This window comes from Apaloderma vittatum, unplaced genomic scaffold (genome assembly GCF_000703405.1).
Source record: "Apaloderma vittatum isolate BGI_N311 unplaced genomic scaffold, ASM70340v1 scaffold29381, whole genome shotgun sequence".
Classification (NCBI taxonomy): domain Eukaryota; kingdom Metazoa; phylum Chordata; class Aves; order Trogoniformes; family Trogonidae; genus Apaloderma; species Apaloderma vittatum.
The window spans coordinates 1-54,590 of record NW_009700109.1 but is presented as its reverse complement, the minus strand read 5'-3'; the positions used below and the strand labels follow the sequence as shown (position 1 = coordinate 54,590).

Here is a 54,590-nt window from a genome sequence, read left to right as displayed (position 1 = left end):
AGCCGCAGCTGAGGTCCGAGCTGCAGTTACCCTTCTGCGAAAGGTTTTCAAGCTTTACGGTTAAATCCAAAGCAAGGGCGAGGGGAGAGGAACCAGAGGAAGAAGCTCAAGGGCTGCTAGACCGGAGCCAACAGCTCTTCTCGGCAGCACCCACAAACCAAGTCCCGACTTCGGAGATTTTTTCCCCAGCTATTAAAAAAAAGTCATGAATTTTTAGCCAGCTTCCACCTGCAGCATTTCAAGCCACCACCTCTGGATATTATATAGTTTACAATACATCCTTGTTGAAAAACAAAAGGGAGGAATTACGTTTGAGGTGTAAACATTTGAAGCATACGCCAGGATTTGCAGGAATTTAATAATTAAACTTGCTAAAAAGTAAGCAGCAAAAGAAATCCAAGGACCAGGTTTATAAAACGCGGAAAGATTCCTCAGCACCTGGGAACTGCTTCTCCTTTCTGCAAGAAGGCTTCTGGTGAGGGCCCATCTCGTCAGACATTTCTCAGACTATCCATTGCTCCTGGGGGACCTTCACCCTCACCTGTCTCTTCTCCATTACACATGTCTTTTCATAGCCCAGGTTACATGTTTTGCACAATCCATTAGACTGGTTTCATCAAGGTTGCCCTGACTGAGAGTTGGCCGTGGCATGTGACCAGATGTGGCCAAAAAGAAGGAAAAAAAAAAGAAAACACTGGGTGTGTGAGGACAGCCCACCTCCCAGCGCTCAGAAGGCTCTGGGCTCAGCACCTTCTCTTCCCCCTGTGCCCAGGTGGGAATCTCAGAGCTGTCCTCACAGGTCAGGGAGGTCCCTAGAGAGGGCTCTATAAAAGTCATTAAAATTTCCTATCGCTGGGAGCTGGCCTCATCTGTCAGAGCACTTCCACCAACAGGAACCAATGGACCCACTGCACAAGGCACAGCACATGGGCCATGGACACGGCCTGTGCTGAGGGCTCAGGCTCCAGAACACAAAGAAATGAAGGGAAAGGCATGTGTATTAAACATAAAACCCAAGGGAATATATGAAAGAACTGATTTCCATTCTCATTTTTGATCTATTTCTCTTCTCCCTCCTGCATTTTCTTTCCCCTCTACCCCAGCCTCAAGCACACACAGATGTTATAAACACTGACTCCCCTTGCTCTAATAGCCATGAGAGATTTAGAGCTGAGCCACTATAAATATGCCAGGAAACAGAAATGCATTAAAGGATTAAAGCATTCGATTTGAACTTGTAAAATTTGGGCTTTGGGTTAGTTTTTTTTCACTGACATGTAATATACCTTTAGGGTAGACAGCAAAGAACAGCAGGACAGAGAAGACAAAAACAAAAATAGCTTTAAGTATCACAGCAAACCATGTCACTGGGGAAATGTATAACCATCAATTATGCAAATGAGGACATCAATTCATTAGCTACAGTCTCCAGATTTTCTTGACCTCTGTCTTAATGGGGACACGCCTCATTTCAAGCGCAGAACAGAGCAAACGCAAGGATGGTAAGTCAGCGGGGGGCAAAGGCCACGGGGAACACTGAACTTAGATAATCTTTGAGAACATTCAAAGTAGAAGGGAATAAGCAGAAATACATGTGCAAAAGAACTTAAGGAGCTTACAACACGTGGGGAAGAGCAGGCACCAGAGAAGAGGTACCAAAATCAAGAAACACAAGGTGAGAGCTGCAGGGAACTACTGTAGGTGATCCTGCTCTGGCAGGGGGGCTGGACTAGATGATCTTTTGAGGTCCCTTCCAGCCCCTGACAGTCTGTGATTCGGTGTGAACCATACTGAGGTGTGAGCAGCTTTGGAGCTGTGAAATTCATACGGTGCTAGGCTGACTTCAGGTATCAGTGGTGATGATATTTCACCTTTCCAAGGTACAGTTATGTCCTGCCCTGAGCTCCAGTTCTAATCAGTCCTTCGCCTGAAATAGATTTAAACTTCTCTCCATGGCAACAAAGGCAAAATCCTAATTGGAGTAGTGTTTGTGCTACCTCTACAATAACACATCACTTCAAGCCCTATCATCTTCAGAAGTCAAATAAAAACCACATGTTGAGAAGAAAGTAGGAAAAATGCTAACGAAACACAAGACTAGGGAAATAAGAGGTATATTAAAACACTCCACGTTCACTTTCAGCTTAAAAGACACTGTCTTTTGTTATGTTCAGTCCTGTTTTACATGACTAGAGCGTTAGGTCTCCTAGGCTGAGAGCACATGGCATTCAGATTTTCTTTTTTCCTTGATACCTCCATTTTCATTCGCTTGGGCTTATACCTTTTCTCCTACTTACAACTCTGTAGACCACCCAAATAAGCCATCTTTCTCTTTGCGGTGTTTACAGCCCTTAAACACTGGCAGCTGATTACCGTATCTCCCTTAATGATCGTTTGGCCAGGCTATGCATATCTAATTTCCAGCCATAATTCAATTCCTGCAGCACCCCTGCCAACAGCAAAAGCTATTGTATTACAGGCCTTCCAAGGGAGAAGCAAAGACCTCTTTCATATCCCTGCAACACGCAATTAAAACAATCCTGACCCCCCTTCCCTAGATTATTCATAAAAGGGTCAGATTTATGGCCAGGATAAACACCCCTTGTTTGCAGTGAATCCTCATGGTGTCCCTGATGTGGGCAAGAGATCTCAGCTCCCTCCAACCCCACCGTGCTGGGGAGGCGAAGCCGCCCCAGCCTCCTGCAGGATCACCCTGTCTCTGCAGAGCTGAGTACTTCATACCTGAGAATTTGTAAAATGCAAGCGGAATGGTGGTAAAAATAGCTTGAATGACCTCTGCAAGCCCAAAGCCTCTCCTGAATGACAGAGCCCGGTGCTGCTGCCTTCCTGCCTTTACTCCACCACCACGAGTTTGCACATCATGGCGCGAGGAGCCATTGCATCTCCATGTCCATATCGTAACACGCATAAAATAACAAACCCAGTAAATACAGAGTGTAGGAACAACCAGGTATAGATTCTGCAGTGTTATTGGGACTCATTAGATCAGCTATCCTTTAGAAAAATGACACCGCAAACAGCACGGTGACAGCACCACGTGCCACATCCTCCCCAGGGAAGTGTTGGTGCAGGACGCCAGGCAGTGTGTGGCACTCGTGCAGCCCCCCTGCCTCGCCAGAACCCCAAAACACAACCGGGTGCTTGGGTTTGCTTTTTAGCACCAGTATCAAACGCTAGGGAAAACAGTTCTGCCACTCAACTGGATAGCAAATCTTAGGCTCCTCTGAGGAGGAAATCCAAGTGCCGTCACAGAGTCACGTCATCGGGGGAATACACCATCCGTCCCTTTTTCAGCTCTGGAAAATACGAAGGTGTCTGCCTAGATGGAGCAGCAGGGTGCAGCACTGCTACAGAATACAGTGAAAAGGGCTTCCAATTCGAATGGCAGAGAAGGATGGGTTTTATCTGAAGTTGGAGGCTAAGCCCCAAGAAGCAGTAGCAGCTGTGTCCATTGAGAAACCCAGAAATGAAATTGCTTCCACCTCATCTGCGGCAACATACCTATAGTCGTATGCCTCTCCTTCCACAAAAAGAATGCAAAACCCGTTGCCGTTTAACAGCCAGAGTAGCAGCTGTCATACCCACCTTTTCCTGCAGCACTGGGGCATGCTGGCCATCCAGAGCTGTGGGTTGCCTTTCTATACTGGGAAGAAGCACTGAAATCATTGTGTGCAGAACCAAGCTGCACCTCCACGATCACCCCTGGTGCCAGTTCTGCTGCGGGCACCTCTTCTCGTGGAGACTATGTTTGTACAGAGTCCAGAGCCTGGCGCTTGGTAGAGATGGGGACATAAATCTGCCACACGTGGTACACATCTGAACTCTGTGTTAGTCATCATGTTTACAAGAAATTTACAGGCAGAAAAAAACCAAAAAACATGCAATATTAGCTTGCTGCATGTTGTAAGGCAAAAACCTCACAACTGAAGACACAAGCTAGTCATAAGTGCATAGGAAGTCCATAAAGTCATTTTGACTGTGATCAGGTTTATTCCATCATTGTCTGTTATGACCATATTTCAACCTTTGTTCAATATATAATCAGTACTCACCAACTCTGGCAAGATACTGCCGTTCTAATGGCCTGTGGTATAGCGAGAAAATGTCTTTTAAAACACATTTGCACACCGTTCTCCAAGTTACTCCCTGGAGACAAGAGGTCAGCTCAAGAGCTTGTTTGCAACATGCAGGAACCAAACTGAATGCTCAGAAGACCAACTTCAGCATTGCCTCCTGAGGGCTCAGGAGCTGCCAGGACCACTCTCATAGTTTCACTGATGTTCTCGTTACAAGAAGCAGTGAGGCCACGTTATGGACAGACTAACGACTAAATCAGGTTATCTGCTGGGGTGGAAGAATTTTCACAATTACATTTGGTTTGGCCTGGGCAGTTTTAAGGCTTGAACTGAGCTGCCTAAAACTCAACCCAGCTACTGACTTTAACAGACAGGGGAAAGTCTTCATCTGTAACGTGAGGTTCTGCACTTTAAGCAGCAATTTTCATTTGATGATAGACTTATGGTATTTTTAGTCATAGTCAAATCACTGCAGAGAACAACTTTTGGCTTTGCTGTTCATTTTTAATAAACCCAAGGCTATTTTGAACATGAAAACCAGCAGGTACCTGCAAGGCACTGAGCTACTTGTAGAGTTCAGCAAACTTCCAAGAGCGAACATCTTCCTTCTTGATGCTCTTGAAAATACTTAACGATAGCAACTGAATGGCTAACGCTTTCCACTGCGAAGTAAAATGTCATAACCGTGAAGGATTTGCTTTAGGCGTAATCCTCTGAAGTGCCCAGTACAGTTGGAAGAGAGAGTTGCTGCATGGGGCCAGTATGGTGTCAAGTCAGACCAAGTGATCAAAAGGACACAAATAACAGCTCTGCTTTGACTTCAAGTGGCCATAATACAAGTTAATCGGAAGAACGAGTTAAGACAGTATGAAAGCCGTTGGGGCAGAGGAGCAGCTACTGAGTTTATTGCTTTCCCAGACTGTGGACAAGTTCCTCCAAGTTCAGTGCTGAGGGCTGAGTGAGACAAAGCCAAGCCTGTGCACGTTGGCAGCAGCCGCGTGTCCTGTTGCAGCCCGGCCTGATGACAGGGGACATCTGAGTAACAGCCTCAGACCAATAGCCCCAGATTTATGGCCCTTGAAAAAGGTGACCTGGGACTCCAGGAATATTACTTCTGTTTCTGCCACTACCACAGCGCTGACTTGCTTTGTGAAAGGTTTTGCCACCTTCTGACAAAACACTGCACTCTGAAACACCGCGCACAGACGCGTAAGGTTAGCAATAAAGGCTGGCTCTGCAGCACCCTGTTTCTGGGTACTCGGGTATGACACTGGAGAGAATGAGCCAGGAGGAGGCGAGGGGAGAGAGGAGAGATGAGAAACTATCATTCTTGCAAGAGAGATGGAAGAGATTTACAAAGAAGAAAAAAAATTAATTCAGCTTAACAAGATTTTGCCCGCTAAGTCCTCAGGCACAGCCTGAAGGACAGAACTTTACCCTTCTTAAGCTTCATCTCAGCAGCGGAAAGTTTCTGAATTTCAAGAAAGCAAATATTTGATTCTGAACCTAATGATAAAACTTAGATGATATTTTAAGGTCTTGCCCTTACATTTTCATTGTCCTACTACACAGAAATCCAAGAAAAACTAGGGAAATGCAATGTTTGTAGTTTGACAAGAACTAACACACTCATCTTTTTCGTCCCATTTAAATACACCAGAGCCCTTTATAAAGGCAAAAATAATTCATCTGTCCTTTGCCTTGGCTCATGCAAGATGCATAAGTACATTCAAATTTTACAACTTTCACTGTGCAGGTCAGAGATTAACACCGGTTTCTTACATTATATTTGATGCAAAATCCCTAAGGAGTACCTGAAAAAATAAGAGTCCGTGATAGAGAGAAGAAAATGAATTGCAAATAGGCAGAATTGTTAAGAGCCCAGTGATGTCTCATACAAATCCCTTAAAAACAGTCTATTTAGAGACCATCCAGAAGTCTCAAACAGGAATCCCACCAGGAGCAGGCACAGCACAAGCTGCAGACTACAGAGGTATTAGGAAGAAAAGGACCAGTCATGCAGGCAGCTCTTCAAAGAGACTTTTGGCAAAAACTCGGTTTGACAAGCTCTAATAACGATCCTAAGAATAATTAATGCTTTCACTCCTCCAGCACATTCCTCCCTAGAAGGCAGTGAACTAATGGTGAAGAAAAGCAATTTTTTTTGCAGATGAGCAACTGCAGCTGACGAGGGGCGATTCCATCTGCCACAGCTTTGGAAGATGTGGAAGTTCTTCCATCACCAGTGTTCAACCTCAGCACCAGAAGAGTGGAGGAGAAGTCTATGAAATATGAGTAGAGAACCAAAGTCCTTGCATTTTGTGCATTTCTGCACTCTCTGTCACCCCGCAGTCATCATATATAGTGCAGGTACGGTCAGAATTTAAGCTCCTTTATTTCAGGCCTTTCGCTTTAACCACAAGAACATCCATCTACGCTGTGTAAGAATTAGCCAGACCATGAGAACTGCGTGACACAATCTATAGGAAATATTCTTAATGATGTCGAATTTTTGAAAACGGATTACGCAAGGATACTTTAAAAATGAATTATAATGCAGTTTGGGTGCAGGCTCTGCAGAAAGACAAATACAATTAATTTTTATGTTTTCCTAACTGCCTCCTTTTTCACTGCTGTCAGGGAGCCTGCATGAAAACATATCATTTTACGCCGATGACGTCTGCATCTTGCTCTTTACCAGATATGACAGTCTGGATACAACATGGCAATCTGGGAACTCTGGAGGGAATTACATCTGTAGTTGTCAAATTTCTGTTTTCCATTTCTACCAGGAAGGATTAATTTAGCAGCCAAATCAATATGACCGTGTTATAGCATACCAGCGATCAGAAAAAAAGTTTACAAGTAAGGTCTTATCTCTGGTTGAACGAACAGACATAGGAAAGAAGACTGAACATAGGAAGCTTTCCCTAGAGAATGCAGTTAAACAGATGCCAGTATCAATGACCGAATGCTGAAACTACAGACTTAACGTGCTCTTTGTTAATTCAAACTCTTTTATTTACGGTGGTAAATAAAAGCAGCATATTCCTCATGAGTTGGCATCTTTAAATGAAGGTAGGGTAGTTGTATAAAAGATTTACTTGATTTTACAACTCATTGTTGGCTCAGTACTAAATACTGTCACGGCATGGAAGAATAATTCTCACCAGTGCAGATACCAGGAAGTCAATAAAGTACTCAAGAAACAGATTTCTGATCTTGTTTGTGCATCTAGAGAACAATTAAACAGAATAAAAGAAACAACAAATAGGAATCCTACTTCAAAAATGTATCTTCTGTAAGATGTTTACTATGACATCCAGGAAACTATTATTCTGCAGCTTACAGGTGGGGAGTTCCAATAACAGACCAGTCAGCTTTTCTTTTAAAAGGGCAAGTTCAGTCATTGCATATTCATGCATTAGCTCGTATTTCCTTCTAACCTGATGATCACTGACAATGTGGTCACTGGCAGTCATTTCGGTAGTCCTTTCCATTGGACATTTGCTGACCTTTGTCTAACTAGAATGAAAGAGGAGCCCAATGTCAACTTTAACCTTTCTATCCAAACATACCACAGGAATGAATACATGTAAAGCAGATCTGAACGTACAGCAAGTTAATCCTGGGCTTTTCCAGACCAGCCTTGCACCGCCCTTCTACTTAAATCTGCTCACAAGAGCAGCTAAGATACGGGAACAGGTCCTCTCCAATAACCAGAGACAACCTGCGTCCACAGAGCAGATAAAACAAATCGCTCTCTCCCGACGTGCTGCACTCTGCTGTTACGCCACGTCCCAGGACAGTTTTGCAGGTGAGGCCACCTGCAGAACACTGCGGCAGCAAGTTCAGGGCACACACCCCATGGGTCTGGGGCAAACTGTCACCTGGCTGTGTACTAAGGGGCTGGGGGAGAGCTCGGCAGTGTAACACACCGTGTACGTCATCCTTCCAGCACCCTTTCCAGCTGAGAACTACCACCAAGCGTGCCTTCCTCACTGCTGGCTTCCCAACCTGTCTGACAACAGGCTTTATCTCAGCCCTGCAGGATACTACCCGTATTAGCCAAGCACTTTACTAATTTTACTGTTCTTCAGTATTAATAATAAACCTTATCATGAGGACTCTGATGAAGAATTACTGATAATGCAGCTGGCCAACGACCTCCCACATCCCTCCACGGGAGCACCTGAAAAAGCCAGCAAAACATCTCAGCTCCAACACAGGACCAGGTCAGTTACAGGTTTCCTGCAGCTGTAGCTGGCTCAGTTCCCACCAAGCAGTATTTATTTTAAGGCTTCCTCCTCCTCTTTTGGCACTCTTCAGAGGAAACCCAAGAGCCAAAGCGCTGCTCGTCTCTTCCGAGAAGCGGACCCCTTTGAAGGACAGCAGCACCTCAATATCGCCCGTGAAAATTAATCTAATAGTCTTTCAACAGAGCTTCTCAAAGGCAAAATTTTGCTGAGATTGAGATTTAAATGAAGGATCTAAACAAGACAGCAAGGAGTAGGCAATGGAGAAGGCAAACTGTTTTACCAGTGGCGAGGCTAAGATTTGAATGTTACACTAGGTTCTCCGAGTAATGATATTTTTAATGAAAAATTGAAAATCATAGAAGTTGCACGCTGAATCAGCTATTCATTTCATCAAAACACGAGTTAGTAGACAATGCAATTAAAAGTAGAGATAAACTCAGGGGAGCCAGTACCAGGTATAGGAGGACTTTGATTTCCCTGGGGAAAGCCTTTAAATCATCCGGAAGGTATTAGTGATGCAATTTAGAAATTACAGCCAACACCTGAATAAAGGAAATGATTGACCATTGTCCAAGGTACTAAAGGAAATGGGGGATTTTTCCATTATTTGCTGTTTTGCTGTCAAAAATCGGTGCCAAGCTGGAAGTCGTGTCTTAGCCAAATAGAGCTTATGCCTTAGCTAAAATTCAAACAGGATATACAGGGAGGTCAAACCTGATCCATTCTCGCCTTCTACCCTTAAATCCTATGATTGTAAGGAGAGAAGCAGGTTTCCTCCCCCTTCCTTAGCCCTTAAGGAAAACAAGTCTTTTAATCTATTTAGAAGCCCTTTCTGACATTCTTCAGCTGCAGTTTTTCTCAATCAACCTAATCTCTCCCCATCAAGCTCCACGATAATCCCATTTTGCTCCACTCCTTAAACTAATAAAAGATTAGAGTGACATTTCAGAAAGGGCAGCAGTACTAAGCAGCTTCTTTCCCATCTCAACGGATCTCGCCCAGCACAAAATGCAGCGAACGGGCCATTAATCTTATGGTAATGAGGTGTCAGTCTGAATGGAGACCTCCTCCTTGATCAATATGAAGGACGTGGGAATAATGAGGACACTGCCGCTCGTCAGCTCTGGCAACATTGCCAGGAGGCAGGGGATCCATCAAGCGTTGTTGAGATGGTGGCACTGGCTCTTGTCACCACACCGCTCTGCCCTTGAGGGCGGAGAGTGAGCAACCACATCGCTTCGTCACCCCCGTGCTGCCCACACACAATGAGCTTCTCCCTGTGTTCCAATTAGCAGCGTAAAACTGTTTGACAACTTCGGCTTTGCTCTAACAGGAAATCAATTAGGATTAGCAGCCACACACAGGGAAATTTTTCACGCGTATCCAGCTGGTGAAAATCACCAACTACTTCCTCGATTCCTTCAGTGGACGCCTGCATTGGTATTATCCCAATTTTATATCTTAAACAAGTTGCCATTCCCTGGAAGACTCAAGTTTTGCCAAGTGCTGAGAAAATCTGCCAGGAGATGTTCCTGGCTGGTGACCCTTGGTGGCATCCTTGCACCTGCTCTATTAGGAGGTGGGCTGGGAAATCCAGCTCTTCTGCCGTCACAAATGCTGCTCTGAGCCCGTCAGGGCTCCATGTGGGCACAACTATGTGTTTACTCAGAGCAAACTAGAGCAACAGGGCTTAGAAGTCATCGGAAGGGAGTTAACCCTGGGAGAGCGCTGCTGAGGAAGCAGCGGCAGATGTGAGCAGCACAGCTCTTTTTCCTAGGGAAAGGGTTTCGCTTTTACAGGTGTTTATCTGTCTTGTGACTAACAAATAAAAAACTCTGGGTTTGGTATCCCCAGAAGTCAAGGGTCTGAAGGTCAACTTGCCCTACATTTACCTTCATCATCTCTGTTTATTCATGGTTTGTGTAGTCATTACTGATATAGGTAAGAGTTCTTCCAAAAATATTGCCTCCGTAGAGGAAGGCAGCCCCTCTCTTTAACACCGTCTAATCCTGCACTTACACAGTCACTGTTCTGTCTCGGTACAGTAAATTAATGCTAAAAGTCAACAACAAAGAAGCTGATAATCGTAACTATGTCAAGGAAAATATTCACCAGAAATGACATCTTTACAGTAGATGAGAAAACACAATGTTCTTCTGCAGTCACAGTAGTATCACTGGTGTAGGCTGGACTTGACGATCTCAGAGCTCTTTTTCAGCCTCAGTAATTCTGTGCAATTCTGTATCGCCAATAAATGCCAATTTTTAACCACGCAGCCTGTAGCTAAGTCTTTTTTTCTGATTTTCTTCTTTAATTGCATATATAAAAGATGCATCTTGATGTAAAATCAAAGGTTCTTCTCCCATTTCTTAGAAACATCTTACCTCTCCATCTTTTTTGGAAATCAACTGCCTTGGTAAAGCTTAGCTATTTACCTGTACACGGTGGTAGGTGGGGAATTCAGCGTGTCGTAGATGAGCCTCACGTGTCCTTGGTACAACTCCAGAGCCAGAGGATCATTGTCCCCTTTGTATAACAAGATGCCATTGTCCTTGTCTGTTGCTACCTGTGGAGCATTAATAACCAGGTCAGGTCGCTTGAGAATGATTAATAAAGAAAGAAACCTTTATTAAAAATCAAACCAAAATCATACACGCAATTCAAAAATGATTTGGAGAGTCTTCAGCTCTCAAAAATGGGAATCTGGGATACAACCTGCTTGTTATTTCTACAGAGTTCTTATTTCCTTTTAATGGCTGTTAAATGCCAAAACTAAATAGTAAATTAAAAAATCTGTTTGCTTTTTACATATATATTTAAATGCTACCCTTTTGCCCTTAGTTTTTTTTTTCTTGAGCACATTCAAATAAGATTTCCTCTATCTGCTATTAATAATCGATGTTATATTCTAATTTTAATTCACTAGTGATTAATTACTGAACGCAAGAATAATATTCAGCCTGGGAAACAAGAAGCGAGAACATCAACTGCATCTGCTTTCTGTAATAATCCATTTTATTCCTCAAGCTATGGCTGATATAACATGTTTTGTAGACTTAAGAAGACAAGGTCCAGATTTTAAGCTTTAAAATGGACCTACAGTATTTGGAGCCTTTGGTGGGCCATATTTTAGAGTCCCAATATCTTAGAATCTGTTTTGTGCTATTAAATAAAAGGGCATTTTGAAGAAAAGCTGGAGTTTCAAATACATATGAATCAGCTTCATTTTCATATGAGCTGTATACTCAAGCTATTAAAGAAAAAAGATAAATATTAATTATGGACTTTTTTTCAACAGAATAAACTTTGCAGAAACCACCCTTTAAAAATCTATTCCTAATGTGGAAATTCGGTTTTCTTTCCCATGTCCTGACAGTGGAATTTTAATTACAACCAAAACTCCATCAACTAAATCCAGAATATGATTTTCAACTGTGGAATACAATCTTCTCAATTCCAGGAAATAAATGCAATAAAATAACCAAACAGGGATGATTTTTCTTCTCACGTCTTTTGAAATCTTATGCTTCATTTGCAGGGACATAGAAATAGCCCAAATTAACCATCAGTGGCTTAAGAAAGAGATGTATCATGTCATATATCTGCTCCATATACTTCTTTATTAGGAAACATATGAAGCTAGAAATGATTCCTTCGTTTACTTTGAGACATCAGGGAAAAAAATAGATCAGTTTATTGCATGCTAGATTGTGAATGCAAATAATTTCCAAATATTATATTGGACTAACCATCCAAAATACCTTTGATCCACACTGATGACAGCAGTGGCACTGCACCTTTGGTACTTATTTTCCATTGCCTTCTGAGCCTTAGACCTCAACCCAAATTTAGGTGTAACTACAAGACTGTAACAAAATCTTAATTTTACCTACTGGGTGTTCACTGTAAACAGTAAGCAAAATATTGTCTGGAAAGGCTCTTTTAGTGAAATGCCCTAATATTATGCACTAATTTCTAAGGGACGAAGAACACTTTAAATCCATAAGAAGACAGGGAGGTTTCCTGAATCATCTCTCGTGACATTTTCAGTCTGGGAATAGGAGAGAGGTGAGATTCTGGAGGTGGTGCCTTACTTGCTCCTTAACATTTCGGTAATTTTAGAGCAGACAACTGGCTCACAAGTTGACTCTCAATTTGTCGGCATCTTCGCCAGCAGACCCTGTTCATTCAGAATGAAAAAATATATATTCATATATGCATTATTGCTCAGCGCTGGGCTGGCAGCTGATGTCCTACGTGACATACCTGGAGAGAGATGTTTGCCTGCGGGCGAATTTTGGCTGATGGCAGCTCCACATAAGAATCCTTCCCAACAAAGTTGACCGTGATGAGTTTCTCGCACCTCTGCCCGGCGAAGCCCGCGAGGCAGCGGCAGACGGGCTCCTGGTGCGCCACGATGCACTGCGCCCCGTTCTGGCACTCGTAGTTGTCACACGGGCTCGTCTGGAGAAGAACCATTGGCGGAGGAGTTTCACAGAAAAGTCCACTGTAGAAAGCAAAGGAAAGAGCGGCCTCGATTGTCACTTTTTTTTTAAGGAAGGAAACATTTTCGGATGCTGACGGTACAGCGACACTGAGACACGCGCACCACGTGCCTGCTTTATGGTGTGAAAGCTGTGCAGCACAGTGCTGTACAGAAAATCCTCCCCGCTGGGTCCGAATGAGCAAGGTCAAATACTGGCAGCAATTTGTACTGCGCTTTGCACGGGTTATTTAGCTCTGCAAGGTACAGCGGTCTGTCTAAAATAGCTTCCACCCCACGCCGTACTGTGCAGAGGTTCACAGCCAAAACAGGGAGCCATTTAAACCCTGTCCTAGCTTTTGTGACTTGAGTCTGCCTCTGCTGTTGTAAGTGGCAAGCAAGGGGAATCTCCTCTATTTTTCTTTTCCACAGCCTTCTTACTTGTTTTTTGCTGTATATCATAGAGCGTTATCATCAACAGATGGGTAACTGCTAAAAAGTCTCCGAAGCGATGCACTGATAGCACATTATTTGCTGGGCAGCTTCCCTGAATTGGTTGTTTCTAACAGCATCGAGTTCACTGACTTTATTTTAGCGTAGTTTGTGGCTGCCAATGTCCTGGATGAGAAAAACACAAAGGAAAGGGAAGCAGAGGTAGCGGAAAAACCAAATGCCACATCTGAGTGCTTGTGAACTCGAATCACATTCAGATGTGGAGGAAAGCGCTGTGGTTCGGTCTTAACTGTACAAGAGGCCGAGCAAAACATACGTGTAGGACTCTCTGACCTCTGAGGTTTGGGCCACATCGCCCAGGAGCAGCGACGGCTCGGTCCCCAGGCTGCCTCCCCGGACCCGGCGCAGCTGCACGCTTGGCCAGGCATGTGCTGAGATGACTCAGCTACGCTGAAACATCGACACCAGCACGGAGGGAGCCGGGAAAAAGTGCAAAAAAAGCTGCAGTCATCTTTCACAGTGATCTCAGGTGTCAGTCTAAACTGCAAAAAAAAAATAGAAAATCTCCCTATTCTACTTAGTGTTCGTCAGCATGGGGGCACAGAGCTTTCCGGGAGAGGATTGTGGCAGCCCCATTCATGCAGTGAATAACACATCGACCCAGTCCTGGATCAGTGAAATCCCACTTGTCCCACTAGGAATTTCCTGCCATTCAGGGAGTATTTTGTGGAATAGTAGTAGTCTTATGAAAACCAAGTGAAAAAATGCTGAAAACTTCACTCCTCTCCAGTAAAGCAGGTGAGAACTGGCAGCTCAGCGAAATTCTAGGCAACCTTCCTCGACATCATTAGAACAGAAAGCCAAGCCATTCCCCTACAGTAAATAGTACCGACACAAGACCTGCAAGACCAGCAAATAAACCAGCCACAACATACTCAAGACCAATCTTGCTTAGCCACAGAGACCAGAGCCTGCTGCCTCTGTAACAGAAGGAAACAGAGATGACAGCCTTCCTTTTAACATTTTCTCATGTCAAATGCTGTGCAGAGTAGCACAGCTCTATCTTTAGCGCTGTGTGAAAACCCAAACCTCTCCCTGCCCCTGTCCTCCCAGCACATACCACTCTCTGGTCTGCTTGTGGGAAACATGAAAGGGAGAGAAATACACACCAGAACATGGACGGGCTAAATCCTGAATGGCATGAAAGGCAAATGTGAAGAATGCCGTGAAAGATGCAAACATTTGGGTGTCAGTCAGGTCTGGCTGTGCTCATGGCCACAAACACACATGTGTCCTTCTCAGCCAGAATGACCTCTTGTTCAGAAGAGCATCATCTCGCATAGGGATAATATATTCATTCAGACAAATGTATCTTGAAAGCGTAATCTGGCAGGCAATACTGCTGGCAGTCAATAAAATCCATTTACTTTGGTCCAAGGAGTATTTGGAGGAGATGTATAGGGTCTGTGGTGGAAAAGGGAACACAGTGGGTAGCGCAGGGAATAGCTGCTTACAGGTGATTCGGGTTCCCATGGATGGGTTTTGGTAGCCGGGGGGCTACAGGGAAGGCTTCTGTGAGGAGCTGCTAGAAGCCGACAGAGCCAATGCCAGTGGCTCCAAGACGGACCCAACCACTGGCCAAGGCTGAGCCCATCAGCGGTGGTGGAAGTGCCTCTGGGATAACACACTTAAGAAGGGGGGAAAAAAAAAATCCAAACCTGGCGACTTCAGCTGGCGAGAGGAGTGAGAATACTGCGAGACAGAACTCTGCAAACACCAAGGTCAGTGAAGAGGAGGGGGAGGCGGTGCTCCAGGCACCAGAGCAGAGATTCCCCTGCCAATTTAAGGCAGTTACTGCAGCAGCTGCCCATCAGCGCAGCAGTCAGACCCAGCCAGAGCTGATGAGCTGAGGACACATCAATGCCACGTCCCCGCTGCTGGCCAGGCGCTAAAGTGGACTGTCTGACTGGAGCACTTTGCTGCTCAAAGCCTGCTTTCATTAAGCGTGTGATCTCTCTCTCCAGCGCAGGGCTTTGTGGCTGGCTGGCAAACGCGTCAGGAGAGCCAGCAACGGGATCAAACTCGGGTCGACCCCACAGATGGCAGTCGCCCCTGGCCCAGTGTCAGGGGTAATTGTTTTCCAGAGGTGACTAGCAGAAAGGAGCACTGCTAAGCCAGCCCACTAGCTTTGTTCTGCCTAAAGTCAATCATTTTGTTTTGTCTGTGAGCGACAAGTAAAAAGCAGAGGGGAAGTCAGTGTACATAATTCTAATTTCATGGAAGTTAAAAATAATAATGATAATAAAACATCCATGTGACCCGCAACAGCCTCCACTAACAGAAAACAAATGTTGTGAGAAGCCAGTGAGTCTGTGCTTGGTGCTGCTCTCAAAGATTCCCTGAGCAACCAGAACGGCTGCCGCACAACCCTTCCTTGCTGTGAAACCCCTTCGGTGGGTGGCATCTAGAAGTTACATTAGCAACAGTGTCTGTCAAGGCCTTTTCTGGTTTATTTTAAAATATTTTTTTTAAAAATACAGTTTTTGAAATAATTAATACTATTTATTTCCCCAGCAGTGGGATGTGGAGCACAGTCTGACTTGCATAGCTTGGCCAAGTCCATTTTGCCCGGTACAATCTCATTTATTTAAATAATCACTGCTGAGTTTCTTGCAGCAAACGATCCCAGTGGGGAGCTCTGAAGCATCTACACACGGGAGGAACAGCGCTTTCCATCACGCTCAGCAGCCTTAATGCGCGCTTCCCCACTAGAGCAACATCTATCAGGACAGCACTACTGTGAGGCTGATTGCTAGAGGGAAGGTTTGATAAGTTGGGTTTTATCCAATGGGGCTCACAAATCCTCAGAAATGTTTTCATCCGCAGGGGGTAAACGAATGTTATTTTGGGAAGAAAACACTGAAAACTTCTCAGGAACAACGTGCATAATGGAATTGCAAAAGGCTGCTGAGCAGAGGTGCTGCGTGGAGCACAAGTGCACACCAGCAGTGCCTGGGAAGTGCAGGATGGGGAAGCAGGTGTGTGTTTGTTGGGGCTGCTGCTTTTCAGGGCTGTCACCAGAGCCACATCGTTGTGCACATGAAGCTCTGCATTGTTAAGAATTACTGGAGTGCCATTTGTTCAATCAGGCAAGGGTGGAAGTTTTAACATCCTTCCTAATGCCTGACTCCAAGCAGCTTTGATGTACAGCAAAGTGACAACCATAAAATTGTTATAGTTCTATGCATTTATTACAGCAGCACAAGCTCCAGATTACCAGGAGGTCACTCTGCAAACTCACTGCTGGGAAATGATTCCTGATACTTAGCCAAAAACTTTATTAATCATTATCTTAGGCCTCCTAGTTACCTTAGTCAGATCACCCCTTGTGTTCTCTCATTTTCATCAACACTTGGAGCCTTCAAATACCTGCAAAGTTATCGCCTTGCTGCACAGCTCAGTGCCTGAAGCACAATTCATGAACAGTTGAGTCTACAACCCTGGACATCAGAAGGCTCAACTCTGTCAATCACCATCTTTGCAATTGCAATCTTAAGAGGGAGAAAAAAAAATTAAAAATCAGAACCCCTTCCAGAGCAGCAGGCCTTAAACTACAAAAGGCTGGAGTAATGGAAAGAATAATGAGCAGATCATAATTTGTTGGCAGAACTTTAATCCCAAAGTCAAGCAAGATTAGGGTCTACTCTGCAAGAAGAACACATGGGGCTTCAGCTTCCTCTTGCCTGTTAGTGCCTGCTGTGATGTTTTTCTCCTGAAAGACCCTTGTCCCCTTGCATCTTGCAAAGGAAATTTAGGGAGGTGGCATGCACTAGCACAAAAAAAGAAAAAGCAAACAGGAGACCTCAAGTCAATCCTGTCCATGCTGCTGACAGGCAGCGGGAGTACTTTGCTTCAACAAGTCTACTTGGGCTATGAAGTGCTGTCCAAGCTAGAAGCTGAGTTTTGGAGCTCTCTGTAGAAAGATATTTCCTCTTCTTGGAGGACTTTTAGTGAGTGAAGGACCTGTGTGAGTGAAGGACCAGGCTGGGCTCCTCAGGTTCTGCTCTTGGAGGCCCTGGTGTGAGACGAGCCAGCGCAGGGCTCTGCTCCAATTGCCAGCAGAGCTGCTGGGTGCACAGGAAGGGACCCAGACCAGCCGCCCACCCACTCCTGCTGCTCTGCTCTGCCGTGTTCACAACTCAAAACATCTCTGCCAAACCCCACCTTCCCGGAAAAAAACCCCAACCACATTCATCACTGCCCAGTACTGACATGCCTTTAAAACCAGGGGACCTGCAGCAGAAGTCTCCCAGGCACTCCCACGTGATGACAGGCTCGAGCCGCCCTTGACTCCAGACACGGCTTTGCAATCCCCTTTCTCAGCTCTGACAATCAGATAACATTGAGCATTTACAATCCCACTGTGGGACAGACCCTTGTTATCCTCAGCAGCCACCCATCTGTGAGATCCCTCAGGCCATCAAAGAGATTGAAGCAGAGAACTAAACATGAAGAAAAAGGTATGAATTTGAAATTCAGAAGATATCTGATATCCTGTAAATAACAAGTCTGATTCTGTGAAACCACAGGCTGACATCATGCTATGTATCAATGCCTATTCAGGGAATGCTGCCTGCTTTGCAATAAAAATGTGTGTTGAGGGGGAAAAAAAGCCCCAAACCAGCAAGGATGAAAGCAAGAAGAATGAAAACAGTTGCAGATACAAAGCAGAGAAAATGATTTATAAGTGTTCGTGCAATTTCTGCTTTGTCGAGACTGATCTTTACAGGTGCTCCTTCTTTGTCTCATGTGTATTTCAAACACAGAAAAGGTTTAGCTGGAAGGAAGCCAGTATCCAGCCTCAGGCAATGATTAGTGAATCCATTTGGAGCAACACACTTATCTTTGACAGACAGAGAGATTTCCAGGAGTCAGATATATTGGCAGCCGTCAGAATCAGCCTGGAAATGTACAGCCCACATTGTGCTGAGCCCATCCACCAACGGGCACAGAGACACTGGCACAAAGTCTTCGGACTCACGTTTTCTTGCAGTCACGTCTGAGGGCTCGTATATATAATTCCATTATCCTTTGCTCACCCTCATGCACCCGGAGTTCATCTCCACAGAATTCATGCAAGCGCCTTACCTAGTGTTTTACCTGCAAAGGCTGGGGCGGGCGGGCAGGCAGACTAACACAGCAGTGCGCAGAAGGCAAACTGCTGTTTTCAAAGCAAGAACCATCAACCCCCTGTACTCCGTTAACTCATTAAGACCTACTTCAGCTGCAAGATTTGAAGCTCTGAGCCATCCATTCACATAGGAATGACAGATCGATACCATATCTAGAGGCCGATTAGCTCTGAGGATGAAAGCAATTAAAGAAAAGTGCCCCAACACTATGTGACAGTCCAGGGGAGGGCTGGCTCTCACGTACCTGAAACCCTGAGGGCAGACGCAGGTGTAGCCATTGACTGCATCTACGCAGACAGCTCCATGGCGACACTTATGCCCCACACAGTCGTCATCATCTATTTCACACTGCTTTCCACTGTAACCCGGCAAGCACTCGCATCTGAAATACAAGAAGATTGCTGGTAATAGCTTGTTTCAACATTTATGACAATAGCACACACAGGCAGCTCAGCACCGAGCTGATGTGAGATGGAAAGGTGTTAGCAATCGTTTCTGGAAGCATCAAGCACAACTCCTGCCATCAGACACGCTCGAGTCCCTCCGGTCTGTCTGCAGCTGAGGTTCTGCAATCTGCTTAAATTCAAGCCGAGCAATGCAATACCACATCACTGCTTTTCCTCAGCCAAGGCTGTGGAGAACAGTGATCATACAGCGGTCTCCCAATTACACTGAAGATGACAACATCTTCCCTAACCTTACAGACTCAAAGGGCAATATTCTGCAAGGACAGATGCTCTGATGTCTCCGACCGCCGCTCTGCCAATGCCTGCACGCTGCCCAGGGCCTGAGGTTGGCTCTGGGCAGCAACACAGAGCACAGTAAGGTTCCACCTTCCAAATGGAAGCAATCTGCAAGCAAGCCATAAAACTCATCGAATTTACACAAAAAGACCATCAGTTTTGAGACCACCACCTGTTTGCTGTTCATTTCCCAAGCACAGCAAATGCTGCTGCAACTACAGAAAGTTGTCTTTGAAGCCTGCCCCTTCACCTGGTGAGACTCAGGAGGAGTGTGTACCTACTGCCATGGGGTAATGGCATTAGTAGGAGCAACACGATGGGACGCACCCAAACCTGCAGACATTGGTGTTTTCCTTTGTTTATTTTATTTTACATAATTCTCAAGTTTGTTGCATGAAAGCTGCATCAGCATTTCTACCGTAAGCCTTGCAGATGTTTATAACCTGACAATAGAAAATACATCCCAAAGCCTCTGACTTGGAACAGATCTTTTGGGATTGCTGAACAGCCTCTTCTTGAATCTATAGTGTAGACAATGTTTAGTCATGAGCACACTTTAGTCCATAAAACATATTTTACTCTTCCCAGCTGGATGTTACTGCACATCTGGAAAACAAAAGGCATATCACTTCAACCAAAACAACCAAAGAGCTACAGTGAACTTCAGCAATAAAAAAGAGGTCTGTGCTCTTGCTATAGAGCCCCTTGTTTGGACCCTGTGCGCTTGCCACCAAGAGTTGGAAGAGGAGAGACATTACAAAGTTGAGGGAGGGGGCATCAGGAGAGAAACTACGGCTTCCCCAGTGTCTTCTGCTGGCCTCCTCCTCCTTCTTGCCAGCAGCCTGGTGCAGTAAGAGCAGGAGGAGGCTCCTTGTGGAAAATCCTCTTCAGAGGAGCTGGACACATGGGAGCTGATGAGAGAAGATATTTCCACTTCCCAGGCAGCAGTCATTGTCCCGAATCTGGCTGGAAGTGATAGCATGTTTTGGCTCCTGGCCACTCCCCACCTCATCCGGACAAGGCAAGGAGTCTGGGTGAAAGCTGCTGGAGAGCAACAGCAGGTCCTGGGCATGCTAACGACCATGACTGCCACAGCATCAGGGCTTCTACAACCGCCGAGCTCAAGCACGAAGAAAAACCTTCAGTCTTCATTTAAAAACATGGCTTGTGACCGGCTGAAAAAGGAGAAACTAGGGCAAAGCCTATGAGTTAACCTGCCAGCTGTAGGATGGATAATGTTATGTAGATACAGATTCTTTCTTTCTCGATCCTCCCTACAGGAGAGGCCCCCATCATGACCCTCCACAAACACAGGATGGTTGATGTTCCAGCTCTGCAGGCCTGAATTGCTTTTTTACACCTTGGTGGCTCTGGGAATACTGTGATTAACAAAATGGAGATGACAAAACAGAGCAAAACGTGTTCCTTCCCCAAATCAAAAGAAGCGGGCAATGTTTTTTTGGCAACATTTTAGTCACACCTGCAAGCAAATAGTGTCAATCAAAAGACTTTGTGGGGGGAATTGGCAGCATTTAATCCTGTTGCTTTTTATTGATCCCTGCAGTCCTAATATAAAGTGATGTAATAATGAACGATGTGCCGTTCCTTATTCAGGGCTGCCATGCATCAATTTTATGATGTGTATTGGCTATCTCAGTAATGACAGAACCACCACTTCTCTCTGCAGGGCTGCATTAAATCAGCATTTTAAGCTGTCAGGTAATAATTCCAAGCTTTAGAATAATAAAGTATATTTATACCATGCTCCAACATCAATACAGTGAATGGAAAAACATGTTCCTTTCCTGAAGTTATTTTTTTAAGAAGTCACTTCTTTGTGTTAAATGGTTTGGGCTTTTTTTTGTTGTTGTTGCGTTTTGTTTTCTGGCATATAGAAAGCTACTCTTCTTCTATAGTAACAGCACCATAAAGATGTGGAGGCTGGAAGTGAGGAAAACCACCTGCAATTTTAGCTTAGGAAGCAAAGAGCTCTGTGCAGCCAAACACTCACTGAAGTAGATCAGAGTTTGCTTCCAAGCTTGGCTTTCCCTTCAGAAACATGGAATTCCTTTTGGGTCAGTCATCTCTGAGGTTCTAGGGTGTCACGTCTAGCCTGAAGCTACCAAAAAATGCATGCCTGGAGTACAGTAGGTAAGAAACTCATCCAGATGAGTGCCTCAGCCTCCTCCTAGAAACGCAAGGTCTTTACCACCAGGAAATGATGGCTTGTGAGCTCCATCCCCACCCCACCTAGAGCCAGCAAGTGACTGGGTACCAAAGTACGATGCAGTAAAGATGATGGCAAAGAAACTTTAACATATTCAAATCCCAGTAAAATTAGATGGGCTTACTCATTTCTCAGTGACCATCTGACACCAGTGCAGTTGAAATCTTGCTTTCTGCTACAGCCTTGTAGTGATGGCAACATTCCCAGTATCAGAGAGAGCTTAAAAACATGTCTAATGGTATTTAAAATGCTGGCCTATCCGAGGGGATTTGCATCTGCATGCACTCAATGTCTATTGTATTAAAGCCGTGAATCATGGCTTCTATTGCAGGGCCAGAATGGAATTTCCCTCCCTATACCAATTAATAACTTGGCTTCCTATTTTTTTTCCCCCCTGTCTTTTCCTCCTTCTGCAGAGTTGTAGACAGACTAGAGGTGAAGGCCAGACAGACAGACTCGCTGGTGTCCTTATTCTATTATATTCTTCACTGGCGGGTCCTACTCACATGCCCAGGGCACAAACCTGACAAGTGGATGGTCAGCTCAGGAACAAGCCTGAATCCTGCCGTTAATACTCCCCAACTCCAGAGCACGAGCCTGACTCACTCTGCATGTGGCATTACCGTGTGCCCTTACGTGCTAAATGTATGGTACATCACAGGTCAGGAGACCAAACTGCTCAAGGGATCAGCAGCAGCACAGGAGCCAAGACTGTTGTTTGCAGTGAGACCCAGTAGCAATCACACGTCACTGAAAAAGCTGCTGAGGGCTCTCAGCTCATTTTTGAATGGTTTGGTGCGACTAAAGTAAGAAAGAAAAAGCAATACTTGGACAAATCTACATTCAAGGCTGGGCAAACCCCTTCACCTCTCAAGTATGGCTGCTAGGGATCAAAATGGGACAGAAAAACTAAAGAAATTCTGATTTTTCTGTAGCATTTTATCAATAGTGGGAAGAATAATGCAACAGGCAGTAGTAGAGAATACATGCTATTTAGGCTCCCCTTAAGGGTTAATGGCCCCGCTGTAAAGAACACTTTTCTAGAAGCAAGCAGGAAGAAGTGTCTTATCTACTCCATTTATTTGGGTGACAGGTATGAAAATGCTTTGAGCTAGAGTAAAACCATACAGCACCACAGCTGTCTCCATCCCTTCATGCATCTAGCATCATAAGGTAATTGGACTTACAAGCCTTTGCCTCGAACATGATGTAGCTGCTGGATTAGCTGAATGATGGATTAACGAGGAACAAAAGCTGGAAGGAACACTGGGGACTATTTATGTACCGGTACACACCTCCTTATCCAGTCCCTGTGCATCATTTCAGGAACTGTCCTAATCATTTAGTAGTTTCATCTTCCTCGAGAGTTGGAAACATTTCTGTCTGGATATTTTCACCCAAAAGAAAGGCTCCAGTTGTACAGACTGACGCCTAGCACAGATTCAGGTGCCCTCCAGATAGCCAGCATCTCTAAAATTTTGGTTCACTCCCTTTTAACTATCCTGAAATGTCCTGTGTATTAGTTTACACTATTCTCAACATGCTGGTTGCCTCACAGGACACAATCTGACCCTGACTGCAAGTAACGAGGAAGACCAAAGAGTGCTGCCGCCTCTCCCCTGCGACACACTGTGGGTGCTGGGTAAAGGTGTCCCTCCCAACACACCAGCCCTGCCTCCAAGGAGGGAATGGGTGAACACCCAGGACTGCAGCCCTGCTGTGAAAACAGCCTTAGGGGAAAGTGCAGAACGCAGCTCACGCTGCGCTGAACTCCCTTACATTTGTCTTCCTTCCTTACTGCTTTGATTCCAAGCTCTTTTCTAGGCAAACTTTCCATGGAGCTTGACTTTTCAATCAACTGCCTCTATTTGCTAAATTGCTCTGAAATTCCCTCTTCAGCCACGTGACGCACGCTGCTACTGCGCACCTCTCAAAACACCCCAGCCCCCAAATTTCCAGATGTTTTACTGCCATTTAGAACACGAGGATTTATTTTGCCCTTGTGAAACAGTCAATGTCATTCCATATATGCAAATGCAAACACAGGCTTCACAAAACCGAACACAAGCCAAGCAAGGCTTGGCTCTGTAGCCAACAGAAAAAAGGCAGCTCCCGAGCGAGAGCCATCCAGTTCAGCTCTTCACTGCTGCTGCTGCCCACCCTGAGCCCACTGGCCATCCTAGAAGACAACAGCTAAAGCAGGGATACGACAGAAGACTCCTGACCTGCAGCTTTCTGCTCTGGCCACGAGTTTATCTTTCCCATCTCAGTAGTTAGAATGGGGACTGGGTTTTAAACACTGGAGCCAGCATGCGCTGAGGAGAGCCAAGTTACATCTGTTAAGGCTCCTGTTATGCTGCCTGAATTGATGGATGCCGTAAGGAATGCATAAGGAAACTGTCCTTACATTTCTGATGCAGGATAAGATACTTTGCAGTAACTGTTCCAGGAGTACTCCTTTTGCCATGCTCTATTCCAGAACAATGTCTTTGCTCTGGGGGTACATCCATTATTTTCCAGTAAACCACAGAAAGTTAGAAAAGTATGTATGGTTGCATTAAAATGAAAATGTGAAACAGTCTGAAGTATATATAGTCTTGCACTACTTGCATTGATTTTGCTGATTCGTACCCCAACCTCATTGCCAGTTCAACTCTAGTCAAGCCAGCGGACGGATCTGCCCAGTGTGTGGAGGCCAACACACACCCACGCTTACCTGGTTCCTTTGTCAAGGGGAAGACATTTGGACTCATGTTGGCAAGGATTTAGTTCAGGAACGCAGTGGTTAATCACCTCATCACACAGTTCACCTGTGGCAAAAGAGAAGCGATAAAGCTATAACACAACTTGGGCAATCCTGAAGCAGCTCAGGGGTGGCAACTTTCCCTAAGTGGAGAGAGAGCTCAGTAGTACAGCAGGAAGCACCAATGTTGCCTGTGAAGGCACATGAGACTTAGTTAAATTGGGCTCCACCATCCTGTAGTGACCACACTGTTTCTATCCCATGAATTGAAAAGGCTGGTGTAAAAAGTACTGGCAAATAAACTCTACCTGCAGACAGACTAAGGATCAAAAGGGCAGTTCATGACTCAGAGCCTCTTCTATCAAAGCAACAAAGTGACAAACAAAAGCAACAGTGCTCATTAGACCATAACATTTTCGCAATGAAACATATTTCAGCCATAGTTAACACTCTGCCAAAGAAGCTGATTGGACACAATTCTGGAAAAGAACAACAACCCACAAACCCTCCCTCTGAAAACCTCTGCAACTCAATAATAGGAACCAGCTTTAGGACTGCATGCAATTATAAAACGTTCACTATTTATAAGAAAAGTGCTAGCTCTATTGTGCTCACAGGAGATGATGTCTTTTCAGAAAAAAATCCATCACATGTAAGCTCAGCTCAGCTGTTTCTGGGTATGGTGCGTTACATGCCATGCACCTCCCTGGATTTGTATAAATTTTAGTAATTAATAGTTCTAAAATGTTCAAACCCAGATAGTTTATTTAAACACCGCCCTTCTCTGAGCCCTAAACTATAAGGTCACACTTCAGAACCCCGGGATTTGAGATCCAGCCAAAGACCACAGAAATCTCTGCCCTCCCAAGAAACCAAGAGAAACCGAGCCCACACCTCCCAAAGCCTTGCAGGAAAAGCAAAGGTCAGGTATTCTCAGCACAGAACCCCCTAAAAGCTACAGTCCCAGAGTCCCTGTTGCAGCTTTATCAGAAGACCACATCTGGAGGGTTTCAAGGTTATGCATATTTTGTGTGCCTGCACACTGTATCTACCATCCCATGAGCAACAAGTCACGCGGGTAGTGTGGGGAAAGGCAGTAACGTGGGAGGCACTGGTGGGCTGGCAATGGTTCAGCCGTGTTTTCAGGGAGCTGCAGCTCCACCTGCCTTGGGAGAAACCTCGTTTTCAAAAATCCTTAAATGTCTAACTCTAGTGGCTACAGAGAAACACCTGGAAACACATGCCAAGCAAACCACAAAGATCAAAATTCAGCTGGAAAATGCAAATCGGAACCGTCTGTCTTTTATTGACCTTGTGATCTGGCAGGGATGACCGAGAGCGCAGTTTTGAGGCTGAGTGCTGGTGACAGGGATGGCTGAAGTTGATAACACCCCCAGATCACTCCTGCAGGGTCTCTCTCCCAAGCCTCTATCCTCCCTACAGCAAAAGCTACACAGCTCTCTGACTTCTCCTTTTAGAACAAAAGTATAGCATGTATGTGCAAAAATTACTCCATTTTTTTGTTTCAAACATGGAACGCCTAATGTATTTGCTTTTGAGAGCCGTCAAGCGTAAGTGGAGCACAAACTCAAGCCCAGGAGGCATGAGGGAGGGTACTACCAGCATAAGCTCTCTTTTCATGTGCCGTGAGGGTATGTAAAACGTACCCTCAGGACTTTTAGTGGGCTGGTTTTTTTTGTAATACTCGAAAGCCTGGCATGGCCATCTGCAGTGCAGAGTTTATTGTTCACAATATCAGTTATAAGACAACCAGTTCTGTCTGCAGCCAAGGAATCCCAGGAAGCCACCGCTATTGAGTGCTACCAAATCTTGCAACAGCCCTGGACAAATCCTGGGTGAATGTAGTGACTGTACCCAGCTCAGGAAAGGGGACATGGCAATGATATTAAATGCTGCAAATCCATGGGAATCAGGGAAATAGAACATTCACTGGACTTGAGGTTTGCCATCGTGCTTTGTTATTCCTCAAAAGCCAACTAAAAACGTTCAGGTCTTACAGATGTGAACACAGCTGTCACTGGGGACAACTATTAACACATTTTTGAGGTGGCAGAACCGGAGGGAGGCTTGCTTACTAAGCAGTCACCAAATCCACAGCCCACTGACCCTCCCAAATACTAAAAAGGAAAGTAGCTCCCTCGGCCTTTGGGCAGATCTGAACACAAGCAGGTCAGGACTTGCTACGACACCTGGACAACTGCCAGCTCGTCGTCTTGGTACTCCTCACGTCCCTCGCGTGCTACAAATCTCATGTGAAAATAAACATGAAAAAAAGTAACTAGCTGGGGATGTTAAAAGGATTCAATGATCTAAAGCTGGGAATATTTTTGGAAGACTGCTTAATAAGCGGATACAGTGTGGATAGATGTCTTCAACTATCCCTTCGCTAAAAATGGTCAATACATACTTTTGAAGCGTCTATTTCTTTTGTTGTTTTGAAGAAAAAGAAGCAGCCTTTAAAAAAAAAGAACAGATTCATAAATTCTCAAAGGAAATCATAATTCTTCTTAAAGTATTCTTCTCAACAGTCTTGACAAGTGCTTAGAGATCCAGTAAAAATCTCCCCAAATGTCAAATATTATGACTCACAGTGTCAATCTGAAGGCACCACTATCAAAATGTAGGAGAATTCTAGGCTAGGTACCAAACATAGCATCCAAAAAAAATTTATCATTTTTCATGCAAAACTTGGAACATTTACGGATCCTTCCTGTTATTTTTCCCATCTATCACTCATTAGGGAGCTCACTTGGGAATGTCTTGCAACTAAAGCAGCCTCATCTCAGGAAGAAAATTCTTCTCGATACATTATTTCAGGCTCCACCAATGCTCACTAGACATTGCAGAAAGCATGCCAGGGAAATAAAACACTTTCTGGAAAGCAAAACCCAAGGCACCAGCTACACAGAGACTTTCTCATATTTTATTCACTCAGAAAATATTTGGGCCAAAAAATTTGCCCTCAGACCTGAGAGTGAAATACTCATTGGCCACTTCAGTGTCAGTATCAGAGGAAAAATCTGATCCTCTCTTTTTTTTTTTTTTTTTTCTGGAGTGACACAAGGCTGCTTCTCTGTGCAGCAATTAAAGGTCTAGTCCAAAAGTCTCACCAGATAGCTATGCGAACCGAAAAACAAACTGGACATTAATCTTAGGCCAACTTCTAGCAGCCCTGATTGTCTTTGTGGAAGATATTTGATCATGCTAAAACAACATAACACTTCAGTGTAATGCCTTCCCAAACGCGGAAAACAATCCAACCTCCCTGTTTTCCTCTCTCCTAGGTATTCTCAAATTAGAGCTCCAATTTGGATAAACGAGGGTTTCTGAAATGCTTATAGAAAAGACAGGAAAATGACAACTATATTTCTTTTCTAATCAGTTAAGCATTTTTTAAATCCCAAATCATGTTTTTTGCTTCAAGCCACACTCCCTCTCTTTCATCCAAGCTGAAAAGAACAGCTCACCACGCAACGCACCCTAAAGAAGGAAAGTTAAGGCTACATCAGATTTACAAGAGAGAAGCCACTTGTGCCATCAGATTTTACTTTTCACAGCAGCCGGAGGCATCAGGTCAATGAAGCTCTGGGGGTTGTAGAACTGAGGTGTGACCTGAAGAGAGAGGGCACCTTTGGGAAGAAAGGCACATCCTCAGCTGTTGGGCACCGCATTTTGAACTTGTTAAGGTAACGAGTGCTTGTTTAGGAGAAGGAAGCATTATCCAGACGAAGGCAGCAGGCTGATCCGCCACAAAAAAACTAGCTTTCAGATTAGAGCCAAGTCATCCTGACAGGTGGAACGTTAACAGGTGGAACGCCCCATTGCTGCTGTCTCATGCATTAAAAAAAAAAAGACAGGAAAAAAATATCCCAGAATAGAAAAAGGTGTTCTGCCCCTTCAAAACTACTTCCCTTGTCCGCTTCACCAGCACTGCTCGTTGCTTCACAAAAAGAAAAAAAACCACAGCAAAACATTTTTTTTTGGTCTCATGCAATGCTTTCCTGGTCTTACTTTTTCAGCAGAATCATGAATTTCATGGGGTTTTCCACAATCACTTTTCACAGGGCTCACTGCTTACGACGAGCTGCCAAGAAACATGCTGAGGCTTTTCTGTAGCCTTCCACACGTCTCAGAACGAAGCCAAAACAACAATAGAGCAATAAAGATGACTTTTACACACAGTTTAATAATCACCTTTTTTTTTTTTCCGTTCTGTGCTGTCATTGAGAGCTATTTATTTCATGCCACATTAGGCTTTTAAAACCAGGATCCAAGCTACAGTATTTCTCCTTAATCGGTAAAAGAGAGATTGGATGCAGTAATCATATTTTAATTATTTATCTGTAAGCAAAACTGCAGTTCTGAAAAGACAATCTAGACCACCAATTTGCAACCAGCAAGTTGGATGAATTTGTCTTTTGTCTCCTGTGTCAGTTGTGTGACACTTTGTTCTCTCATTCAGGTTATTCGTGAAATAATTGATAAAGCAACACAGAAAATATTCTCATCCTTAATGTAAGAGAAGCTTTTGTAGGGTTTGGAAGATTAAAAGCAAAAATGCCATCAAGAATTTCACAACATGACTTGAGAAAAGGAAAGTGCTTATAGTGAAGAAAGGATGAAGAAAGCCTGGCCTTTATCCACAGAGGAAACTTTTACAGGCTGCGCAGGGAGAAGATATATATTTGAGTGGTTAAATAGTGTGTTGCAATTTTCTGAGCTTTGCCAGGTAAGCCAGAATGGAACTCTTCTCTGTACTGCTAATAAAAAAAATACCATACTGTTTTTCTCATAAGAGATTACTCATTTTATACCTAATAACTTGTACCGGAAGAAATGTTTTTTGTATTCTGTCTTCCCCTTCTCTCTTTTCAGTTATTAAAAAGAAGTCATGGCCAACTGGAAACTTCAGGCAAACACAGAACCTGAAAATGGCTGAGTGGAACAAGCATAGGATGTTCCTCCAAGAAAATAATCCAGTTAGGAATGTTGCTGATTTTTGATGAAAATTATTTGAGGCTCACATTAGAAGATATATATAAAAAAAAGTTAATATTTTACTTCCAAACTGTTTCGACTTGCAATGCAGAAAAGAGAAACTGAAAATCCTTCAGTAGCTGCCACGTTAGATACCAAAACATAAAAGAAACTACCTGGAATGCACTGTAGCAGAATTCTTTTTCTGCGTTATTAATGAAGTTTGCTCTTGCCGGATGAACACTGCTCACAGTACTTAGTAGGCAAAGAACTAAAAGTTACTTTATGCTTTTTACTGTGTAACAATGCTTTAAAAACTCCTATCTGAGCTTTCACATATCAGGTTTTGGACTATTGAGCAGGAAACTGACATTATAGACTCCACACTGAGATTCCCAAAGCGCCTTGTTTTCCAGAATTAAGGAGCGATTATCTCTAATCTTGAGGTTAAACAAAGGCAAAACTGGGTAGAGAAATAATGCTCCTTTCACTATTTCTGAGTCTTGAGGAAGGAATACATTCCAGTTCTACGCCCCACCAAAGTACAAAAAAATCATATTCAACAGCCCAAAAGCCCCAACAACAGAGTACGTAAAACATTAACTAAACCAGACAATTTCCAGTGCTCTTCCAAGGTGGTAACTTGCATATCCCTCCTAACCACTGTGCCTGGAACAGATCCTACTTTTGCTGGACCCCCGACATTTTTGAGCTGTATTACTTCATGTGGATGTTTCCCAGTTGTGTGATTTGTCTGGAATCGATTAGGGATCGATTCAGTTATTCCCAGAATCCAGTGCATCCAGTCACAGCTGAGATGCCATACGTTTTCTGAGCCACCCTCTCAGGGCTCAGCATCCAGACAGGACACTGGACACAGTGCCGATACCAAACCAGGACACTGGGCACGCTGTAGATTCATGCTGGTCTGAACGGGGGCACAGGGAACAGGGGTTGTGGTCCCTTCATAATGCTTTGTCTCTACCACCCCTTCCTTCTCAGGCTGTTCCCCTGCTCCAGCACGGGCTTCCCCCGTGGGATACAGTCCTGCATGAACTTCAACGCGGGTCCTTCCCACAGGCTGCAGTTCTTCAAGAACTCCTCCAGCGTGGATCCTTTCCATGGGATACAGGTCTTCAGGAACAGAGTGAAGGGACACCGTTCCTGCCAGAAATGCCAGAAAAGCTACTCCTACATGGGCTCCTCCTCTCCACGGGCTGCAGCTCCTGCCAGAAGCCTGCTCCTTGCCTGGGCTCTCCATGGGCTGGAGCTTCTTTCAGGGCATGCCCTCCTGCTCCAGCAAGGGGTCCTCCACAGGACCTCCACAGCCCGTCGTTCACGGGCTGCAGGGGGACAACCTGCTTCACTGCGGTCTCCTCCTAAGGCTGCAGGGGAATTTCTGCTCCAGCACTTGGAGTACCTCTTTCTGTTTCTTCTTCAGGTCCTTTGGCAGTTGCATAGTTGGTTCTCTCACATTTTTTCATCAGCATTGCTGATGGGCTCAGCTTCGGGCAGTGGCAGGTCTGACAGTGGAGCAGCTCCTGATCTCTTCTCACAGAAGCCACCCTTACATTCCTCCCTACTCCTCTGCTTCCAAAACCTTGCCATGTAAACCCAGCACAGCCTTTGAACCAATGGGGGTCTTTGGAGAACACCTGATTTACTCATTTCCTACTGACAGTTCTAATGTGGTCGTTGCTGTGGTGTCGGAGTGCTGAGTACACCGACTGTCCATAGGTGGACTCTGCCCCTCCCAGCTTCAGTAACTGGGCGGTTTGCACCACCTGCCAGTAAGCGGGCAAGTAATGGGCTTGTGGTTAACGTCGAACCCTCTGAGGTGTTTCTTCACAGGTTGGATTTAACAAATCATTTGTGGATGGTGTCCACTCCAGCCATCCTTTAAGACAGTGGTAGTAGTTAAGGTTATATTTTCTTAGAGATGCACTGTGGTCATGATGAACAAAGAGAAGTTCTTCAGTATATCTGGTTCCCCAAACATGACACTTTACCCTTAAAAAATGAGAATATGACCAGAGGAAATCCTGGAGCTGCGAGGTCCCACACAACAGGGCACCCACACTGAGCCTGAAGACAGCAGCCCCACCACCTACCGCGCTGTTTCTTTCTTCAGTGCCAGTACAAGGACATAAGAGAGTCTGATCTGATAGCAATGACATGTGATTCCCTCTTAATAAAACAGGGCGGGTGGGCTTAGGCTCTCAAATAAAGCTAAAAACTTCCAGCTCTTCCAGTGCTTCACATTCTGTTACCCAAGTGGGAAATGTGGGTGCCTTTTATGTTTTGCACAGAAAGCAAACCCACTTCCCATTTGCCAAGTAACTAAACTTGAGAGACTTCCATGTAAAGCAGAACTCCTTCAAAGAAAAGGAAGAAACTACACCAAACTTTGACCACAATTTTCTCCATCTCAAGGAAATTAAGGCTGATGTTCCACAGTTTTAAAAGAGGCTGATGATAAAGCGCTTGTTTAAGCCTTCACCTTTTATTAGGCTGCCCAGATCTTTGTGGAACGACCACTACTAAAAACTTCTTGTATCAAACACACAGTTAAAAACTCACAAGGTGAAAATAAAAAGCCCTACAGTTGACCCTTCTCAGCTTCATTCAGCTGCCACTGGTGCCACTGGGGATCGTTGCAGATCAGCATCACAACGGTCAGTGATGGGAAACGGGCTGGAGAGCTCCAGCAAAGCGTGTCGGTCCCCAGTCACCACACAATTTCTTTCTTCCAGAGTCGTTTGGATCGGCAAAGCGCTTGGCTTTGGCCAAGCAACGTTACCACAATCAGATACGCCCGAAAAAAAGGGATCATAATCACTAACAGTGAATAGTGTTCTGTCTAAAAGTAGCATAACTGCAAAAATCTCAGATGCCACAGGACACCACAAGGTCCCCTAAGGTAAAAGAGATCTTAGCCTTCTCTTCCAAACACATGAAACCAGAAATAGTTTCTAGTTGTTGGGGTTTTTTCTGAGATATTTTTTCCTTATGATACAAACTGCTTGCAGATTTTTCCCAGGGAAACAAACTATTTTAAAACACTTTCTCCCCCCTCTCCCTGCCTTAGGATGCCATGTATTTTAGAAAAGACCTATTTTCAGTAGTAGAAGCCACTTTTTTTTTTTTTTTTTTTAAGTTTCAGAACAAAGAAGTGTGACTATTTGCTGAGGCTTTTTTAGAATACTTAGCGAAAAAATGAAATATTTCCTGATTTTTTTGTTAATGCTACATATTTCTGCTTCTGGCTAAAATCAAACAGATAGGAGGAAGGAAAAATCACAGTAAACAAACCAATCAAAATAAACTAACAAGTAAAGCATAAAACCATTCAGAGTACCTAGTACCTATTTGGTACAGCCCATTTAGTTTTTCATGTATGTTTGGACACCTCTTTAAGTGGAAGCACAGAGAATAATGAGACTCAGGGGAGGATCTCCTTTCGGAGGTATGAAATTCTATATCTGAACTCAGAACTATAAGCAAAACAGTGATGGCTCTCAAGACGGTCTATGACAGCAGCGAGCAGAAAAAAGGAAGGGAAGGGAAAAATTGCATGAATTTTGTCTGACGTTTTTAAAACACAAAGCCAAGGAGACAGCGGAATGTCTACACCGACAGCTGGAGACAGTCCATGTTAAAGCCCCAAAGACAAAAACTAGAAAACTACAAAAAGGAAAGGAACTGGGGTGACCAATCTAATTCATAACTTCCTCTTTTGATGTTCCTATATATGCTCCTTTTTGAAGAGAAGGAAAGCCTACAGAACTGTAAGGAGGAGCTGTGACCCTCTAAGGGGTCTGATCAGGTGGTAAACCAGCCCACGGAGTGCTTGGGCTTTAGAGCTGGCTGGATTTGGGTACACGGTTATCCTGGAGATACACATTTAAAATACACATTTAATACACATTTATAATTTATTAATATAATTAATATAATACACATTTATAATTTAGCTTCAAGATTAAAATAACCACTCGGGGAGAGGAAAAATAAGACATCAGCTGACAAGAAAAGTCATCAGGACTCTGCTACACAGCACGACTATGGGTCTGATTATGTAAATACAGGCAACAAACATTGAAAATTCTGACTTTAATAGTGGTGAGAAAACCTGGTGGTACAGGTAATGGCTTGGATATTTTTTATAGCAGTCAGCCATCTGCCTGCCCTCCCTTTCTGTTTTGTCTCCTTTAGCTGTTTCATAGAATTAATTTATATTTGTTTTCAAGTTATTAGATGGAACTAGGAAGGAGGCTATTGTGTGAGCGTGGGTTGGTTTCTGGTATTTTTTTTTTATTTAAAATGAAAGCGAAATGGGACTGGAGCGTGGGAAATTCCTTCCCTCAGCAGTCACTTTACAAAGTGGCCATTTTTCATCTGCTCTGAGCAGGGGAAAAGACTGTCAAAGAATTTTAAAGGAAAACACCACAAAAAGTTACTAATTGAACAAAGATCTCTGGCCTTCATTATTCCAATGAAAGAAAGCAAAATTTATGCATCATTATTTGAGATATTGTTTCCTAAAAAGGCTATAACAAGTAAAACTAGACAGACAGAAGATAAAGCAGGAAAACACCAAGGTATGGAAAAAACCCAAACCCTGGATACTGCAAGTCTGTCAACAGTCAACACTTCCAACACAGGCATTTTTAATTTGCATTTCATTTAGGAACATAAGATTTACTATCATGATTCAACCATTAGTCAACTAAATTGAGGGGGATCCCAAATATCTCTTACGGAATAACACACATAGATGCTCTTGGCTCTTGTTTGTCCCTGTATTCAGACTATTCTTTGTATTACGACATACACATATTTCATACATGCGGCGTTCACTGTAACATCACTGCAGTCTTACCAGAGTTATGGCATCCAAGGCCACAAGAGTGATGAGGGATTCAGACTACCTACGCCGCAGCGCTACCACAGCCTGCCTACCTCTACAGCTGAGAAAAGGAATCTGCAACAGCTGAGCTGGGCATCCTACGACCAAGAGCCTGAACGTTACTCAAAACATCACAGATTACCAGCACAGAAACACCGAGTCCGACCCCCGGGTGTAACACAGACCACTCGTGAGTCCTTCCAGGTGACTCATCAGGCTCCAAAACAAAGGAGAAGCACATTTAGGTAATTCTCTCATCACAGTTCACTAAACTCTTCCTATTTTTAAGCAACATGAGTTACCGCAACCCTTCAGATTTCCAATTTAAGCAACAGCCCTGTCTTTGCAATCTTTTTCGCTTATGATTCATATTATATTGTCCAGAAGTATTTCTTGTACTTTTTCAAAAACTCAGTTTGCTTCAACTGTAGTCAAAGCGATTGCCTGCACTCCGATTGCAAATGCTTATTGTGTGGTACATCCAATTGTGTGGCATATAAAGTTGTGTGATACATCCAATTGTGTGGTATATACAGTTGTGTGTATCCCACATTGCAAGCCTGGGGTCTAGTATTTGACAAACTCCCCCTAATAAAGCATAAGCACAGAACAGACAGGTAAAATAATAATAATGAAAAAAGCTGGAAGTTGATTAAAAATATTTCAAAACTGATTCTGAAGTATCGTATGAATTCTCTGGCCCCTATCCAGATTGCCATTTGAGAAGAAATCCCAATCTAGTTATTTCCTACCTTTTTTGTCTGCCAAAAAAAAAAAAAAAGAAAAGAAAAAGAAAAACTGCAATATGTCTGTGAAAAGGAAAGCAAATTTGCATATAGACTGGATTAATTTCCTTACTAGATATGACTTTTCTTGGCTGGGCAAATATGTTTCCTCTTGTAAATGTAAAGACTGTGCCTCCTTGTATGGAGTTTTGTTTGAAACCACCCAAGAACAGTTCACATAAATAGTGCACAAGTAAGCACAATGGGCTCCACATCCTATAAGCAAGACTCTGTACTCCACTAAGCTGAACTTTTTCATTTTTTGGCAGAAAGACCATTTTCGAACTCCAATAAATGTACATTCAAGTTATAAGGCTTTTCCCAGCTCAAGATTTACATGGGCCTCCTTTGTATCAGCCACAAAAGTATTTTAAGAGTTGGGAAATTCTAGAAGCTTTCCTCCTGCCTTACTCAGCCACTCAAGCTTGATCCTCGTTAAATCCCCTGACATGTAATATATCCCAGCGTACAAGAAGCCCTTCATTACTCCTCCATGCTTAGAAGGCAATAAACCCATTTCAAAGGCTGGAAGTAGGAACTCTCGCAGGTGTTTCCTTACGGCTCCACGCTGAGCCAGGACGGCCACGCTAACGCCGTTCCAGGGACCCAACGCTATGCTCCAATCGTGACTTGAGAAAAATGCATTTCTAGATTCCAGTTAGGAGGGTCTCTGCTCGTGCAGAAGGTTTAGGAAGAACTTTACCTGAAATGCAGGATGGGCGCTGGAGACACAAATCCCATTTCTAACTCATTTCCCAATTCCTGTCACTGTGGGCTTAGGAGGTGAGGGCACATCTGCCGAGCTGGGCTGGCACTGCAAGACTACAACCAAGCCTGCAATTTCCTACACAGCCTTTGCTCCTCCACTTGTGAAACAGAGACAATGAATTTAAGGAGCACAGTGTCAGGCTCATTTTCTTTAATAAATGCAGACCTCAGATTGTGGGTGAGCCACACCCCCAAAGCTGTATTCCTACCATAAATCATATAGGAACAATTTTTATTTTCCAAGATTCAGAACAGTTGTACAGCAGACTCTGCTCAGTACTGGCAATACTTCTGAAATACATTTATAAAATGTGAGTGTAGAAGCACAGATTTTCTGACATCCTAAGCTTCACTATTTCTTAACGCATTTTACAATGAGACATCAGTATTTTGACTCAGAAAAGTGAACATGTGTATTGTAATAGTGGAAGAACAAACACCTTTCCAGTAAGACATCCAGGTTGCTTTAAAATGGGACTAGATTCTTGGTTAATTAAACACTCATGGACCAAGTAAACGTGCATTTGGACCTTCCTTTACGCGCCTGAAGGGACTCCTCATGGATTCCTGGCGGCCCTTTCTTACCTGTGTAATTGGGAGGGCACAGACAGACATAATTGTTGATCCCATCCACACATGTAGAGTTATTCTCGCAGTCATTGTCTTCGCAGTCATCTGGGTTTATTTCACACCTCTCCCCCTCATACCCAAGGGGACAAGAGCAGCTTTGGAGAAAGAAAGAAAATAAATAATAAAATTAGCACGGATCCGAAAGGGCAGAAAGTTTGAGGCATAAAACTGAAATGAAAACCTAAAAATGAGTTTCTGGAGCCAAAGCTGTGAAGTACAAAGCACTTTAACCCTACGTGTTTGGCAAAAGGCACAGTCTGACGGTTCATGGGGTCATGTAATTATTTACATGAGACATAAAAGCATCTGCAGGAGACAGCCTCTGCCATGCTTCCCTTTGCTTTCTTTGCTGATAACCCTAGCCCTGAGTTGAAGTAAGCGACTCCAGGGCAGAGGAGTAAGCACTCATCACAATATTCAAATTCTTGGCTTGTCTGTTCATGATTTTTAAGTGTGTGGATATTTGCCTACCGAGGACTGCATGATCATAGGGCAGCTTGGCAGCTTTCGGATAGCTTGTTCTCTTTAAAGAATAACAGCTGAAATTGAGTTTTACAGACACGGACAATTTCTTCTTATTACGACTTTGTTAACTTGTCCAAACAAGAAATGTTTGGGAATGATCAGTTTTACAACCATGCAGCAAAGTTTCAGAACTTCTGCATCTCCTCCTCCAACGCCTATTTGTAGAAGAGCTGATGATGTCTAGATAATTCAACTAAAAATCAAACAATGGCAGAGCTTAGTGATGGTTCTGTGAGGATGTGGACACTATTGACAAAAAATTGCACTGAATAATTTATCTCACGAAACCTGAAGAATGACTTTAATTTTTTTTCCATCCCTGTTACCTCTCTAGATCTAGAAGTTACGGAGAACCTTTGTATTTTAAACGAGTTGTAAGTGAGGAAGAGGCAGAGGCCATAATCTCCTAAAGAGAGAGAGCCTAAAAACTTGTGCTAAGTGCTTCAGTCATTTCAATGTCTTTTAAGAAGCCAGCAACAATATTTGAAGCGTCAGTTCTGAAGCGTCAGCATCATTGTTCACCATTCCCAGAAAGCGTGTGTGGAAGGGACGGTTGTTTCGAGTCCCAGTCCAAACGACACACTCGCTCAGCTGCTCATTTCCTTTCCCACGCAAGTTCTGGTGGCAGAAAAGGAACTGAACACCTATAAAATACTACTGACTGCTGAGGAGGAAAACCAGAAAGCACCAGATCCATTACACTAATCGCCATCCACTGCTTTCAGAAACCAGAAGAACTTCCAGCGTGGAGACAGCTGTAGGGTCCTTCTTTTCAGCTCAGATGGACAAAGGGGACATGGGGTGGTTATCCTGCTTTATGGAGGTGACATGGGGTTGAGGAGGGGAATGCCCTCAAGAAATAGGTCTTCAGAATCTGTGAAGAAAACTGCAGCACTTTTGGGCTGGTTGCTGTCAGCATGGCATTTACTCCTGTGTGCCACAGAGCGAGCAGAGTGCGGGGACTCCTGGGGGAGGGATAACACAGAGCTCTGCATCCACCTTCAGCAGGTCCTGAGGATAAGGTTAGATTCTTCACAGCATAGTGCAAGCTCAGAAACTAAGGGAAGAGTACAGAGAAAGAAAAGGGGCAGGGAATTTGTCCAGAGCCACCACAATGGCAAGATCTAGATGGGAACAGAGCACGCATATAGGTCACCTGCCAACAGTCATCTTCACTCGGCTCTGCAGGGGCCATTCACAGGCGATGAGAGTTAGAAAACCTTCACAATGAATAAGCAAAACCAAACCCGTGCAAATAAATCCAATTTAAGACACAATAAATCAGTAAGAAGTATTTTCTCTTCTTGTCTCAGGCTCATTATTGCTACTGAAACATGTCCTCTCGCTGACCCTGCAATGATCCAGAGGATCACAGAGGCTGATAAGGAAGAAGAGCTGGCACACCATTTTTTGTTGTGATGCAAGTGTTGGGGAGAGGGTTAAAGACATCTAAATACAGTGACACATTCATTATGTCTCCCTTTTCAATTACAAACCGAAGTCAGCCATAAAAGCATGCTCCAGGCTGCAACTTGGCATCCATGGTCTCAGTTTGGGAGAACATTTTTTTTTTTCTCTCTCCCTTTAGAGAAAAGCAACAAGAGTGGCTTTGCACTGCCTATTTTTATGCGAACACAGCACCATTTCCCTTCCACAAAAGGACTGGGACAACTTGGATGTATGCAATTAAAAATTATATTATTAAATACCACCACAGTAATGGTTCAGCTCAGTAGAGTTACCATTAGTAACAATACATATGGGATTGTTAACACACAATTCTAGTATTAGGACACATTCCTTACTAAAAGAAATGTCAGCATAATTGATGACATTTGGCTACTGCTACGTATATATTGTAGGATGTCTTTACATTATTGTTTACGTACGATTCTTTATTTTGATTTGCATTCAAATGTGCCAAATACAAGGACTGAAATTAAAAGACAAAACGTGCTGTTCAGGACACAGATTGAACCACAGGTTGAAAGAGTTGCAGTTTGGGACTGTCTGTATTTATTTTCCCAGAAAAAAAAAAAAAACCTCAACAAAAAACCAACCAAACAAAAAACCTTAGAAGTAAAACACAGTTTGCAGAGTGACTGGAAGGTCATCAAACTTGGATTTCAGCTGACCGAGAGAGAAAATTAATTCCAGAGACTTTGTACTGACTAAATAGTGAAGCAGCGTGAGATAGCATTTTATTTGGATGTCAGTAACCATGGAACCACACAGGAAAATACGATTTTCTAAGATGCTGTGATTGCATAATGGTCCGAATTCCCTACTTCTCTAGTTCAGCAGTTTTTCCATCAGTGCTGTGTTTTCCCCCCAAAATAAAGAACTAAATAAAACCCCATTATCCTCATGAAGGTGGAAGGGAATAGAGAACTTAATGATAAGCATTTTGGGGGTAAACTTTTGGAGTTGCATTATACTGACATTTTTTAAGTTTACTATATTCAATTTATTTTTTTCATAAACTCTAATGAAACAGTTTAGCATTTGTTTATTAAAATGGTCATATATACAGTGTATCACATTTCAAAAAAATCAACTTTTAAATAGAGATAGTAAATTCTTTCACGAATATTTTAGCTTCTTGGTAAAGGAGCTTTTTACAGCTACATCCCAATGGAGCAGCCTGTAAGTCTGGAAGCACAACGTTTTTCCTTGAACTAGGCAGAATTAACACTAGGGAGCTAATCAGTTCCAGGATTTTACATTTATGAGGGAACTTAAAGGTTGTGGAAAATGCTAAAGAAAATGCTCTGGAAAATCGAGGCTGTTTTATATGGAGAGAAGTTAAAATAATCCAGAGACTTTGCTTCCCAGCGCTGCAGGTTATCAAGGATCAGCTGGTTGCCTGTGGCTAACTAAAACGGAGCTGAGAGCTCTGCCTACTTCATCAAAGTCTTGCTCACAGGCATGCTAAATGACCAGGACATGTCTGATCAACCATCTTTTTTAATCGGTCCCAATAAGTATCTTTTTTGGCAGCCTTTTGTCAAAGGACGTAGACGAGATTAGATTAGAATGAGCAATTCCAAGGGAGGAAGAACTTTGTGTTTACAGTCCTCGAGCCACGTGATGTCACTTAACTATTCTTTAATACAGAAGTCAATCCTACCTGAAAAAGAGTGTAAAAATCACTGAGAATCGAGAAAATGCAAGGATAAAAGATGCCAAGAGGGACTGCAGATCTCCAGCTGAACCTTTGCCCTTGGGCTGCCCCACCAGGACGTGCTATTACAACAAATCTGAGCCTCTCACTCCCCTGCTGCGGCCAGCCCTAGTGGGTACCGGGCACAGCGGGCGAGTCAGGCTGGAATCTCACTCATAACTATGAATTTCCTGTCTTTGCCTGGGGAACATCACCACCTTGGCATTATTCAAAATGTAATTTTCTTGTCTAAGGCTACAGAAACTTGAGAGTTAAACTGCTTGGCATTTCATAGGGAGAGAGCTTTGGCTTAAGTTTCTTTTTTACAAGAGTAAAGATTTGACAAGTTTGGCAGCAGAGCTTGTGTACGAATATATTTCCCTAGGGAAGCGAATATACAGAAGATATAATTTCTTTTACAGGCCACACAACACAAAAATCCAAGGAGGCCTCTCATGGAAACGTTTTTGACATCCGCTTCCTCACAGCATATAATCTAAGGCAATGTTTTCCCATCTTGATGAAGGCAATTCATATGCACATAACTCTGACTGCTGCCGTCCACTGGAGACATTTGCCACCAAAAAACTCCAACCAACCAACCAAATTCAATCTCAAAATGTCTCTTTATCTTCCCTGCCACTGACTGTTCCATCCTCACACCACGTTTCTCTGTGACATGCTAAAGCTCCGCAGTCCTCTTCTCTGGAGCCGCTGGGGCTATGGACTGACTGAATTAAAAACACGGAGAGAAAATGGCAATGAGCTGAATGTTCAATTTTATGAAGCAAGATTTTGATGAGATATGGTTTTATGTGTCTTTTATTAGACCAACTGAAACTATATAAATAACTATAAAAGCAGAAACCTTCCCCAAAACCCTCAAATGTTGTTAAGTAAGAAAACCACCCTTGCAGCTTTACAGAGGATCTCAAAAACGACGTTCATTTGGAACTGAAGCAAAGCCTCTGAAACTATAAAATTCTTCATGGGAAAAACTCAGAAGTAGCTTTCATTTCAGGTCATTCAAAACTTTTTACTTTCTGTCATAGAACAAAACAAAAATGTTAAAGAAAAACCTGATCCAAAATATAAGCTGAAGCCTTTCATTCTAGTACTATGGATATTATAAAATGTTTTACTAGCATGTTTTTAGTATCAGCTACACTTTTGAAAAATGAGTACCGACTGACAGAAAACAGATATTCTAATATAGTACAATTTTGCTTCAATACAGGCTGGAAAAAGCTATCTAAACAGAATTATGTGAGGGCGACCAGAAGAGAACCCGAACGAAGACCACCAGACTTTTATTTCTCTCAAGCAGAAACTGAACCTGAATTTGTACACCAAAAATCACTGAATCAATAAGGGGTACATCCGATCATAGTAGTGGTTTCATCAAAATCTAGCAGCCCTGTCAAGGAGCACGACCATTTGCATGTGCTAGGATCTGCAGAGCCTCCTGGTCCTCTCCCTCCAGCAAGGACCAGCATGACCTTACAGACGTACCTCAACCCAGGAGATGAGCTCTGAGCTCTAAATTGCCCCTCATGGAGACCTTGTGTTCTACTCCTCTCCTCACAGCCTGAAAGCCTCAGGTAGTTACTTGCCACAGAGCCCTATGGTGTCCCTCCATCTCCATCAACCTGTGTTTTCCCACCCTACTCCTGCGTCCAGAACCCTCTGGATGTGTTTCTGTAAAGGGTGGGCAGGCCCAGAGCTAGGAAGAAGCTTTGGGGCATTTCTCCTGTTTTCTGCTCCCCCAATTTATCCCCCCTACAGGGCAAAATGGAAGATGTTCTGTGCCTCATTCCTGCATGAGGGATTTGGGGCATCAAAAAGAAGCTACAATGCTTTTCTGGAGATATAAAAGGCATCCTAGCTCTGGCAGGTGAACAGGAGTGGAGTGCTGACCCCCCACCACAGCCAACAGTCACCCAGACTTTCACCCAGCCCTTTTTAGTTTGAAAAATATTCTGTTTTCTGACACAAGATGACTCAGGTTTGCTGACTTGGTTAACAAACAGTTAACATCAGCTGGAGCAGCCTTAATCACAGCTGAAACCAAACTGGAGTCAAGCTGTACTGGTCTGCTTACCCCATTTATAAACCTTGTGGTTCTGGGTCTCTCTCCAGCTGTTATTGATAGGAAGCTATAGACAGGAGAGGACAAAGCAGGGGCTTCGGTAAAGTATAAAAGAATTTAGGAGTGAGGCTTTTACATATGCAGCATAGTGTACTTTTGTACATACTTAGTGCAACAAATAGTACAAATACTGAGGATGAAATCCATGAAAATTTCAGCAACTCTTTAAAGAAACATTCCTGTCAACTTCAACGACAACTAGTGGCCAAAGCTTCAAACTTGTATTTTCTTAGCTGTAGAGTAGTGCCTGTAGCAGCACAAATCTCCCAGGTACCTCATGAAAATTTCTGGAGTTTCCCCACCTATGCAGGCTACAGCACTTTTCTAGGGGAAAACTGAAATCGGTAACACCAAGCTGTAAAGGTTACTCTCCAGCAGGCACAATGCTCAAAATGTGGCAACCTCTCCACGTTTTTTAACTGTTTCTTTCCAGTCTGTTTGTGTATGGATTCTTCAGCATGAAAACATTTTGCATCTGGTTGTCAAGCAACAGATGCTTACTTTACAAACACACACACACAAAAAGGGTATATGTGAGTTTGAAATGCCCAGAGGAAAATTAGCATGCAGATAACACAAGATAGATCAGGGAGACTGCTCAAAATAGCTCTTAGGAGTATATTCCATTATGAGAAAATAAGGAGGCCTGTTTCAGAGGAAACAACATCACACCAATGAAAACAAATTCATTATTTTGTATGGCAAACACAAGTGTCACATGCAGCAGCTTTTACAAAGTAGCCATCACAGTACATTAATGCAAAGTAGAAGCACATTTAATTTTATCAACTCGTTTTAAATGGACTTTGCGTTACTACCTGAATCCATCTTTATTTGCCTCGGTGAGGTGGCAGGTCCCTCCATTCTCACATGGATTTTGAATGCAAGAATTAATGGGCACACTGCAGTCTCGACCCTATTTGGAAAAATTCAAAAGAAACAAGGTTAGTAAGTCTCATGTCACCTGAATCAATGTCTCTTGCTCCCTCACCATTTACAGGAGGTCTGTGGTCTTCAGACCCATCACATCCCCGCATGTTCTTTATTGACAGATACATTGATCACTTGAGAATTCAGGCAGGGCAACAGCTGTGGCCAACGGGACTGGTGGGTACCTTGGTATCATTTCAGTCTCGAGATTTTAGTTAACTCTTTCATTTGACTGTTTTAAGGAAACAGGTGGTTTCCTCATTACTTTAACCTCTAACGTTACTTAGAATTAATCATGACCAAAGGTAAGCGGAAGACCACAAACAGTCAGCACAAGACCACAGAGCCAGCGCTCATTCAGCTGCACTTACCAAGTGCTCGGTTAAATACTGTAACAGCACACCATACTCATTACTACACATTGTCAAAACCTAAAGGGGAAAATTCATTTTCACCGTGGGAGCTGAGTTTGAATTTCTGTACAGAACACACCGAAACCTGTTCAAGATATGATCGTTGAATCAGATCCCTTCTTAAAGTGCCCTAAAATGGACATCAGTTCCAATTGAACTTCATTGGCTTGCAAAACCTCCACTGTTACTGACTTTTTGTTGGCTCTTCAAGGCATAAACATATTTCTCTGATCATTATATTCTGCTGATTAGAACAAGCGATTTGTAAAACTGGCAAACAGATCAAAGGGTCTGGTCTTGCTTTTCAGTTACTCACACAGTAGGGTGGAATAAAGACACCCAAAAGCCTCAATACTCAAGGGATTTGAGCAATCACAAGAAGTTCAAGAGATTGCTCTACTCTTCCTACTGGAGATCCTGTTGGCAGTGGCCCTCTGCCAGCTCATCTACTGGAAAGCTGATAGATGACTGCAATCAAGATGAGAAAAATATCTCAGGAGATACATTAATTCAGCCAAGGTTGCTGTTTATCTTTCTCCCCTTGGTTTAAAAACCATTATTTACATTGTGCTTTAGAGGAACAACAATGGTACATCTATTTGAAAGATTCCAAACAAAGAGGGCAGATGCCAGCCTGTGGCATCGGTTCCTAACAGCTATAACTCTGGTGTACCAGTAGTATTGAACACTACCCTACTACTGCCAACTTGCCTTGCTGACAACAATTTACAACAGCTTCCAGTGTCTTTTCAGACTCTACATGCCTGCTGTGATGTACTGGAGCAAGAGACACTCAGGTAGTTTCTACAGTCTCATTTTTTTGTGCTGGCTGTGTTGTCAAGATGAAGCATGTTGATGCCTCAGCTGTATACTGCATGTGAGAGCACCAACTAGGAGTTGTTTAACTTTGAGACTTTGTTGTTCTCACTTGAGATAAACTACTACATTAGAGTTAAGAACAGAGTTTGAGAAGCCCAATGTACTTGGCATATACCTGAGAATGATTTGTTTGCCTCGGGATGAAAACAGTGGGGTTAGAAAAGGCTTAGAAAAGGACTACCGAAACGTTCCAGGAGATGGAGCAACTACATTAGAAGAAAATACTACAAAGACCAGGGCTCTAGTCTGCAGAAAAGAAAACTGATGGGGGTGATATGATTGAGGTTTTCCAAATATGGAGGTGGTGAATGCAAATTTGTCACAGACTACATCCCTCAGCAGTAGAGGGACACTTAGTGATGTTAGAAGATGAGCTTAGTACAGATAAAAGAAAATACTTTCAAGGTATGAGCTTCTGGGATGTTTTTGCCACAGAAGGTTGTGGAGTCAGATAGTATAAAAGCCACTAGACAAATTTATGCACGATAAACCCAAATCAGATATGAAAGGCCAATAGGCAGACCTCAGTGTTCCTAGTTGGATGATGGTGAGCACTGGGAGAACTGGAGAGGAGTGGTGGCGAGGCTTGTGTCCTCTCCTCAAATTGCAAAGATTTGCTGCTGCCCCATGAGAGACAGAATGCCGCAGTAAATGCGCTACAGATCCATTATGGCATTTCTTATATCCTACTGTCAAAGTTGTTCAAAAGGTTTATTTGGCTCTTGACGCAGAAAATGTTCCCTACTTTGTTTTTTTCAATAAAATTTAGGTGCTCCCTGAACCAAGATCACACGCTTTTTTGTGCATTATAAGGGAAGAGATCTCTCAGGAAAACCTGGATGTGTTTGATCAGTTTGTCTATAGCTGCATAACTACTCGGGAAATCTTGCTCTTGAGGAAAGAACAAACAGGCTGATCACATCTTTGTAAACTTTGTTCCTCATCGCCCACCTCTCTCACACCCTACACTGCTCAGAAGTTCATGCCCAGCTGAGAAGTTGATGCCCAGTTCTGGTGTGCCCATTTCCAGCCATGTGTCCAGCCTGGAGGTGACAAGCCAGTAGGACAAGGACTGTGCTGGTTCTGTGACAGCTCAAGCTCCACCCATGCTTTAAGTACTTTATAAATAATAATAACAATATTAATTTATCTATGGAGTCTTGAAATTGGTGCAGCCTCAATTAAGTCTAATCAATGCATTAAAAAAACTCAAACCAGCTTCTAAGTATGAACTTTTCTACAAGAGTTCGTTTGACCTGGTCTCTCCACTCCTGGCACAAGGCTCTCCCATTCACCTCATACAGTTCAGTCCTTCAAATACTACTGAAATGTTCAGTATTTTGTCAGGTAGGACACACTGCCACCGCACGGTGAGAAGACCTGAGACACACTGCTTATACTTTTGTCCAACACCACAGAGGAGCTTTGTAACAGAAATGGGAGACAAAGCTCTATTTCCTAAGGCTCTGTCCCTAGCCTTCCCCCTGAGAGAGGAGAAGCACTTTTGCATTTTAAAATTCGTGCAAATACAGGGATAGGGGGATGTCCTTCTCCTTGGTTGAATCACACGAGAAACATTTCCAACGCACAACAGAAAGGCTGCGAGTTCGTTTCCCTGGCACCGCAGTGCAGGCAGCACGCGAAGAGCTCACCCAAGCCCTGGCAGAGAGGGCTCTGCTTCCCACCTGCTGCCTTCGACAAACAGCCTGTCCTTCTCCGTTTGAAATCCCGAGCCCCCAGATGCATTGGGGAGGAGTTGGAACAACGCCCAGGGAAGCTCCCGCAGGTTTTATTTTGGCACCGTGTGGTCGGCAGCACTTCACGGACGCGAGCCACGCAGCGTTAACGCGAATCCTCGCCACCCTTCTGCAACGTCACCTCTGCCGGGTCCATCTGTGGCACGAATCCTCTGTGCTCACCATATTAGCCCAGTGAACATGGAAGATGCCATTTTTTTCAATCTTTCTAAAATCACAAATACTTTTCCTGTATCCCTGAAGAATTGACCGTTTCATAGAAACTTCACTCACACCAGTCACTTCTGTTTCATACTACAACGCAAACCCCCTTGCAGCTAAGCATAGCAAGAAGCAGAGCAGAAACAGCAGCATCTGCTTTTCTGAAGGTTTCTGTCACAGCTGAACACCGTGTAAAGCAGTCCCATCGCTTCTACTGTAATTACTCTGCTTGTTTTGAATGTTCTTGTAAAAATTTAATAAAGACAAATGACGAAACAAGAGCAAGGGGTTTGCAGTCTCTCTCGTTGGCATATGAAATTTCTCATGACTTAAGATTCGGTTCTTGCTTCTCTACCGAACACGGCTGAATTATCGGCTTCTTGGGCCTCAGGCACCACGGGAACTGCTCAGTATGTGCTGCTGAATCAGACTTAATTACAACACCACATTGCAATGTGGCTTTAGGAAAATAAGCATGGCTCTGACTCAGTTTACTCATTGTAATAAACAGGCAAACAGGACTTAATCCTTCTCTGAGGATTATCTTCCCTGAGTTGACTTTATCAATAGCACATCGAGAGCCCACAAAACAAGTGCAATTTCTCTGACACAGAAGACTATGAAAACCAAAGAATTGTGAAAGGAGGGAAGCTGCAGAAACTATTGGTACTAATAAATCTATGGCAAAGCAAGGTCATTTTATTCCTGTGTAAGACACTCACTACCCAGAAGAGCCTAAAGACATTCTAGAAACATCTTTCAAATGAATAATGCAATTCTCTAGTCTCAATTTACACTAAGACTGTTCTTTCTGGAAAAATGGAATTGCTGTCAAGTATCACTAAAATTAATTTATCTGTGAGTTGGGAAAAACTCTTTGAATTACATTCATTGGAAATAACTATTGCTACAAAGGAGAATATGGTATATTGGCTTCAAGACTAAAGAGACTTTTAATGATGTCTGAATCAGAAAAAGAGGTGCAGACTCTGTGTAAAGGACAGACAAGAAGATATGACTGTCTCAGCAATTCACAGATGGAGGATGAAGGCCCCTCAGTGTGCAATATTTTATTTCTAGAGCTTTTTTAAGCTGCAATACATTTTTTGTCTAGTCTGACAGGAAAGCATCAGATCCAAAACACATTTATATAACTTCTCTCATTTTCTGTAGGAGAGTAAATGATTATGTGTTGAAACATAAAATTTCTGCAACTCATCGGAAGATATGTATGTCCAGAGTCCAGCTGTCTTTTCAAATCTGAAGCACTTGAGCTGGTCTAGATTTCATCTGGGCTGTTCCAGCTCCATATTTCAGTGAATGAGAACAGAAACTATCCAGAAAGTGTCAGTTCTTCATTTCATACTCAACAGTAATTAACTGTACTGGGCATTAGTGTACAAACAAGCTGTTCCTCAGTACCACTGCCAAATTCTAGCCTCTACAAGTATCCAGGATTGGAAAACATTACATCATGATTAGCAAAATGATCAAGAACAAGTAGTAAAAGCTAATAAGGACCTCAGTCAAAGGACAAAAAAAGCTCTCACTCAATCCGACACTTTCAAGCACTGCAAGGATTATTACTCCTTTGTTTAATACATTTTCAAAAATCAGTATTGCCTATGGAGACTGAAAGCTCCATTTGACCTCTGTCCACTTGAATGTGATCCCTCACCTGTCCCTAACAGCTGTGGGCACCGAGAGCCGGCGGTGGCGCGAAGGTTGCCACAGGCACAAGGTAGAAACCTCCTGGTGTGTCAAACTCTGGTTGCTGCCTGTAGCACAAACCTGTTCCAGGCAGCGATGAAGGCACCTGCAGACAGGCAGAAGTCCATCCAACCTCAATGGTCTGTGAGCGGGGAAACCTCCTTCCAGTTTAATTACAGCCTTGTTCAATGACTACAATGTTTTAAAGCATGCTGGGAAAAAAAAAATGAGCTTTACAAAAGAAATACCAAAGTTTATTCGAGTTGTTAACAGTACTCAATGTGTTCATAATAAATTTTATTTGGACAGTACGTGTAGAGAACAGATGGTAGCGTTCATGTGTTTAGTAAAAATACTACACGAAGACAAATATAGTTGATAGAGACTTTAAATTAAGAACTAGGAAATTTTCATAAACAACTTAATTATCAAGCTCTAAATACAGCTAATGCTTTTAGGGAAATCAGACAAAATTACCAGCTACAAAGAACCTGTATTGCAAACCCAGGCCTTTACATTCCTAATAGTGGAAATAATTCACTCTCATCCAGCTCTCAGTTTCACAAACATTACTACACTTGGCTTATGGGTGTCCTGGTCAGAAGTTAATAAGCAATCACTACGTTAAAGAAAAAGGCTAAACAAATATTCCACTTCATGACAGGCTTGAAGGAAAGGGCACGGAAAGATGAACTGAGCAGTGCACCACATTCTGTGAGTGCGTATTCAGGAATGTTATTCAAACTTACAAGTATCTGCCAGCTTTAAAATTTTAACCTCCTAACGTTGTGAAAGTAAGAAAAAAACCCAGACACTTAGAGCCACTATGTATAGCTTTGCTCTGCTTCCACAGAGCTTGGGAAGCATTTAACTAAAGGCAGTTTTCTGCAGAATTCTTATGTATGCTGATTGCCTGAGCTTTAAAACTACATGTGCGTGTGCCAGGGGGACTCGTTCACCTGCTCAGGTCTAATAGCAGAGTGAAGGGCTAAACGTGGTGTGCAAGTGAGTCATGACTCCCGATGCTTCTTATAAAGAGGAAAGAAGAGGGGGGAAAAATCCATCCAGAAATAACGGAAGACCCAGACACTCAGCACAGAAAGATAATTCAGTATGGATAATTTTTGAATGGATTTTTTACTTGTGTTTTGCTTCTTTCATGCTTAGTAAAGTGAGAACTATGATCTAAGATCTTCCTGAAGTTATGGCATACAGCCACCCAATAAGGTGTAAACATGTTTCAGTCCTTTACTCATTGGCATCTTTACTAGTGTCCTCTTTGACCATTTGAAATTTTTATCCCTCTGTTACAAATAGGTAAAATCAGAGAAATATTCCCAGGGAGGAATAGGAAAGAGATGGCTTAGGAACAAAGTTTTATCACATAAACCTCAATTCCACCAGAAAATTAAGCTAGTAAATAAGAATGAGGCATTTGGCAGTTTCCTTGTAATAAATACATTTAGCAGCCATAAGTACAAAGGAGAAACAAGCAGATTTTTGCATAATTGACTAAGAAAACACAATGCCATGAATTCAGCTACAGAGTCAATATAGCGAGTTGCAAGTTTGGTAGAAGAAATGCCTCAAGCTCTATTCATAAACATGTTTTTCAGAGTTTTTCCTTGCAAAGAAAGCCAGTATTTGTTATAATGCTAAAGCATCTTACGAAAGTTAGCATGATATCTTATGGTAACTGCTGTATGAAGGACTTGATGGACACCTCAGTGATCACTGCAAACACAGCTACTCAGCTTTGTGAAGGGAGCTCTTCGTTATCAAATATCAGAGATGTTGCAAAGTGAGTGAAGAATGAAACTAACTTTAAAATAGTAAATTAAGCTAAATTCTTTTGCAGGAATAGCTAAAATACAGCATTGGGAATTATTCTTCTCTTATTTTACTAATGGAACCATTTGAAACTGATTTCCTAATTGACTGCACTGATATTAAGATATATGTAGACAGCTTACACACTGATATATCTATATACAGCAGTCTCAAGCTCTTCAGTAGATGCAGGTGATATTTCCTTGTTCATGCTCTCGCTGGGCATGGACATAATGGCTAAACCTCAATTCGGAAAAGATGTAGATGATGCTCATTGGCAAGGTCAAACAACTACAAGAGCTGGCAAAGTGTGTGTTAGATCCATCTGCTTAGGCACGTATACAAATTATTTGGCAAGGCATGGATAATATCACAGTAATTTTGGATCAGATCGCTTTTAGATTGCCAGGTGGAAGCGGAAAGATTTTCATCATCTGTTGTTCACAAAAATGCTCTGACTCCTTCTTCTGAATGTGGACCTTGCTACAGACATCCACGCCTTGCACGCCTCTAGGTTAGGGTACTCGCAGGGATGATGGATTAACTATTTTTCTTTAGTCATCTGTACCAATGGGGAAATAAAAATGTACCATCTGGGGATTGGTGTTTATGAGTCAATTGATTTAACAGGGAAAAGTAATTGCTAGTTTTGAAAAAAACCCCACCACCCTTAAAATAAATTTGAATTCACCTCGACAAACGTGACTTCTTTTCGTAGTTCAGCATCATTGTTCACCCAACTGTACTTACATTGGCACAATACGAGGAAAAATTTGCTCGCTGCTCACACGTATCTTGAGGAATACTATTTGCTAAATGGCGTAGAAGCTAGATTATGAAAAGAAGACACATTGATATTGGTTTTGTTGCTGCCTCCCCTCCCATTTGGCTGATTTATCTCCCTCTGAAGACTTCCACAGTGCCGGTGTCTGGAATAAAAGTGCAGATAATAGCTATTTATACCCCACCATCTTCAGCACTGTACAGTTATCTTCTGTGCCAGTCTAGCTTCATCTGGTACAGGATTGAGCAATAATTGGGCACGGCAGCAGCACTTCTTAGTGACTTTCTTGTCCTTGTTAATAAATCACAATTGTCAATTCATAGCAAATTAGGTGAACTCTGCTCTCTTAAGCCTCATTTTATTTAAATCAGAAAGATTTATGATCCTCCAGGGTATAATACACCTTCCATTACCTCTGTAGCAAGTAATCAAGAATATGCCTGTCAAAGTCAAAGTGCAAGGATTTATCATATTATTTTTTAAAAACTCTAGTTCTGCTCCTATGAGTACGACATTTAATTCTCAGTGGACATCTGAGGTTTATTTTGCAATTACATTCATTACCATGTAAATCCTGATTGTCCTTCTAAACCTCTCCTTACATAAGCACTTTGAGTTTTCAATGATCTTTTGGGCTTTTAATCAATGACAGAAGATGTGTCATTAATCTGCCACAGAGTCACTTCACAGAGCACATATCTGAACTGAGTCCAGAGGTGCCAAAGAGGGTGGGACAGGTGCTCTAGAGCTTCCAAGGTTACTCAATCGACTGGCTGGTGCAGATCATGGTGTCAATGCTTTGGGAGATGGAGGAGAAAATTAGAAACACTGAAAATAGTTGATTTCGCCCAGGGTTGCCTCTGTAGATAAAATCCAATCCAAAATATTTGATGTAAGAAAGATCCTGAATATTTTATGGGTAGTCTCTAATTCAACCAATATTAATGAATGAGATCAATGTTTTCGGTACCTTCAAGACACTTAAGAGCCTATTTATTAAAAAATACCTATTGCAGAGACAGCAAAATCTTCTTTCTTGGGCTATCAAAAGACAGCACGTCTATTTTTAATGTGAACACTGTAGAGAAAGTTATAAAGACTGGACATTTGTATAGACAACACAATTCTCATTAACTGGAAATTAAAGAAAATATAATTGTTGTATTTTAAACTTAGTGCTCAAGGTAATTAATCTCTGCATAACACTTAAGCTGTTGGATGAAGCCTGCGTGAGAGAGGAGGGACACGTTACATGCAGGAACCCAATACGAGGCAGGGTTTATTTGATTCAAAAAAAAGAAAATCTCTCCAAAGAACTCACTAGATTTCTGAAATAAGTAAAGTTGAAGATTCTGGAATCACAGTCCATTTGAAGAAACTTTTGCTAGTGTATCCACGTCTGGCAAGGAGACAGGCTTTTGGTCTGGGACAGTCCTATACTGATAAAAGGTCTCACACTGAAATACATGTTATATCAGCGAAAATGCCAGTATAAGCTGTGGAAGCTCTGTAAAGCAGCTTCCCCTAGAAGGTGTGCCAGTTAGAGATACCAGCAATCCTTTGTGGCATAAGCCAAGCCCATAATTTGACAGTGGGTTGAGCTGTGACAGGTAACCCAGGTAGACGGAATGTTTTCGAAATGGAACAACGAATTTTTCAGACTGCTAAAAAGAAATCAGTCATGCCCACTATGACGAGGAGCAAGAGCACAACATTTATTTGGAGGTGGGTGTCTGCCCTGCCCCAGCTCAGCCCCGCAGCCTGACGCTGGTAGCAACGGGGTGCAGAGAGATTTGGTACAGCCTCACCTGCAGCGTACGTGCACTTACCCCTACACAGTAACCTACTAATTCTCAAGCTAGTCCAGCAGTGTGCAATTGCTATTAAGAGTAGAGAGTTTACTCTCACATGATACAGAAAGCTTTCTTTTCAGCTGAGCCTGCCTACAGTAACTTCACCAATTTCATCACCCCCAAAGGAAAAGGGAAAATAAGGCAATTTACCTCCTAGGACAATCTCTGTTCATGTTCTTGGACAATGAAAGAAACCCAAAAGGCATTATCATCAAGTACAGCCAATGCCAAGAAAGCCTCAAGGATAATAGATGACAGACAATCACAAGAAAATCTAACAATAAAGATTTTCAGCTGTGACCAGCTATTTCAGCTGATTCGATTATGTGGAAATGGTGGGATGCAGAAAATTAAGAGCTGGTTAAACAGAACTTGATTAAACAGAGTTACAGCAACCAGCAATCACCTGAAAGACAGACAAACCACAGAGGGAGAAAAAATATTATTTAGTGTAATAGGACCAGGCAAACCTAAGAACAAGGGTCTGAGATTCAGACTCAACGCCAATAAAAACTTCTCCTTTACCCTGGGAAAAGCAAGGATGGAAGTCTGGTCTCTTAAGGCATTTAGAGCTGGGCCAGAAAAAGAGTAGGAAGAAGAAGAGGAGGGAGGGATAACCCACGCTGACAGAAGAATGAATCTGAAGTTGCCCACCTGTGGGCATGGCTTACTCTTCACCTTAACTGCCCAGCTCCTTCTCCTGATGAAGCACGGCACAAACACAGCAAATGCCTGAAGCTGCTCAACATCTGCTTTCTCTTGGCCTAACAAAGAGTTGGCTTTATTGTTAAGAGCCCTCATTAGGACATGCCACAACGCATTACTTTTTTTTTTTTTACAGGGCTTGTGGTGGGTATACACATGCCTCACCACCTTCAGCCAGCAACTGTGGAGGTAATCCCTCCTTAAGCTTTCCATTTTTATGCTCTTCTAGACGTAAATCTCCATTTTATTTAGACCTACTATAGCAGAATGAAGAAATACAAGGAGAAACACAAGCAGAAAAAGAAACATAAGGCTGACTGACATGTGGTAAGTTTTACAGAATAAGGATACACAGGTAAATATTGTGATTTCTGCATTTTTTTTTTCCTGTCTCAGGAGTATTATATGAAATTATAACTACCTACTGCTGATACTGATGCTGTAAAAGTCCATACATAAATATAGGTCTACTCCGTTTATGTGGCCACCCGCTACCTCTCATCCCTAGAGGTTTTCTGCTTTATCTTACTAAGAGTGGAAAAGGCTTCTTTAACATTCATTACTAAGTATTTTAAGTATGGTTAAAACAAACAAACAAATGAACAAACAAACACACACCCCAAATCACACAAACACATGCTCCAGGAGAATTTATTAGAAGGAAAGTCAAAGGCAGAAGCACCTCACGCAAACAGTATTTTGCTGCACTGATTTCTTCATGTGAAAACTTGGCGTTGTCTTACATTCCCCTGCCTGTCCCCCTGACCCTGGGAGAGGAAAGAGGCCAAGACAGAGTAACACATGGAGGCAGAGACCTTTGCTCTCCTGTCTCACGTGGACGAGTGTAGGCTGGTGGAAGAGTTCCTTCCAATTTCTCCTGCTTTTGCAACTCCAACTCAGGGATTTATTTGTGTGCTAAATTACGTATATGGGGACTTACATGCATACGCTAATAGATCCAACGGAGCACAAGCCCAGAGTTACATTTCCAAACAGTCTTAGCCTAACAAATTGGGCGCGGGCTCTCACGCAGCTGGCACACATCAGCAGCCAAGCTCTACGCTCGGTTACATTCATATAACCCCACCCAAATCAGCATAACTGAGAATCTGGCCCATTAGAATAAACTTGCACTGCTTCAGCCTTGAGCCGTAAGAGCTGGCCAGAATATCGGTATGTGAGCAACCACCACCATGCCTATGTTTTAAGATCCGTTCTGTGTTGAATGCTCCTCAACCAGCCATTACTCTAGGACTCCAATGGGTTATTCACGTAACGCTACAGAAGTACATCTACAGGGGAAAGTGCGAACAGAGCAAGCTTCATTCGCCCGTGCTCCAAGCAGACAGTCAGTGCAGCCCAGAGTCTGTGCTGACAATATGGGGTCTCTACTTGCTGATATAT

At 43.1% G+C, this 54,590-nt stretch overlaps 1 protein-coding gene across 1 annotated transcript; it reads right to left on the bottom strand.

The window, feature by feature from the left end:
* Positions 1-10,791: 10,791 nt before the first annotated feature.
* LOC104280858 (slit homolog 3 protein-like) lies at positions 10,792-43,040 on the bottom strand (the record flags this gene model as incomplete). The annotated part of the gene is made up of 6 exons (XM_009878648.1): positions 10,792-10,922; positions 12,623-12,863; positions 18,729-18,866; positions 24,171-24,264; positions 36,243-36,382; positions 42,943-43,040. Coding segments are annotated over 6 exons (842 nt in total), but the record flags the coding sequence as incomplete, so codon positions are not given.
* Positions 43,041-54,590: the final 11,550 nt, after the last annotated feature.